The following is a 72,089-nucleotide window of genomic DNA, read 5'->3' on the forward strand; positions in this document are numbered from 1 at the left end:
AGTTGAGTGAGGACAGTAGGAGCAGAACAACAATGAAACAAATCTCTTCTGAATCCCAACAGCTGAATCAAACAACAGCGTAAATGTTTCACACATTTGGTCTTAAATTATAGGACACTGCTGACCTCTGTTAATCTGTGTCATTATATTGAAACTTGAAAAACAGTCTGTGGTGTAATATTGGAAATATTACAACATTGTAGTACAACAGGATTACAAAACAATATTTTTATTAAGATTTGCATGTTTATCCACAGGATTAAGAGTTGCCCCTGAATGTGCAGTGACACACTCAAACGTGTGTAAATGTATAGCAACTAATTTAAAACACACAATTACATACAGTACCAGTCAAAAGATTGGGCACACCTACTCATTCCAGGGTTTTTCTTTATTTTTTACTATATTCTACATTGTAGAATAATAGTGAAGACATCAAAACTATGAAATAACACATATATCATGTAGTAACCAAAAAAGTGTTAAACAAATCAAAATATATTTAAGTATTTGAGATTCTTCAAAGTACCCACTAGTTGCCTTGAAGACAGCTTTGCATACTCTTGGCATTCACTCAACCAGCTTCATGAGGTAGTCACCTGGAATGCAGTTCAATTAACAGGTGTGCATTGCGTTTGAGCCAATCAGTTGTGTTGTGACAAGGTAGGGATGGTATACAGAAGATAGCCCTATTTGGTAAAAGACCAAGTCCAAATTATGGCAAAAACAGCTCAAATAAGCAAAGAGAAATGACAATCCATCTTTACTTTAAGACATGAAGGTCAGTCAATCTGGAAAATTTCAAGAATTTTGAAAGTTTCTTCAAGTGCAGTCACAAAAATCATCAAGTGCTATGTAAAAACTGGCTCTCATGAGGAACGCCACAAGAAAGGAAAACCCAGAGAGTTACCTCTGCTGCAGAGGATAAGTTCATTAGAGTTACCAGACTAAAGAATTGCAGCCGAAATAAATGCTTCACAGAGTTCAAGTCACAGACACATCTCAACATCAACTGTTCAGAGGAGACTGCGTGAATCAGGCCTTCATGGTCAAATTGCTGCAAAGAAACCACTACTAAAGGACACCAATAATAAGAAGAGACTTGCTTTGGCCAAGAAACATTAGCAATGGACATTAGACCAAGGATATCTGTCCTTTGGTCTGATGAGTCCAAATTTGAGATTTTCGTTCCAACCGCCATGTCTTTGTGAGACACATAGTAGGTGATGTGGAGAGTAGATGGTCTCTGCATGTGTAGTTCCCACCGTGAAGCATGGAGGAGGAGGTGTGATAGTGCTTTGCTATGATTTATTTAGAATTCAAGGCACACTTATCCAGCATGGCTCCCACAGCATTCTGCAGTGATACTCAATCCCATCTTATTTGCACTTAGTGGGACTATCATTTGTTTTTCAACAGGACAATAACCTAACACACCTCCAGGCTGTGTAAGGGCTATTTGACCAAGAAGGAGAGTGATGGAGTGCTGCATCAGATGACCTGGCCTCCACAATCACCCGACCTCAACCCAATTGAGATGGTTTGGGATGAGTTGGATCACTGAGTGAAGGAAAAGCAGCCAAAAAGTGCTCAGCATATGCTGGGAAAACATTCCAGATTAAGCTGGTTGAGAGAATGCCAAGAGTGTGCAAAGCTGTCATCAAGGCAAAGGGTGGCTACTTTGTAGAATCTCAAATATAAAATATATTTTGATTTGTTTCACACCTTTTTTGGTTACTACATGATTCCATACGTGTTATTTCATAGTTTTGATGTCTTCACTATTATTCTACAATGTAGAAAATAGTAAAAATAAAGAAAAACCCTTGAATGAGTAGGTGTGTCCAAACTTTTGACTGGTAATGTACACACACATACATATGTACACACACACACATACAGTAAGCTACAAGCATATACAATTTCACATACAGTAGATGTCACAAATGCAGACAGAAAATGTTGATGGAAAATCTATATATTTTTCCTGTCATGTAAATAACAATAAAAAAAGTAATCTAACAAATATTCTGAAATCTTTAATTTTTGGGGAAAAATATACAAATTGTATAATTGTCCACCCTAGATTAAAATGTACCTTTATAATATATATATATATATATATATATATATATATATATATATATATATATATATATATATATATATATATATATATATACACACACACAGTGGGGCAAAAAAGTATTTAGTCAGCCACCAATTGTGCAAGTTCTCCCACTTAAAAAGATGAGAGAGGCTTGTAATTTTCACCATAGGTACACTTCAACTATGACAGAGAAAATTCGATTTTTTTTCTCCAGAAAATCACATTGTAGGATTTTTAATGAATTTATTTGCAAATTATGGTGGAAAATAAGTATTTGGTCAATAACAAAAGTTTATCTCAATACTTTGTTATATACCCTTTGTTGGCAATGACAGAGGTCAAATGTTTTCTGTAAGTCTTCACAAGGTTTTCACACACTGTTGCTGGTATTTTGGTCCATTCCTCCATGCAGATCTCCTCTAGAGCAGTGATGTTTTGGGGCTGTTGCTGGGCAACACGGACTTTCAACTCCCTTCAAAGATTTTCTATGGGGTTGAGATCTGGAGACTGGCTAGGCCACTCCAGGACCTTGAAATGCTTCTTACGAAGCCACTCCTTCGTTGCCCGGGCGGTGTGTTTGGGATCATTATCATGCTGAAAGACCCAGCAACGTTTCATCTTCAATGCCCTTGCTGATGGAAGGAGGTTTTCACTCAAAATCTCACGATACATGGCCCCATTCATTCTTTCCTTTACACGGATCAGTCGTCCTGGTCCCTTTGCAAAAAAAACAGTCCCAAAGCATGATGTTTCCACCCCCATACTTCACAGTAGGTATGGTGTTCTTTGGATGCAACTCAGCATTCTTTGTCCTCCAAACACGACGAGTTGAGTTTTTACCAAAAAGTCGTATTTTGGTTTCATCTGACCATATGGCATTCTCCCAATCTTCTTCTGGATCATCCAAATGCTCTCTAGCAAACTTCAGACGGGCCTGGACATGTACTGGCTTAAGCAGGGGGACACGTCTGGCACTGCAGGATTTGAGTCCCTGGCGGCGTAGTGTGTTACTGATGGTAGGCTTTGATACTTTGGTCCCAGCTCTCTGCAGGTCATTCACTAGGTCTCCCCGTGTGGTTCTGGGATTTTTGCTCACCGTTCTTGTGATCATTTTGACCCCACGGGGTGAGATCTTGCGTGGAGCCCCAGATTGAGGGAGATTATCAGTGGTCTTGTATGTCTTCCATTTCCTAATAATTGCTCCCACAGTTGATTTCTTCAAACCAAGCTGCTTACCTATTGCAGATTCAGTCTTCCCAGCCTGGTGCAGGTCTACAATTTCGTTTCTGGTGTCCTTTGACAGATCTTTGGTCTTGGCCATAGTGGAGTTTGGAGTGTGACTGTTTGAGGTTGTGGACAGGTGTCTTTTATACTGATAACAAGTTCAAACGAGTGCCATTAATACAGGTAACGAGGTAACGAGAGGACAGAGAAGCCTCTTAAAGAAGAAGTTACAGGTCTGTGAGCGCCAGAAATCTGATTTTCCACCATAATTTGCAAATAAATTCATTAAAAATCCTACAATGTGATTTTCTGGATTTTTTTTCAAATTTTGTCTGTCATAGTTTAAGTGTACCTATGATGAATTACAGGCCTCTCTCATCTTTTTAAGTGGGAGAACTTGCACAATTGGTGGCTGACTAAATACTTTTTTGCCCCACTGTATATATATGCTTAAAAGAGAGTGCCTTATAAGGCATCTAGATAAATTACCAAGTGCATTTATTCACTTCTTCCTTTTATCCTATGGATGGCATCTCCTTGAAGGCCAAAGACAAGGTTGCAAAGTGAGCCATAGATAAGGCCTCTACAAGGCCTCTACTATGGCTTCAGCTTTGCTGTTAGTGTACACACATACACAGCCCAGAGTGGCCAGACACATCCCCGTCAGTGCTTTCCATAAGGTGCAGAAGCGGTTTGCCATTACGCAGACAAATTAGTATGTACATTATTAACAGTGGGCAAAGTGGGATGAGATGCCCTACAAATATTTTCACAGTTCGTAGATTAATTCTCTCCCATCGCATCTAAAAGGCCCTGAGATCTTGGGAGGTTCAGTTTGGGCATCGATCCATATTCTACAGCTCACAGAGCCCCATACCCCTATACTGTACTGTATGTCCCAGTCATTCCTATGAGTAGGCACTCTGGTCGAACAAGGCCAGCAGGCACTCTGGTCTAACAAGAAGGCCAGCTGTGATCAAGGCTTTTCAACGCCAAGCCTGCCACTGACTGGCCCATATCTTGAGTCACTGCACTGCCAGGTCTTCAGCAGGTCTTCACAGAGGACTTAGAGATGTCTGAGGTCTTCATGATAACGCTGGCTCGGGTCTCTGCAGCAGAGGCCTGGCTGGAGGAAGCCTGCTCTGAAGGAGGGTGTAGGGCTGCTGGCATGTCCCTTTTCCAGGGGCTGTTGTTGTAGCTGATGAGGGGCATGGGGTCCCTGGTGCTGGTCACTTTGAAGTTGGTTACCTTTCCAGTAGTGACAAAGGTGGCCATGCTGGGTAGTGAGCACGATGGTACTCTCAGCACAGAGGAAGCTAAACTTGATCCCCACAGCCCACCATGAAGATGCTGCAAGTCACAGTGAAGGTGGGTTTAATTCAGCCATAACCATTCAAACACTTATTTCAGGATAGATCTCAATATAGATTTGGCCACAAGCATATTTCGTCACATGTATAGTAGTCTGTTTGTAGAATTTTCATAAATCATTGACAGCATTAGAAGAGGGAATTTCATTGACACTAACCACATTTCCATCCACAGTTTTCATGCGAGTAAAGTCATAGCATATAAAAAAAAATCACAACAGCTGTGATGGAAATAGGACGTTTCGATACAATTTTATAAACGCCGACAGATCATTTGTTCATTCAACATGGTGGGATCTTATTGTGTGTTGAACTTTAGATTTTTACTCAGTACATGAAAACTTAAGAGAAAAATTACATTTTGTGTGCACATGTTTTCTTTATGCAGAGTTTTTCATTTTCGCATTAAAATATGTCACCAATTGGATGGAAACCTAGCTATAGCAAGTCTTGCAAAACATGTGGCATATTTACCAATGAAAATATATTACTGCAACTTGAACACATTGGCATGCCCATGTACATATTGTCATGTTTATAAGCGCTGTATGCTTGTAAAATGCTCTTCCTGCTGTTGAGCTCTGCATGATTCATCTATACTAAGGAACCTCATCTCCTCCCTCTTCACCCACGGACATACACACACGTGCGTGTGTGCAGCATCAAATTTCCTCTTCCAGCTCAATGTAACAAGATATTCTACAAGAACCACAATAGCCATCTTGTCCACATTTTTGAAAGTAGCTGACAGCCAGGGCTTTCTAGGGCAAAGAAAATAGCTTGGCATTATACTACTTTTCTCTGTTTCTCCAATGGGCATGTCATTATGTATTAGAACACGACAAACAATAGAACACTACAACACAAAAGGGAAATAATGGTTGAGAAATAAAGAATGCTATTCTGTTGAATTCTGTAACTGTATGTATGTGCCTTGGTTTGTGATTGGGCTTGTTTTGAGCACAATTCAAGACATGAAATTAGGTTTAATCATTAGCCAGGGGACAAAAGTGAATCCGGTATTCACCAGAGAGCTGCCTTCTGTTTTTCGTCTTTCTTTACGTCAGAGCACTTTAGAACAGGAACTGACAATATGGGCTGGGCTAGTGGTAGAAGTAAAAGGGACAGTACCACCATTCTACAGTTACAGTATTCTTACTACTGTAAAGCAGTAGAACTGGCTAATGTAATGAACTCAAAATCGTGGGTTTCAAGTGAAGGTTTGTTTATCTTTTGATAAGGCAGGGTTAATGATTCAGCGGTCTGTACAGTATGTGTCTGTGTACCCAGGCAGGCCCAGCCATGCCGCTCAGCACTATTAGAATTAGCTAATTATGCTAGCTAAGTGCACTTCCCTTGGCTAAGAGAACAAGCCAGCTACAATGGCACCATAAAACAAAGCTGTGACTTTGTGCTGCAAGCACTCCATAAATGCACACAGGCTCAAAATCAAAGGCTTCTGTGTGTCAGCTCATGATTTTTACTTCCTTTCCAACCGTAGAAAATAATCTAGCTGTCTTGAATGATTATTTCGCTAACATAATGGTTAGGAGGCAATTTTTTGACTGATGGGATTTTCTTCTGACACAGATATGCAATTGGACAATGCAATTGTTCAGTGTCCTTACCTCCTTAGAGTCCTCTTCACTGTGCACACTGTCTGTGTCACTCTCTGTAAAGCAGAACAGAAAGAACAACCATGAAAACGCATAACTCAGGGATTTCCAGACTAACAGGTTGGAGAAGGATGGGCATATGAAAGAATGTCAGAGTTAAAAAAGTGAAATGACAATAGGCTTATCTGCTACCATCAGTGATGAACTCTAGTAAACTTGTCCACATAATCGTTGTAGAGATTATATGTTATGCTTCACCAAATACTAAACATGCAGGAATAGTAGAGTAGTTATATGTACAGTATCATACTATATGTAGAACATCAGGCGGATCAATATCAACTGAACCATATACAGTATCATATTAAGCATACACATACAGAAATAACTGTGTAAATATGCATAAATACAAGTTCATATTCTGAGTTCAACTCTTTCTGTGTTAATGCTTCTCCCAAGCAACACATTAACTTATTCTACAGTGATACCATGAGCAGGTTGAATGACAGTGGTGATGTAGCCATGTTTATGATAGCAAGCACTGGCCTGGCCTTGGTCTTGCAACAGGGAAGCCTTATGGCCCTTATAGACATTAAGCAATACACCACAGTACTATACTATCTAGACTGAATAAAGGTTCAAATGTTTCAATTTGACTTGGCATTTTAAAATGGAGGTGATAGTGGGCCTTACAAGTCGCAGGTATACAATGGTGTTAGAAAATATAGTGGTATCTTCCATCACCAATCAAATGATTCACCTGGAATGACATTCTAATCATTCACATCTCTTTCATCGCTGCTCTGAACTATAGGAACTATACCATTATTAACACCTATAATGGGTACTGATGTGAGTTCCAAGCAACCCCGTCTGTTGTGTTAGGGCATGGGTTGGGATGGAGTGGGAGGATTTAGGGGGTGTGGACTGACCTCCATACGAGGACACAGGGGAGATCTGGAGTGGGTACGGGTGGCTGGAGCTGACTGACTGCTCCTCATTCTCCGTGGTCACCTCGATGGTCTGACACACATATGGCAGGTCATCGATGATCAGCTGGTCATCCCCAGGGCTGCGACTGCCCGGATGAAGAAATTCTGAGGAAGCTTAAGATAATCCCTGGTTATAAATTTGTCCTCCAGTGGAAAGCCTAAACAATTCACTCACAGCTATATGCATAAGACATTAATTATTAAGTGTGTAACTACTATACATGTTCATAATAACATTCCTTGTCACTACTCCTTTTGTGCTCTCTTAACTTCTTGGTGACGGGGCAGTATTTTCACGTCCGGATGAAATGCATGCCAAAATTCAACTGCCTGCTACTCATCCCCAGAAGATAAGATATGCATATTATTAGTAGATTTGGATAGAAAACACTCTGAAGTTTCTACAACTGTTTGAATCATGTCTGTGAATAGAACAGAACTTATTTAGCAGGCGAAACCCCGAGGACAAACCATTCAGATTTTTTTTTTTTTGAGGTTGGGAATTTTCATTGGGAATCAAGATTTCTAAGGGACCTTCTTGCAGTTCCTACTGCTTCCACTGGATGTCAACAGTCTTTAGAAATTGGTTGAGGTTTTTCCTTTGTGTCATGAAGAAGTAGCCCTGTTCAGAACGAGGGTCACTTGTAGTGCACTGTTAGATATTTTCCTCCTGTATTGAACATAGATCATCCCGTCTTCAATTTGATCGATTATTTACGTTAAAAAATACCTACATTTGTATTACAAAAGTAGTTTGAAATGTTTTGGCAAAGTTTACAGGTAACTTTTGAGATATTTTGTAGTCACGTTGTGCAAGTTGGAACCGGTGTTTTTCTGGATCAAACGCGCCAAATAAATGGACATTTTGGATATATATTGACGGAATTAATCGAACAAAATGACCATTTGTGATGTTTATGGGACATATTGGAGTGCCAACAAAAGAAGCTCGTCAAAGGTAAGGCATGAATTCTATTTTTATTTCTGGGTTTTGTGTCGCGCCGGCAGGGTTGAAATATGCTTTTCTCTCTTTGTTTTCGGAGGTGCTATCCTCAGATGATAGCATCGTTTGCTTTCGACAAAAAGCCTTTTTGAAATCTGACATGTTGGCTGGATTCACAAGAAGTGTAGCTTTCATTTGGTCCTTACATGTGTGATTTCATGAAAGTTAGATTTTTATAGAAATGTATTTTAATTTGGCGCTCTGGCATTTTCACTGGCTTTTGGCCAGGTGGGATACTAGCGTCCCACATATCCCAGAGAGGTTAATGGTCTACCACACAACATCAATTCAATTGATTAAATGTGTGTAGTGGACACAGACACTGATGCCAAAGCTCTTACCTGTGCAGTCTGTAATGTACTCCTCTTTCACTTCATCCTTCACCTCTATCCTCACCACTTCATGGTCTTCAACAGACCCATTCATGCTCTCCATGGATGAGGACCTGGGCTCCACCTGTTCCTGGGGTGACAGAGGCAGAGAGGTGTGGGCATCTCTTTCCATCTTCACTGGAGGTCTGTCATGCTTGCTAATATCATTTTACATTTGCCAAGTAAAATTATCAATTTCAAAGAATGGTTTGAATGGTCTGAATGGTTTGAATGGTCAGAATGGTTTGAATGGTCAGAATGGTTTGAATGGTCTGAATGGTTAGAATAGTCTGAATGGTTAGAATGGTCTGAATGGTTTGAATGGTCTGAATGGTTAGAATGGTTTGAATGGTTAGAATGGTTTGAATGGTCTGAATGGTTAGAATAGTCTGAATGGTTAGAATGGTCTGAATGGTTTGAATGGTCTGAATGGTTTGAATGGTCTGAATGGTTAGAATGGTCTGAATGGTTAGAATGGTTAGAATGGTCTGAATGGTTAGAATGGTCTGAATGGTCTGAATGGTTAGAATGGTTTGAATGGTCTGCATGGTTTGAATGGTTTGAATGGTTAGAATGGTCTGAATGGTCTGAATGTTTTGAATGGTCTGAATGGTTTGAATGGTTAGAATGGCCTGAATGGTTAGAATGGTTTAAATGGTTAGAGTGGTCTGAATGGTTAGAATGGTCTGAATGTGAAATTGAATAGTAATGGACTGAGGTCTAGTTATTACCTTGTTTTTTCCCTCTTTTTCCCTCCTTTTCTTTCCTAGAAAACACATCAACATGACATTCCACTGTTAAAAGGTGGACACAAATTAATATTTTTCAGTGTGTCAATTTCAAGCCTATGCAACCGTCTCAGCGAGAAGAACATGTAGATAAACTGTTGATTGCAAATTAACAGTAATGTAAAAATATCTACAACATTAACAAATGTGCATCTACATAATCAAGTGTTAATAACATATAAAACCGTGCTTACAGCACATATTATAAATGAATTAACTTGGCTAGTAGCTACACAGTAAAGCAATAAGTGTTATCCTCTCTGGAAGCTGATCTTTAATTCGGTCTCTGCCATTTCTAATTTAATTTTATGTATTTATTTAACCTTTATTTAACTAGGCAAGTAAGTTAAGAACAAATTCTTATTTCCAATGACAACCTACACCAAACCGGCCAAACCTGGACGATGCTGAGCCAATTGTGTGCCGCCCTATGGGACTCCCAATCACAGCCGGTTGTGATACAGCTGGATTTTAACCAGGGTGTCTGTAATGTCGTGTCTACCAATGAGATGCAGTGTCTTAGACCACTGCACCACTCGGGAGTCCCAATCATTGTTCTCTCAGAGCTAGAGAGGCAACCACTTGCCTTTCTTGGTCTGGCGCTCTGACGCAGACAGCATCTTGTATACCCTGAAAGCGTTGGTTCCCTTCTTGATGCTCTTGTCTTTCACCTCCTCAATATCAGGCAGAGAGTTCATTGCACAGCGGAAATTGGCCTTCCATGTTTTCGGGTCTGGTTTGTCGATCCCTAGTTGGTATTTTCCTGAATATAAAAAATTACTTATTATTGGAAGGCTATGCTGCTGCATAAACTTGAGACATAACTCTGATCATAACACATAACAGTGGCATTGGTAATGTAACATACTGTGTATTGTTAGCCAGTTCTTATCATTTCATTTTCATAACTGTACCTGTATGAATGGCCCAGTTCTTGAATAAAGGAGCATCTTTTTCCAAATCCCAGCCATGTCTTGCAGCATGCATCCATGGAATCTGGAAGATCCTCTTCTCCTGCAGGTTCATTACAACAATGATTCAGACATTTATGATTTGGCTAACACATCGCACACACCTTGCGTGATTTGGTCAGCTGCATGATTAATCTCCCCACGTCCAAATAATCAGGGATGAAAACATTCCTACGCATTCCACAAGAGATTAAGATGAGTCCATAGACTGCTTACGAGGTACGGAAACAAATATCTGAATACATTCTTTCGCTGAACTATCTTATTATGTTTAAATAGATACTTCCTTTAAATTCCCATTAAAGGTGCTGACAAACAAAGTCATATGTGAAAATAGTCTGTTTTTAAAAGACTGAAGCACTGGAAGCATTTGAAGGTTATAAATATTCAGACCCCTTCACTTTTTCCACATTTTGTTACGTTACAGCCTTATTCTAAAATTGGTGAAATAGTTTTTTTTTCTCATCAATTTACACACTGTTTTTTTAAACAGACATATCACATTTACATAAGTATTCAGACTCTTTACTCACTACTTTGTTGAAGCACCTTTGGCAGCATTAACAGCCTTGACTCATATTGGGTATGACGCTACAAGCTTGACACACCTGTATTTGGGGAGTTTCTCCCATTCTTCTCTGCAGATCCCCTCAAGCTCTGTCAGGTTGGATGGGGAGCGTCGCTGTTCAGCTATTTTCAGGTCTCTCCAGAGATGTTCGATCGGGTTCAAGTCTGGGCTCTGGCTGGGCCACTCAAGGAAATTCAGAGACTTGTCCCGAATCCACTTCTGTGTTGTCTTGGCTGTGTGCTTAGGGTCGTTGTCCTGTTGGAAGGTAAACCTTCACACTAGTCTGAGGTCCTGAGCGCTCTGGACCAGGTTTTCATCAAGAATCTCTCTGTACTTTGCTCCATTCATTCTTCCCTCAATCCTGACTAGTCTCCCAGTCCCTGCCACTGATAAACATCCACACATCATGATGCTGCCACCACCATGCTTCATCGTAGGGATGGTGCCAGGTTTCATCCAGAAGTGACACTTGGCATTCATGCCAAAGAGTTCAATCTTGGTTTCATCAGATCAGAGAATCTTGTTTCTCATGGTCTGAGATTCCTTTATATTTCTTTTGGCAAAAAAACAAAGCTGGCTGTCATGTGCCCTTTACTGAGGAATATCTTCAGTCTGGCCACTCTACCATAAAGGCATGATTGGTGGAGTACTGCATGTTCTCCCATCTCCACAGATTAACTCTGTCAGAGTGAACTTCGGGTTCTTGATCACCTCCCAGCTCTGGGAAGAGTCTTGGGAAATCTAAATGTCTTCCGTTTAAGAATGATGGAGGCCACTGTATTCTTGGGGACCTTCAATGCTGCTGACATTTTTTCGTACCCTTCCCCAGATCTGTGCCTCGACACAATCCTGTCTCGGAGCTCTACGGACAATTCCTTCAAACTCATGGCTTGGTTTTTGCTCTGACATCTGTGGGACCTTATATAGACAGCTGTGTGCCTTTCCAAATCATGTCCAACCAATTGAATTTACCACAGGTGGACTCCAATTGTAGAAACATCAAGGATAATCAATGGAAACAGGATGCACCTGAGCTCAATTTCGAGTCTCATAGGGTTTGTCATTATAGGGTATTGTGTGTAGATTGTGGACTGGGGATTTAATCCATTTTGGAATAAGGCAGTAACGTAACAAAATCTGGAAAAGGTGAAGGGGTCTGAATACTTCCCGAATGCACTATATATGTAACATTTCTACCTGAAAATAATACATGTAACATTTCTACCTCAATCACATATCAGTAGTAATGCAGGAATAAAAATCCACTAAAGAAAAACTGTCCGGTGTGGCTAGCTGTTGTATGTAGGCTACAGCTCGTTATTTTATAATTAGTTTGCGAGGTTGACAACATTAGCAAAACATTCACATTACAACTCTTCCTTAAGTCCTTGCAACAGTTCCTTCACAACAGTTTTTGTAGATAAAATGTTTGACATAGTTCTTTTAACATCCTGTCAAGTGTGCTTATTATTTTACCATTCTTTACCATATGTTCTAGGCTATTTTGAGACCATAAGAAAGATCCGGTAATGCTGGAGTGTCTACCAATGGCATGTTCACATTTATGAAGTATTTATAAAATATAAATTGCCCACACTTTAGATGAAGTGATGCAAAAATACTTAACTAATGATTAGTAAATGGTTTATAAGGACCTACAGTATATTAAATCTAAAGAATCGAGTAATGATTAATACATGATAAATAAACAATTTACTAATTCATTATAAATGCTTTATTACGTGGAGTTTTTATAAAGTGCTACTCAAAAAAGTTGTTAAAGAATATAGTAAGATGCACACAGGCTGTTTAGATGTGTACATGCCTGTTTGTTTTCCTATATGATGGAGGGGTTATGTTGGTGGGTTTGGTAGCAATTGTTGAATCAGCAAAGCTTGAAAACCAGGTACAGTATAAACTTAGAATATGGTGAACTTCCATACTAAGGCAAACTCAGTATCTCAATAAAGATACATTTCACTTACTCTATTAACCCATTTCAGCCCAGGAATTAGGCAAGAGTTGATCTGTTCCTCCAGCCATGGTCGCATTCGCATCCTCTCCACTGGCATGGTGGCTGGCAGACACAGAGCAAGGAGGAAATAAACAGTAAATTGAATGAATTAACCCTTCACTTCACGTCCTGAAGACAGCAACAGATCAGAAAACATCTGAGACCAATTGGCCCATTTGGGGGATGACAATTCCCTGAGATTATCAGCAACATCTGATCTCATACAGAGCAGGACCCAGTACCAAAACACATTTAATACAGAGGGGCCACAACAACACACAATAATACGTTCAGATGTGTTATATCACATGTCGAACTGTACTCTGTTGATGTGTAATAAGGTGTTAATGAATCTTGAAAATAGGTTAACGGTGCACATAAGGTTTGTGATAACCATGACCTCTAGTTAGTGCTGCAAGTAGAGTAATCACGTTTGTGATCAAGGTCCACTCCAACAAAACGCAAGAAACTCCTAAACCAATCAACTGTAACAGGTTATGAGAATGTTACTTTAATATATTTGCATATTGGGTTTATCATACATATTCCATTAAGAACATTAAGCCAATAAAATAACGAACTTGTAGTTATAATTTAGTCAACCCTGCATTTGTAGCCTAGTAGTCATGTCATTTACCAGAACCAATTCCATTATGCTTCCAATTTCTTTCTGAGCCTGATAATAACATACACAATGTAAAAGACAACTACCGATAAATGGTTACTTCAATGGTTTATCGACATTCTGGTGCGCTATGCGCCACAGTTGGCAACAAATATACATTGCATCCGTCTCGCAAAGTCATGCTGTGGCCAAAACTGACAGCTGTTCAAGTTCACCAGAAAGCTGGCTGACATGTCAACCCAAAAGTGAAAATAAACTTCATTCCATGTCGGATTGTCGGTTGCCCATGATCGGATCAAGGTTCTATTGCTTTCGATTAGGGTTTACATGGTCGCTTCATGATTCTATGGATACATAACTCTTCAGCAAAAACAACATGCGGAAACGTTACCTGCGATAAAGTGTTCTATTCAACTTGAGGTATCGACAGTCCTCTTGCCAGTCGCAAAGTTATCCCCGTGTAGTGTGTGATTTTGCGTACCAAAAGGAAAACTATTAGCCTATTTCAGTGTCCAGATCGAAAGCAAAACAAGTAAAGGAAGTGCTTTGCGTGGAAATCCCCCTCCCGATATATTCGTTTCACGTCCCCTGGACATAGATGGCGTTGTACGTAAGGGGTTCTGGAGCACGGAAGTCGTGCTCATTGGTCTACGGCTACGCCTCTGCAATCGACAGCTCAATTTCATTTTCACTTCCTCAAACCTCATCTGGTTGTATTCCAGTTTGCTAGGCTAGTGACCAATCCTCAAACAGGGCTTTAGTTTTTGAGATACCCGAGGTATAACAAAGCACAACCATATTTTAACATATCTCTAAGTTCTCCTATATACGAAATAGATGGTTGTATGTCTAAAAATATTTACCAGGTTTTCCTTTTGGTAGCTGTTCAATAGACAACTTTCCAAGTTATCTGTGATCTAAATCAGTGCTGTATTGTTACTGTAAATGCAGTAACATGTTTTTTGATTAGTGGCTATTGTAATTTGCTCTAAAGCACCCCCTAAACTAAAAATGTGAAGAGTATTGCCAGGCTCTGATATTGCTAGAATGTGGAATACAAGGCTGCCCTACATAAACAGATAAACAACATTAGGATATCTTAATACAGCTTGGAAATGTAGACCTGTAAACACACAGATACAATAGGTAGAAATATCAACTATTAATATTTAGGATGAATTATGATGATGAACTTCACTTTTTGGTATGGTAACTGTTCAATAGACAACTTTCCAATGACATTTAAAAAAAAAAATGTTGTGGCCATTGTATTCATCTATAAGAAAAGTGGGCTCAGATACTGAAATCTGTCATTTTTCCAGTCAAATGTTCCTCTGTGGATTTTATATGTTTAACCCCTCATGCAATTACGTTAGGGGGCCCCCTAGATTTCACTCCAAATCCAATATGACATCCAAAATCCAATATCACTGCCATATTACCCCTAAATGGTGGTTTAATCAACTGTATACATACACATTTTAAATGAGAAATGTTTCAGATTTGTGTACTGTACTTATGACCTGTACTCAAGTCTATTTTTGTTTACTTTAACTATGTTAGGAATCCAATATGCCCACCATATACACTCAAACACCTTTGTCTGGATGTACACTACCGTTCAAAAGTTTGGGGTCATTTAGAAATGTCCTTGTTTTTCCAAAGAAAATCACATTTTTTGTCCATTAAAATATCATCAAATTGATCAGAATGTTGTAAATGACTATTGCTATTGCAGCTGGCAACGGCTGATTTTTTATGGAATATCTACATAGGCGTACAGAGGCCCATTATCAGCAACCATCACTCCGGTGTTCCAATGGCACATTGTGTTAGCTTAAAAGGCAAATTGATCATTAGATAACCCTTTTACAATTACAGTTGAAATGTACATACACTTAGGTTGGAGTCATTAAAACTCGTTTTTAAACCACTCCACAAATTTCTTGCTAACAAACTATAGTTTTGGTAAGTCGGTTTTGGACATCTACTTTGTGCATGACACAAGTAATTTTTCCAACAATTGTTTACAGACAGATTATTTCACTTATTTCACAGATTATTTCTGTATCACAATTCCAGTGGGTCAGAAGTTTACATACACTAAGTTGACTGTGCCTTTAAACAGCTTGGAAAATTCCAGAAAATTATGTCATGGCTTTAGAAGCTTCTGATAGGCTAATGGACATCATTTAAGTCAATTGGGGGTGTACCTGTGGATGCATTTCAAGGCCTACCTTCAAACTCAGTGCATCTTTGCTTGACATCATGGGAAAATCAAAAGAAAATCAGCTAAGACCTCAGAAAAAGAATTGTAGACTTCCACAAGTCTGGTTCATCCTTGTGAGCAATTTCCAAATGGCCCTTGGAAGTACACAGAGAGCTAATATTAATAATATGCATGTCATTCTCTCCTGGCTCAAAGTGGAGGAGAGACTGACTTCATAACTACTTGTATTAATGAGAGGTATTGGCATGTTGAATGCACCGAGCTGTCTATCTAAACTACTGGCACACAGCTCAGACACCCATGCATACCCCACAAGACATGCCACAAGAGGCCTCTTCACAGTCCCCAAGTCCAGAACAGAATATGGGAGGTGCACAGTACTACATAGAGCCATGACGACATGGAACTCTATTCCACATCAAGTAACTGATGCAAGTGGTAAAATTAGATTTAAAAAACAGATTAAAAAAACACCTTATGGAACAGCGGTGACTGTGAAGCAACACAAACATAGGCACAGACACATGCAGACACACACACACAATAGCATACGCACTATACACACACATACGTATGGATTTAGTACTGTAGATATGTGGTAGTGGTGGAGTAGGGGCCTGAGGACACAGAGTGTGTTGTGAAATCTGTGAATGTATTGTAATGTTTTTAAAATTGTATTAACTGCCTTAGTGCTAGAGGCGTCACTACAGACCCTGATTCGATTCCAGACTGTATCACACCTTGCCGTAATTGGGAGTCCCATATGGCAGCGCACAATTGACGCAAGGTCATCTGGGTTAGGGTTTGGCCGGGGTAGGCCATCATTGTAAATAAGACTTTTTTCTTAACTGACTTACCTAGTTAAATAAAAGGTTAAATAAAAAAAACATAAATACCTTGTCACAAAACAACTGATTGGCTCAAACGCTTGAATGAGTAGGTGTATCCAAACTTTTGACTGGTACTGTGTATGCATGTAAATATAATGCTCCTACCCAGAAGCAAGCAACTTAATGTAAATTGAAACACATAATGGTACAACTTCTGTAAATACTATGTAATACTAGTAAATACTACTAAATACTAAAAAAAAAACACGCCCTGTTAAGAACTCTTTTTATTTTTTTAAATATTTTTTTATGTATATTGACTTTCAACTTTCACATTACCTGCCTTTGAAAAAGGATTTATGGTTTATTTCCCTGGCTTCAAAGGTGTAATGTAAATTAAATGTTGTTCAAAATTATAATGTATAATGTTAATCTACTCATAAGCAAGCAGCGTAAAGTAAAACGCAACACAGTAGGGTAAACCTTTTAATTACAATCAATGGGGAAATACACATCAATGTAGAATAAATGTTGTTACAGCACCTGTAAGTGTAATTACACTGTACTTTCAATGCAATCACATATTTCACAGGATATATCCAAATGTCAGTTATTACAATGCTGTTTAAAGAATAGTATTGTAACTACAATGTTTCTACACAGGAACAAGCAACTTAATGTAAAGTGAATTTCTCATGTAATTATTATGTAGTTACTATGTTCCAATGATGGCAGACACCCAATACAGTACTTGTAGTTGTGATCAATGGGAATCCATCTCAATCTAGGAAAAATGTTGTTACAGCAACTTTAAGTGTATTTACTATGTACTTGCAATACTATTAAGCATTTTGCAGGGTATATCAACATTTGTTTTTACTATGTCATTTTAAAGAAAAGTATCATAACTACAATGTTTCTACACAGGAACAAGCACATTAATGTAAGGTGAAACACACTTTATTTACTCATGTAATCAATATGTAGTTCCTACGTTACAACGTGTTTTTAATTATAGTAGGTGAAGTTTGGTAATACACTTTCTTGAGGCTTGGTGCATAGCCTGTTGATCGAACAATGACCCCAAAAAACACAGAAAGCAACAAAACATGCTTATAACCCTGTCAAAAGAATGAAACACATTAATTTGCTGTAGGATCGTAGTTCCAAAAACATCGTATTGGTTGATATAAATATAAAGTTTAGATTCTGTTTTTTACAGCAAAATAGAGCTGCAGGGGTTACGTTCTGGCAAGTATTTGGCATGTTTTTACAAATGCAACTCCACTTGAAATTAGTGATGGTTGGATGTTTATATGTATTATTTTATAAAAATCACTAAATATTTGGAACTGAATGTCCTTTTTGAGGCACTGTGCAACAAACAACTCATCTGTAAGTATTCTATTCACATTGAAAGGAAATGGAAACGTCTCAGTTACAACTTGGATAGTTCATCATAGTAGACTCTTTTTGAAAGATAACATTGACCCTACTTACAGTATGTGACAAACAATGTCTGATTTTACAGCTTGGAATGGTCTTGACAAGACATTTCCTCTAGGGGGTGCATACTACGAGTGAAAATCCTACAGCTGATATACTAATCGGATGTCTTTGAAGAGTTGAGAGAGTACTCCTTTCTTATTTTCTTTACCCAACCAGTACATCCACTCAATAAAATGGAGATGCTTCTTTAAACTTTTTTTGGTCCGATTGCCCCTTAGTCTCCAGACCTTTCCCTTTATTGTCTGCCACGCTCTTTCAATGTGATGTGTACTACATCCTGTGTGAGGATCCACAGAGTTGTTTATGTGGTTGACAGTCCAGTGATTGTAACCCAGCCTATTCAGAGACCTGACATACACTTTCCAGCAGTCACTCAGAATGGTGGAACCTCTTCGCACATGTCATCTGATGAAAGGGATTAATGTTTCCTGTGTACGGTTTTCAACCATTTTAAGAACTGGGCGCCATCTGTTGTGTTTGACCTCCAACATCCTAAACACCCAACCCTGTCTTCTCCACTTTGACCCCATTATTCCACGATTGCACTGAAAGATAGGAACAAGTGCATATTGTTATTTTGTGACAGGGATTTGGCCAGTGGTTAGTCATGCCTCGAAATAGCGGGGATCAGTAAATCCATGGGAACTAGCATAATGTCACTTATGACATAAGCTAAGGTCTGATGGGTGAAGTTGTATAATGTTGAAAGACCTGAAACATGATCCTAGGAAACATCACCGATGATGTGTCCAAGAGCACAAATCAAATCAAATGTATTTATAAAGCCCTTCTTACATCAGCTGATGTCACAAAGTGCTGTATAGAAACCCAGCCTAAAACCCCAAACAGCAAGCAATGCAGGTGTAGAAGCATGATGGCTAGGAAACCTACCTAGAAAGGCCAGAACCTAGGAGGAAACCTAGAGAGGAACCAGGCTATGAGGGGTGGCCAGTCCTCTTCTGGCTGTGCCGGGTGGAGATTATAACAGAACATGGCCAAGATGTTCAAATGTTCATAGATGACCAGCAGGGTGAAATAATAATAGTCACAGTGGTTGTCGAGGGTGCAACAGGTCAGCACCTCAGGAGTAAATGTCAGTTGGCTTTTCATAGCCGATCATTCAGAGTATCTCTACGTCTCCTGCTGAGATGGGGTACATATATTATGCCTTTCAATTTCTTACACATTTTTAATGTCTCTAGAGAGTTGAAAACAGCAGGTCCGGTGAACAGGTCAGGGTTCCATAGCCGAAGGCAGAACAGTTGAAACTGGAGCAGCAGCATGGCCAGGTGGACTGTAGACAGTAAGGAGTCATCAGGCCAGGTAGTCCTGAGTCATGGTCCTAGGCATGGTCCTAACATGTACCCACTATAAAACAAAATAATATTATTAATGTATACAATATTTTTGTTTATTAGACATTCCAACATATAACACAATATCGAGATACTAAAAAATGTATATGCAACATTTGAACAATTGTGAACCCCCTCGGGTTATGATGTTTATGACATGACGATACCTGGGCTATTTTAGTATTCCTTTTCTATTTTTTATTTAAATGTTTATAATCCAAAAGTATATTTTTAGAGTGGAGTGAAATATTGTTTATGTTAAACTGTAGAGAACAAGAACTTTTGTTGAATCAAAGAGTCACTGATGTTTTATATACAGTACTACACATATCCAGAAGACAGGTCCGTACTGTAGTACTACACTATTACACGGTTATGTACTACTAACGTAATAGTATCTAGGATGTTAAAGAATATCTATAAGGGGGAACATGTACATGTTATAACACATTCCCCACAGCATTGAAGGATGCATACACTGACACTGACATTGTATTTTGTTATGTGAAAGTAGCACAAGTATGTGTAAAGAGTTTACATTTTTGTTTAAAAGTTCAGAATATATCTCTTGTGAAAATTGAGATGGGGTACATATATTATGCATTTCAATTTCTTACACATTTTGATGATAATGTATAATGATTTACAAATGAAAAAGTCAGTAGTTCATCGCATATTATGTAATTGTGGATTCGATTATTTTTCATTATTTTGCCTATTTTCTCAACTGTCATCCCCTTGCTTTTGCTTTATAGGTATGCTCTGCTGGTCCTAAATCCAGACATAATCCACACATATGGGATTGTTATAACTGGTCTACTGGGGGCACAAACATATGTGTTCCTGGAAGGGTGAGCTTTCAGGAATGGGGTCAAAATAAATATGCTATAAGCAATAGAAACAAGGATCTATTTCCCAGAAACTAATAGTGCATATCATCGATAACTCCCGTTATCATGGTTCAATGATAGGTGTTCCATTCTGTGGACTGAGAATAAAAATACCTTACACAACACATACATGTAGATTATAAAAGAGTTGTAAAAACTACAAAGGTAATCTAGAGAAAAAAATTGTAATTTATACATGAAAAACTTTTAAAATCTACTGTATTTAAGCTTGTTAATCTTTATATGCTGTACGTATCCATATTGCCCAGGTATCGTCATGTCATATACATCATAACCGTAGGTCAATTTGTTGCTCTCTTTGCCTCTATACAGCTCTTTGACCTACTGTAAACTCCCTCGGTTGTTAACATCTAAACTGGAATATGAAATTATCTTGATGATCTTTCTTACCACTATTACTTTGGGTTCTAATCCCCCATCTTTCAGAATCCCCACTGTAAACAAATCTCTAACATTCACGATCCTTCAATATATTTTAACCCTTAACCTGCCACAATAACTATTGTTTGTCTCAATGACCTTACTGACAATATCAACGTTTTTATACATAGCTAAATACATTGTTGGAGACAGTTTTCATGTCATTCATTATGCAAACATTTGTTTATTAGATTACATTTCTCATTAAGAATAATGTTGTTTTAATTCTACATGGGTCATGCTTTGCTTTGGTCCTGTGTTCTCTTATGGGTCAATGATTTTAACCTTTTGCGTGTAGGGGGCAGTATTTTCATTTTTGGCTAAAAAACATACCCATTTGAAACTGCCTATTTCTCAGCCCCAGAAACTAGAATATGCATATAATTGTCAGATTAAGAGAGAAAACACTCTAAAGTTTCCAAAACTGTAGAAATATTGTCTATGAGTATAACAGAACTGATATTGCAGGCGAAAACCTGAGGAAAATCTAATCAGGAAGTGCCTCTTATTTTGAAACCTCTCTCTCCTATGCATGCCTATCCTCCATTTAAAGGGATATCAACCAGATTCCTTTTCTTTAGCTTCCCTAAGGTGTCAACAGTCTTTAGACATAGTTTCAGGCTTTCTTTTTTAAATGAGCAAGAAAGATCACATTGCGTAAGTGGATAGGTGGGGGCTCTCAGAGTGAGTGTTGTGCAGCAGAGTAAAGCGGCCATTGTTTCTCCCTGTCCTATTGAAAAACGTACACTCCCGGTTGATATATTATCGAATACAGTGGGGCAAAACAGTATTTAGTCAGCCACCAATTGTGCAAGGTCTCCCACTTAAAAATAAAAAAATAAAATAAAAAAGAATTCAACTATGACAGACAAAATGAGAAAAAAAAATCCAGAAAATCACATTGTAGGAATTTAATGAATTTATTTGCAAATTATGGTGGAAAATAAGTATTTGGTCACCTACAAACAAGCAATATTTCTGGCTCTCACAGACCTGTAACTTCTTCTTTAAGAGGCTCCTCTGTCCTCCACTCGTTACCTGTATTAATTGCACCTGTTTGTGCTTGTTATCAGTATAAAAGACACCTGTCAACAAGCTCAAACAGTCACACTCCAAACTCCACTATGTCCAAGACCAAAGAGCTGTCAAAGGACACCAGAAACGAAATTGTAGACCTGCACCAGGCTGGGAAGACTGCATCTGCAATAGGTAAGCAGCTTGGTTTGAAGAAATCAACTGTGGGAGCAATTATTAGGAAATGGAAGACATACAAGACAACTAATAATCTCCCTCGATCTGGGGCTCCACGCAAGATCTCACCCCGTGGGGTCAAAATGATCACAAGAACGGTGAGCAAAAATCCCAGAACCACACGGGGGGACCTAGTGAATGACCTGCAGAGAGCTGGGACCAAAGTAACAAAGCCTACCATCAGCAAGGACATTGAAGATGAAACGTGGCTGGGTCTTTCAGCATGACAATGATCCCAAACACACCGCCCGGGCAACGAAGGAGTGGCTTCGTAAGAAGCATTTCAAGGTCCTGGAGTGGCCTAGCCAGTCTCCAGATCTCAACCCCATAGAAAATCTTTGGAGGGAGTTGAAAGTCTGTGTTGCCCAGCAACAGCCAAAACATCACTGCTCTAGAGGAGATCTGCATTGAGGAATGGGCCAAAATACCAGCAACAGTGTGTGAAAACCTTGTGAAGACTTACAGAAAACGTTTGACCTGTCATTGCCAACAAAGGGTATATAACAAAGTATTGAGATAAACTTTTGTTATTGACCAAATACTTATTTTCCACCATAATTTGCAAATAAATTCATTAAAAATCTTACAATGGGGATTTTTTTTTTCATTTTGTCTGTCATAGTTGAAGTGTACCTATGATGAAAACTACAGGCCTCTCTCATCTTTTTAAGTGGGAGAACTTGCACAATTGGTGGCTGACTAAATACTTTTTTGCCCCACTGTATATTTTTTAAAAACAACCTGGGGATTGATTATAAAAAACGTTTGACATGTTTCTGTTGACATTATGGATATTATTTGGAATTTTCGCCACGTTGTTGTGACCGCTCTGTCCTGTGGATTTCTGAACATAACGCGACAAACAAACTGAGGTATTTTGGATATAAAAATAATCTTTATGGAACAAAAGGAACATTTGTTGTGTAACTGGGAGTCTCGTGAGTGAAAACGTCCAAAGATCATCAAAGGTAAACGATTAATTTGATTGCTTTTCTGATTTTCGTGACCAACTACCTGATGCTAAGTGTACTTCATGTTTTGTCATGCGATCGATAAACCTACACAAACGCTTCGATTGCTCTCGCTGTAAAGCATAATTTCAAAATCTGAGACGACAGGTGGATTAACAAAAGGCTAAACTGTGTTTTGCAATATTGCACTTGTGATTTCATGAATATGAAAATTTTTTGTAATATTATTTGACTTGGGTGCTATGCTATTCAGCGGTTGCTGATGACAATTATCCCGCTTAAGGGATGGGTAGTGTCAAGAAGTTTTAAGGGATGGGCAGCGTCAAGAAGTTAATTACAATATAGCATTTATGTTCTCGGTGTCAGAGTCTATCTTACAGATAGCGAAGGAGTCAGGCGCAGGACACAGGTAAGAGTAACAAACACTGATTTACTCAATCCAAAACGTAACAAAATCCCAAAATCCCAAACAAGGACAAAACAGGACTCAAAATCCAACACACCGGAACACACAAAAGACACTCACGCACAAAACAGAAAGGGAAACCAGAGGGTTAAATAAGGAACATAATTATGAGATGGGAACCAGGTGTGTAAACAGACAAAACAAAAGGAAAAATGAAACATGGATCGGTGGCGGCTAGAAAGCCGGTGAAGTCGACCGCCAAACGCCGCCCAAACAAGGAGAGGGAACAACTTCGGTGGAAGTAGTGACACTCGGCTCAATTACTTAGAAGGGCTTGGGGTCCCAGCCCTCCCGTGTGTTTCCCGGTCCTTATTTGGGAGTCCCTATACATTAAGTAAGGCTTACTAGTTATGTCAAATGTTAGGAAGACCTGTTGGTTGTAAAAAAATCAAAACAAAAATTACATTTGACCCCATCTTTTCACATACATTTTATTTGGGTCTTTTTAATTTAGCCTGTTGCTTGGCTCCAGCCACATGGACGCTCGGTGTATGTACAAATAAAAATAACACAATTCAACCGTTGATGGATGGTTTCATAAATAATGACATTGCAAGTAGTCATGTTAAGTTTTATAGATTTGCATATGACTGTGCATTTTATGATACCGTAATAGGGAAGAGGATCTGATCACGCCTATTGGTATTCTTGATCAATTATTGATCCCAAAAAGACAACACCTGTTATGGGGTCAATTCCACATCTGTTTGCATGGCTTGGTAGTGTATTAGGATGGTATGAGACAAGATAAATAATACAATTTAAGTAAAGTATCAAATAAACACTATTATCCTAAAATGAGAGATGAATAAAAAGTGTGTTATCACATCAACATCATAATCTTTCAGGATGTACCTGTTTTCAGTATAGAATGACATGTATACAGATTATATTACAACTTTTTGTGTTTTGTCTTAGTGATTGTTCTTTTGTAAGTAGGAAACTCAATAGTGTGTTAGGCCGAGAAACATTATTTAGATGGTTGTTTTATTGTTGTTGAAAGCTTGAAATGTACACAATGAGAAGTGATATTGTAACAACCGTTTTTAACAGGGGTAATTGTATCAAATATATATCTTTGCATGTTTGAAAAAGAGCTCCTTTAAAATGTTTTCATCACTGCCTGGTAAACACATTCTTGTAAGTTGTCTACGTTGACATTTCTGGGTATGTCTCGCATGTAACATAATAATACTAAAGATTCTGATAATAATATTATTATTAATTTTTTATAATAAAACAACACGTATTGTCTGTTACAGAAGACTACTGTTGTACATCCCTGTTTCACCATGATGTGCAGGCTCTCTATGTCTGTACATAGTGTGAAAAGTGGTTTCCATAAAGTTATTACCCCCTAAACCTGAATCTGAAATATGATTGTTCGAAAGTAAATAGGAAACTCGACAGTGTGCTAGTCCGAGAAACTTTATTTAGATAGTTGTTTTATGTTATGTGAAACCTTGAAATGTACACTGTGAGAAGTTATATTGTAACAACAGTTTTAACAAGGGTCATTGTATCAAATATATATCTTTGCATGTTGGAATTAGAGCTCCATTAAAGTGTTTTCATCACTGCCTGGTAAACACATTCTTGTAAGTTGTCTACGTTGACATTTCTGGGTATGTCTCGCATGTAACATAATAATAAAAATAAAGATTATGATAATAAAGTTATTATTTTTTATATTAATACATATCTGCAGATATGATAGCAAATGTATTTCTGAAAGCCCCATGTTCAATAGTTATAGCCGTTAATGTTGGATGCCTCCAAATCAATTATTCCCGGTCTCAGCTGAGTATCCTATAGATGTTTTAAATAATTGAAAGATTTTGGAATCTGTGCTGGTAGCTGGACAGGTAGTATGACTGACAGTGAAGGTGAACAGGTTCCAGAGGAATGAATGAGACTGAAGCAGGAATTCCTTTAACCATAACGTGGTACAGTGCCTTGCGAAAGTATTCGGCCCCCTTGAACTTTGCGACATTTTGCCACATTTCAGGCTTCAAACATAAAGATATAAAACTGTATTTTTTTGTGAAGAATCAACAACAAGTGGGACACAATCATGAAGTGGAACGACATTTATTGGATATTTCAAACTTTTTTAACAAATCAAAAACTGAAAAATTGGGCGTGCAAAATTATTCAGCCCCTTTACTTTCAGTGCAGCAAACTCTCTCCAGAAGTTCAGTGAGGATCTCTGAATGATCCAATATTGACCTAAATGACTAATGATGATAAATACAATCCACCTGTGTGTAATCAAGTCTCCGTATAAATGCACCTGCACTGTGATAGTCTCAGAGGTCCGTTAAAAGCGCAGAGAGCATCATGAAGAACAAGGAACACACCAGGCAGGTCCGAGATACTGTTGTGAAGAAGTTTAAAGCCGGATTTGGATACAAAAAGATTTCCCAAGCTTTAAACATCCCAAGGAGCACTGTGCAAGCGATAATATTGAAATGGAAGGAGTATCAGACCACTGCAAATCTACCAAGACCTGGCCGTCCCTCTAAACTTTCAGCTCATACAAGGAGAAGACTGATCAGAGATGCAGAAAAGAGGCCCATGATCACTCTGGATGAACTGCAGAGATCTACAGCCGAGGTGGGAGACTCTGTCCATAGGACAACAATCAGTCGTATATTGCACAAATCTGGCCTTTATGGAAGAGTGGCAAGAAGAAAGCCATTTCTTAAAGATATCCATAAAAAGTGTCGGTTAAAGTTTGCCACAAGCCACCTGGGAGACACACCAAACATGTGGAAGAAGGTGCTCTGGTCAGATGAAACCAAAATGGAACTTTTTGGCAACAATGCAAAACGTTATGTTTGGCGTAAAAGCAACACACCATCCCCACTGTCAAACATGGTGGTGGCAGCATCATGGTTTGGGCCTGCTTTTCTTCAGCAGGGACAGGGAAGATGGTTAAAATTGATGGGAAGATGGATGGAGCCAAATACAGGACCATTCTGGAAGAAAACCTGATGGAGTCTGCAAAAGACCTGAGACTGGGACGGAGATTTGTCTTCCAACAAGACAATGATCCAAAACATAAAGCAAAATCTACAATGGAATGGTTCAAAAATAAACATATCCAGGTGTTAGAATGGCCAAGTCAAAGTCCAGACCTGAATCCAATCGAGAATCTGTGGAAAGAACTGAAAACTGCTGTTCACAAATGCTCTCCATCCAACCTCACTGAGCTCGAGCTGTTTTGCAAGGAGGAATGGGAAAATATTTCAGTCTCTCGATGTGCAAAACTGATAGAGACATACCCCAAGCGACTTACAGCTGTAATCGCAGCAAAAGGTGGCGCTACAAAGTATTAACTTAAGGGGGCTGAATCATTTTGCACGCCCAATTTTTCAGTTTTTGATTTGTTAAAAAAGTTTGAAATATCCAATAAATGTCGTTCCACTTCATGATTGTGTCCCACTTGTTGTTGATTCTTCACAAAAAAATACAGTTTTATATCTTTATGTTTGAAGCCTGAAATGTGGCAAAAGGTCGCAAAGTTCAAGGGGGCTGAATATTTTTGCAAGGCACTGTATATATTTACTGAGTAGTCTGTGCTGCATAACATAGGAAACAGAATAACTGGTATCCCAATCAAATTCAAAACCGGTATCCAAGCAAATTCATAATCACAAAGATCAAATCCTAACAATCATTATTAACATACTTAGCGAATTCCACATGCCGTTCCATTAAGAAGTCAATAGGTATCATCCTTGAGTCATTTATGTTCGTCACTATTTATCATAATCATGTGAAGAATAATACATACAGTGATCGGTTATTCCATCTATAATACCCATTAGTTTGATTTCGGAATCATTCAGTTCCGCAAACAATGCCGCTTCATATTTCACCCTTTCAAGTGTTTTCACGTGTACGTGTAATTTCATGACATATTAACCATATCACTTTGGCCTGTCATGATCCATAGGGTCTTGATCATTGACCAGATCACGTTAGAATTGAAGCGTGCGCTCCAAGCCGCACTCTGCAGTAATAACTCTAAACATTACCTGATGGCCCACTCTCGCAACAGAAAGTTCAGATGAAAGGTAATCGAGTCGGTGGACTTCTGTGGATTCCTGGACGCACAGAGCTTCTGGATTAGTCGGAGTTAAGGAAGAGAAAGCAGCGAGTTCAGGCTATAGCTATTTCCTAATTTTATGGGATGAGATTGGTCGTACATTTCCACCCGACCTAATTAAGGCATCCCCTGGCACCTCTGAGTATGAGGCCTCAAATTAAAGGACGTTTCCACCAATGTCCTTGGGCTTTTCTACAATAATATTCACCTATATTTATACAAAATATATACACATTTTATCATAAAAAATACGTACAATTGACATAGAGATATATCGTAAAAATCGTTGTCCTCCAGTTTTAGAATATCTTGACTGCATATTGTTTCTATCTCGGAGTTGTCCTTATCATGTTGTCTGTCCATTTCAAACAACTGCAAATTAACGACCTCTGAAAAGTCATTTAAAGCGTGGAAATGATCCGAATTCATTGTTTTACTCGTTACGTTCCGGGGTACCCCTTCCGTCTCGACCATGTCCGCTCGTGGTGTAGGGCCTTTGGTGTCGGTTATACATTTTATCATTAAAAAATACATACATTTGACATATAGATATCTCGTAAAATTCGGTGTCCTCCAGTTGCTCATCCAAAATCTCATCAGGGATAGTTATAACATCTGATGTTGGATGATCCAAAGCATTTATCCCCGGGAGCAGTTGGCTCAATGTTGGATATCCTACACACGTTAGATAATATTAACATATATTTATACGAAATATACACATTTTAACTTATAAAAACACGTGCATTTGGCCTAAAATACATACCTAAAAAATTGTTGTCCACCCATTTTAGAATATCTGTAAAGAAAACAAACATATAACGTCTGTTTAATGTTAGAACAATATCAAATTGTAATATCCAGACAATTCCCAGAAAGAAATACCAAACGCATCCAAATCTAATATATTATTTTCACTAACTACACCTTCAAAAAGTTCCATTAGGATGGATGGATTCACAGATTATGTTTTAGCTGCTCGGTCTTCCGCTCTTCTGGGCGGTTGGGCCTGAGGTTTGTAGTTGCCTTAAAGTTGGTCATACAGAAGTGTAGAAGACGGTCTGTTTCACTAGCTTCATTCCGTGGTAGTGTCACTAACGGTCATGTGGGGGTGAGTTTTACAGAGCAGTGGTGAAGTTTTTCTGGGGCCTGTCGGACTGCGAATGTTTAGAGAACAAAAGCAGTGTTTTAAAACACCAGGAGGGGATGTCTAGACCTATTCTATGCTGGCTGTATTGCCTTTTGATTTCCTACAACCTCAGGGATATAACACCTTCTGCTTTTTAGTGGAACCCTGTATGCATATGTCACCGGTATACGGTTGTTTTAAACCCTAGGGGGCTGTCTCGACATATTGTATTCTGTCTTGGCTGTTTTACTTTTTAGCCCCCACATCCTCTGGGGTAAGATACATTTAGATTTGAAAGGCTTGTGTGTTAATTAAGGTGCCATTCTTGTTTCAACCCTTTTTGATGGGGATGGGTAGATATCTGGACAGAGAGAGAGAGAGAGGCCCTTAAGTGCAAAATGCCATGGTATTGTTGAACACCCCCCCCCCCCAAAAAAAACCTTTGTTTTGAAACGCACACACACATACACGCCCTCACGCACACGCGCACACACACGCACACGCATGCACACGTCTGTCCCAAAAGCCTTTTTTCTCAAGGACATGCTTTGTGATAGAGGGAAAAGTCATATTCCTTTCGTTAAAAGGCGAGATACTGTTTTAAATTCCTTTATTTAATTCTAAATCTTTAGTACAAACCTTTTTAAAACATGTGTTTATAACAGGTTTATAACATGTTTATAACAGGCTGTTGTAGGAAAGACTGTATTCGTATAAAATAATACATTGTTTTGAAACGCACAGACCCATTTTCCCAGAAAAGCCTTTCTCCGCGCGAGAGAAAACGATCGATTCCCATTCGTTAAAGGGTGAGATACAATTTTAAAACCATTTATTTAATTCAAAATATTTAGTACAGACCTTTTAAAACATGTTATAATTAATTAAACCATTTTACTATTCCTTTCTTACAGATAAAGGGCCCGGTTATAGGTTTATACATCCTGACGTTTCCAATTCCACCCCGTCGTCAAGACAGCCTCTCTTGCTCGCAGGATATCCCACACAAGCCCCAGCTCCGTTAGTTTTCCAGGCACGAAGTAGTTCACATCCAGACAGTCTTTGGAAAATACATACGAACGAACAGATTTTGTAGCATCTCTACTATATCTGACATGTTACTGTGGTCTTTTTTTAAGTCAATAAACATGTTTCACAGTAGATTTGTTTAAGACCACCAAGAAACACCTGATTTATCCCACAGCATCAGTTAATAAGATGGGTAGAAAATGAATCTGTGTAAGTCATAAGTAAAGGCCTTTCAAAAAGAGGCTGGCATGATTGAGAGGCTGGCAGCCCCCACCCTGGAGAGCAGCTCTCCTTTGATCCCCAACCTAGGAAAATCACCTGTTGTTTGGGTATCGTTATGTATATATGCCCTCCTATTGTTGAATTGTTTAGACTGAAACAATGTTTTTTCTAACACCCCTGCAGAGAGACACACCCCCCCCCCCCCCCCCCCAGGCTAGATCAAATGCCTACACATGCTTTAACATATACATATTAACACTATCTTGTTAAATAAACACCAACTAAAGCGTGACAGCTTCAAAGGAATAGATGAACTATATGCATAAATTAACACTCACTCTAAGGTGTGAGAACAGGAACAGGATGTCCTGACAGGATGCCCCTATATTGGCACTCCCTAGAGCATGTGATAACTTCCTGCCAGGATGTCCTGACCGGATGTCCTGACCGGATGCCCAAATATGGGCATGCAAACGTCATCCGGAGATAGGGTCATAAATCAAACGTTTGACGTATGCCATCTACTGTATTCTCTCTGCTCTGAAAGCCTTTTGGAGTGGGTCTGTGGACTTTTCCATGTGAATATTAAAGTCACCAAAAAGTAGAATATTATCTGCCATGACTACAAGGTCCGATAGGAATTCAGCGACCTCAGTGTGGAATGCTGTATATGGCCCAGGAGGCCTATAAACAGTAGATATTAAAAGTGATTGAGTAGGCTACATAAATTTCATGACTAGAAGCTCAAGAAGCTCAGTTTTTTTTTGTAAATTGAAATTTGCTATCATAAATGTTAGCAACACCTCCGCATTTACGGGATGCGTGGGTGATATGGTCACTAGTGTAACCAGGAGGTGAGGCCTCATTTAACAGAGTCAATTTATCAGGCTTAAGCCATATTTCAGTCAGGCCAATCACATCAAGATTATGATCAGTGATTAGTTCATTGACTATAACTGCCTTGGAAGTGAGGAATCTAACATTAAGTAGTCCTATTTTGAGATGTGAGGTATCACAATCCCTTTCATAATGGCAGGAATGGAGGAGGTCTTTTTTTGAGTGAGATTGCTAAGGTGAACACCGTCATGTTTAGTTTTGCTCAACCTAGGTCGAGGCACAGGCACGGTCTCAATGGGGCTAGCTGAGCTGACTACACTGACTGTGCTAGTGGCAGACTCCACTTAGCTGGCAGGCTGGCGCTGGCTAACAGCCTGCTGCCTGGCCTGCACCCTATCTCATTGTGGAGCTAGGGGAGTTAGAGCCCTGTCTATGTTCGTAGATAAGATGAGAGCACCCCTCCAGCTAGGATGAAGTCTGTCACTCCTCAACAGGCCAGGCTTGGTCCTGTTTGTGGGTGAGTCCCAGAAAGAGGGACAATTATCTACAAATTCAGTTTTCAACCAGCGATTTAGTTGTGGGAGCTCATCACTCCCTCTAACTGGGAGGGGGCCAGAGACAATTACTCGATGCCGACACATCTTTCTAGTTGATTTACACGCTGAATCTATTTTGCGCTTGTTGACCTCTGACTGTTTCATCCTAACATCGTTGGTGCCGACGTGGATAACAATATCCCTATACTCTCTACACTCACCAGTTTTAGCTTTAGCCAGCACCATCTTCAGATTAGCCTTAACGTCGGTAGCCCTGCCCCCTGGTTAACACTGTATGATCGCTGGATGATTCGTTTGAAGTCTAATACTGCGAGTAATGGAGTCACCAATGACTAGGGTTTTCTATTTGTCAGAGCTAATGGTGGGAGGCTTCAGCGTCTCAGACCCCGTAACGGGAGGAGTAGAGTACAGAGAAGGCTCGGCTTCTGACTCCAACTCGCTGCTTAATGGGGAGAACCGGTTGAAAGTTTCTGTCGGCTGAATGAGCGACAGAGCATTCCCACAGCATTTCCTTCCTGAAGCCATGAGAAAGTTGTCCGGCTGCGGGGACCGTGCAAGGGGATTTATACTACTACCTGTACTTACTGGTGGCACAGACGCTGTTTCATCCTTTCCTTACACTTAAATGACCCTTGCCTATCAATTGCTTCTGAAGCTGGGCTTGCAGCACAGCTATCCTCGCCGTAAGGCTATCGTTCTCCTGTATATTATGAGTACAGCGACTGCAATTAGAAGGTATCAAGTTAATGTTACTACTTAGCTTCGGCTGGTGGAGGTCCTAATGAACCATGTCCAGATGAAGCGTCCGGCGTGAAAAAGTTGAATGAAAACATTTGAGCGAGGGAAAAACAAAAAATATTAAAATATTTAAAAGTAAAAACCGTAAACTTGGCAGGTAGCAAAGTAAGGTTATCAACAAACCGCACAGCAGCATGTAAACAAGTCTACAAGTTGTGACCGGAAATGAAGAGAGATACACCCACACGAGAGATACAGAGATGTATTTACAAAATAATTCAGTGTATGAAATGGGTAAGCTCTCTATTTTTTTTTATCCATATCAGTGTATCTAGTGAGGAGTACTGCAAAAAGGCAACAGATTAACACAAGTGAAATATATCAACAAATTATCTCTCAGTTCCCAAGCCCAGATAATGAATGTTACTACTTCAAAATGGCTAATGCTATACCTTTCTCTTGTGTGAGAACTTGGATTCATCTATCACCACCAATCTCCGTAGAAAACTTGATCCAATTTGGAAACCCTTCCACCTTTTGAACCTCCTCAGGGCTTTGTTACAGACCTTCAGTAATTAGAGGTAAGACAAATGTTAGTGATTTGAAAAGACTTGAGTGTCCCAGGGAAGCATGACTATCAACTTCTTTAGGAGGAGCACTGAAATCAAATCTCACTTCGGGTCACAAATCGTCTTGAGCTGACACTGCTCCTGTCTCATGTGGAAATACACTTTAATGGAAGTTGTCACAAAATAACCATGTTTGAGTTTGTCTGTTGTTGGTATTTGCACTGTAATGCACTGTAAACATTTTAATATTTGATAAAACTCTCAGCCTATATTCAGACAGCAAAACAGTTAAAAACAGATTTATAATCAAAATAGTTGCAGCTCTGAAAACAGTACTCAAAACACATTTGTAACAGCTATTACTTCATTTGCCTGAATAGTGTAGGCTCACAAGAATAATAAATTAGGGCAGCAGCAGTGGTGCAAGACTCCCCAGTGACGCCATGCTGCCATTCCCGGCCTGCCACCATGACAAGTAACCTACATTTTACTGCTAACCTACAAAGCATTACATGGGCTTGCGCCTACCTATCTCTCCAATTTGGTCCTGCCATACATACCTACACGTACGCTACGGTCACAAGATGCAGGCCTCCTTATTGTCCCTAGAATTTCTTAGCAAATAGCTGGAGGCAGGGCTGGGATTCTCTGCCTCTGACCCTATTATAGGGGCTGAGTGACTGGCTTTCTAGTGCTCTTCCATGCAGTCCCTAGGAAGGGTTCTTCACTTCCGTGTGTTTGAGTCACTGAAGTGATATTCCTGTCCGGTTTTGTGCCCCTTCGGGCTCGTGCTGTGAAGGAGATCTTCGTGGGCTATACTCAGCCGTGTCTTGTTGGTGGTCTGTTGACATCCCTCTAGTGGTGTGGAGGCTGAGCTTTGACAAAGTGGGTGGGGTTATATCCTGCCTGTTTGGCCCTGTCCGGTGGTATCGTCGGATGGGGCCATTGTGATCCGACCCACCCGGTCTCAGCCTCCAGTATCTATGCTGCAATAGTCTATGTGCAGGTGGGCTAGGGTCAGTCTTATTTTATTTAACCTTTATTTAACCAGGAAGGGCTCATTGAGATTTAAAATCTATTTTTCAAGAGCGTCCTGGCCAAGATAAAAACCATAGAATTCACAAGAGTATTACAAAAACAAAAACAGCTAATTAAAAACATTGACAGATCAGGGAATCAGTCTCAAAATCATTCATCAGTGATTGAAAAATACCATTCGGGACAAGTTCTTCCAGCTTAAAAGTATTTTGTAAGGCATTCCAAGACTAGTACATAAAAGCCCTTTTACCAAATTCAGTTCGGACATTTGGAACAGTTAGCAGGATAAAGTCAAGTGAACGAAGAGAGTACCCACCACATTTCTGAACAATAAAAATGCCCAAATAAAAAGGTAGTAAACCCAAAATGGCTTTGGAAATAAAAGTATACCAGTGCCCGAGCCTACGAGTGACTAGAGAAGGCCAGCCAACCCTAGTATACAAAGTGCAGTGGTACGTAAGGGTTTTGCAGTTTAAAATAAATCTCAAAGTGCCATGGTAAAGTGTGTCAATTGATCTCAAACACTGAGCAGAAGCATTCATATATAAAATATCCCCACAGTCTAGTAAAGGCAAAAATGTAGCTGATACTAGCCAAAAGAAAAACAGGCCTTATTCCTAAAATAAAATACACATTTTAGCTTCAATTGTTTTGTAAGTTGTTGAATATGCAATTTAAAAGAGAGGCCGTCATCAATTAAAATTCATAGATATTTATATGAGGTTACAGTCTCAATCTCATTGCCCTGACAGGTAATAAAAGGTGAAAAGTTCAGAGGTCTACTATTTTCTGCTTTAGAAAACACCATTAGTTTAGTCAGTATTGAGGATAAGCTTCAATTGACACAAGGTATGTTGAACAGTATAAAAAGCAGTTTGGAAGTTCTGGAAAGCTTTTGTAATGATACGAGGCAAAACAGTAAAAACAGTGTCATCAGCATAAAAATGAAGTTGGGTATTTTGGACATTTTTGTCTAAATTATTTATATAAATAGTGAATAAGAGAGGACCAAGTACAGAGCCTTGGGGCCCACCATTACTGACAGACAATTTAACAGACATGAGCCCATCAAATTGAGTGCACTGAGTTCTATCAGACAGTTAGCAAACCATTCAACTGCATGCTCCGAAAGACCTACACTCGACAATCTCTGCCTTAGTATAGCATGATCAACTGTATCAAAAGCCTTAGAGAGATCAATAAAAAGTGAGACACAGTGCTGTTTTTTGTCAAGGGCTTCAGTGATATCATTTAAAACCTTCATGGGTGCTTTAATTGTGCTATGCTTCTTCCTGAAGCCCGATTGGTACATGGATAAAATAGAGTTGGTAAATAAAAACTCTTTTAGCTGTTCACTCACAAGGGTTTCAAGTATTTTCACCAGGGGTGACAGCTTTGAGATTGGCTCATAATTATTTAAAAGAGTTGGATATCCCCCTTCTAAAAGTGGTAGGACAAATGCTGATTTCCAGATATTTGGAATTTCATTACATTCCAGGGTTAGATTGAACAAATATGTAAGTGGTTCAGCTATGAAATCAGCTGCCAGATTTAAAAAGCAGGGATCCAAAAGATCAGGACATGCAGACTTTCTCTGATCTAAGGATTTCAGGGTTTATGTTCCACCGGCACTGAGAATGGCAAAAAGCTAAAAGTTTGACTCTCTCTCAATGGTTCATCCACACAGGGTTGTACAGAGGACAATGAATCAAACAGCCTACCAGATGATACAAAGTGCTCATTGAAACAATTTAGCATTTCAGTTGTCATATACAGCAACAAAGTCCTTCAATACACATGACGGTAATTCGTTAACATCACTGTTTCCAGACAGACTTAATAGCCTTCCAAAACTTTAGGGTCATTCAGGTTATCAGTGGTAACAGACATAAAATATTCAGACTTGGCCTTCCTGAGAAGAAATGAACACGCTTCATAACTTCCTAAAAATAAGCCAATCAGCATCAGAACATGATTTCCTTGCTTTAGCCCAGGCTAGATTACAGTCGTGAATAATACAAGACAGCTCAGAAGAAAACCATGGATTATCCCGCCCTTTAACTCTGAACATGTGGAATGGGGCATGTTTGTTTACTATTTGGAAGAAACCATCATGAAATAATTTCCAGGCAGTTTCCACCTCAGGGATAAGTGTAACGTCCGTCGTTGGACGGAGACTAAAGCGCAGCGTGGTAAGTGTTCATGATTCTTTATTTTCTCAGAACACCAAACAAAACAACAAAATAAATTACATCTTTGCAGGCTTCACAGATCTAACAAAAAAAACTAGATCCCACAAACACCAAAAGGAGAATGGGGGTCACATATAAGTTGTCAGAGACAACGATAAACAGCTGCCTCTGATTGGGAACCACACTCCGCAAAAACAAAGAAATAGAAAACATAGAAATAAAGAAACTAGAATGCCCACCCTTGTCCTTCCCTGGCCTAACCAAAATAGAGAATAAAAGCCTCTCCATGGTCAGGGCGTGACAATAAGATCAATCTTGCTCCAGTCAAAATATAACAAATCATGAAAGAAAGCCTGCTCATTGAAACACTTCAAATTTTCTCTTACGAATAAAACGTGAGTTTGTCTTGGGAACCTTAGTATTTCTAACAGCAACAACAGCACAATGGTCACTTAAATCATTACAAAAAACACCAACCGCAGAATATTTATGTGGAACATTTGTCAATATCAAATCAATCAGCGTAGATTTCTCTGGGGATTTGATATTTGGGCTAGTTAACCAACTGGGTGAGAGTCATACAATTACAAAACATTTTTAAATCATCAGACACCAGCTTTAACCAACACCAGTTGAGATCACCAATCATGATCATTTCACTGTAAAGAAGTTTAGACATAAGCTGTGTCAGAGAAGAAAATGCATCACCGAGAGCAGATGGGGGTCTATAACAGCCAATCACAGTTACAGAAAGACCCTTTGAAACCTCAATATTCAAAGCAAGAAATTCCAACTGTTTACAAATAGTTTCAGACTTTGCCACACCTACAGGGAATTTAGTTTTTACGTATATAGCCACACCCCCACCTTTCTTAACTCGATCAGTGCGATAAACACTGTAACCACTTATTGTCACAGCCGTCGAATGAAGCGCAGCGTGGTGAGCGTACATATTCCCTTTATTAGAAATGACGCCAACAATAACCAATCCAAAACAACCTTAAGGGCTATGTGCCACAAACAACATTAACTTCCCACAGAGAAAGGAGGGTAAAGGGCTACCTTAGTATGGTTCCCAATCAGAGACAACGATAGACAGCTGTCCCTGATTGAGAACCATACCCGGCCAAAACATAGAAATACAAAATCATAGAAAAACAAAACATAGAATGCCCACCCCACATCACACCCTGACCTAACCAAATAGAGAAATAAAACGTCTCTCTAAGGTCAGGGCGTGACACTTATACAAATATCCTTATCCTTATCAAAAACAGACTTGATGAGCCAGGTTTAAGAAAACACAATTACATCAGCATCAGTTGATTTAGCCCAAATCCTAACCACATCAATTTTTTAAAACAGGCTGCGTATATTTAAATGAAAAATACCTAAACCAGATCTAGATTTAAAATCAATCCACTGTCTTATCTGGTGTCCTGTGTGAATTTAAGTATGCTCCCTCTAATTCTCTCTCTCTCCCTCCCCTGCCGCAGGACCTGAGCCCTAGGATCATGCCTCAGGACAACCTGGTCTGATTGACTCTTGGCTGTTCCCAGTCCACCTAGTCGTGCTGCAGCTCCAGTTTCAACTGTTCTGCCTGTGGCTATAGAAAACGAACACTACCATTCAAAAGTTTGGGGTCACTTATAAATGTCATTGTTTTTGAAAGTGCATTTTTATGTCAATTAAAATAACCTCAAATTGATCTAAATAGAGGGTAGACTTTGTTAATGTTGTAAATGACTATTGTAGCTGGAAATTGCAGATTTTTCTTATGGAATATCTACATAGGCCCATTATCAGCAACCATCACTCCTGTGTTCCAATGGCACGTTTTGTGAGCTAATCCAAGTTTATAATTTTAAAAGGCTAATTGATCATTAGAAAACCCTTTTGCAATTATGTTAGCACAGCTGAAAACTGTTGTCCTGATTAAAGAAGCAATAAAACTAGCCTTCTTTAGACTAGTTGAGTATCTGCAGCATCAGCATTTGTGGGTTCGATTACAGGCTCAAAATGGCCAGAAACAAAGACCTTTCTTCTGAAACCCGTCAGTATATTCTTGTACTGAGAAATGATAACTATTCCATGCGAGAAATTTCCAAGAAACTGAAGATCTCGTACAACGCTGTGTACTACTCCCTTCACATAACAGCACAAACTGACTCTAACCAGAATAGAAAGAGGAGTGGGAGGCCCCGGTGCACAACTGACCAAGATGACAAGTACATTAGAGTGTCTAGTTTGAGAAACAGACGCCACACAAATCCTCAACTAGCAGCTTCATTAAATTGTACCCGCAAAACACCAGTCTGAATGTCAACAGTGAAGAGGCAACTCCGGATGCTGGCCTTCCACAAATGAACTTTTATGAAGGTACACCTGTTAATTGAAATGCATTTCAGGTGACTACCTCATGAATCGGGTTGAGAGAATACCAAGAGTGTGCAAAGCTGTCATCAAGGCAAAGGGTGGCTATTTGAAGCATCTCAAATGTAAAATATATTTTGAGATGTTTAACTCTGTTTTTGGTTACTACATGATTCCATATGTGTTATTTCATAGTTTTGATGTCTACACTATTATTATACAATGTAGAAAACAGTAAAAATAAAGAAAACCCTTGAAGGTGTTGTAAATCCTTTGACCGGTAGGGTAGGTAAACAAAGCTGGTGGCTCTTTCAGTGTTCAAATTGCTCATAATTCTGTGTTGATCGACAACTGCAACAATCACAATGCACCTCTCACCTTTCTCAGGCTTTTCGTCATTCTTGTCAGGGTCCTTGTGCTCTGTGCAATGCCATCCTCTATCATATCAACATGCCTCAAGTGTAGCCCCTGTGCAAATCTGCAATATCGCAAAAAATCACTTAACAAATCAGATCAATAGCATATGACAATAGAAACCCAAATATTTTTTTCATAAATTAAACCCCAGACTCAACCCATTGAGACCCAGCTTTTGGTAACACAACTTTAACTTGCCCTTAAAACTTCTTATGGCTGAGGGGCAGTATTGAGTGGCTTGGATGAATAAGTTTCACAAAGTAAACGGCCTGCGCCTCAGTCTCAGTTGCTAATATATGCATATTATAATTAGTATCAGATAGAAAACACTCAAACGTTTCTAAAACTGTTTGAATGATGTCTGTGAGTATAACCATCATGTGGCTTGATGGTGACCTAACATAATCGTTTGTGGTGCTTTCGCTGTAAAGCCTATTTGAAATCGGACACTGTGGTGGGATTAACAACAAGATTACCATTAAACGGTACTGTTTGAGGAATTTTAATTATGAAATTTCTATTGTTTTGAATTTGGCGCCCTGCACTTTCACTGGCTGTTGTCATATCATCCCGTTAACAGGATTGCAGCCATAAACCCCATTCTCTTCAGCCTGGAGAGACCTGCTCGCCATACCTTACTCCACTTCTGTACTAACCTATTCCACTGAACATTGGGGGCTGAATTGTATTGGGGGCTGAAAGAGCATGGACTTTCTGTGGGTGACAACATCTTAAGGCTAGGGGGCAGTATTCGGAAGTTCGGATGACTGACGTGTTCAAAGTTAACTGCCTGTTACTAATTGGTAGCATTGGATAGTAAACACTCTGAAGTTTCTAAAATTGTTGAAATAATGTCTGTGAGTATAACAGAACTGATATGGCAGGCAAAAATTTGAAGAGAATCCATCCGGACAATTTGTTTTTAGGTCACCACCCATTGAAATGCTTGTCTATGGGATATCCTCCCAGATTGCAGTTCCTATGGCTTCCACTAGACGTCAACAGTCTTTAGGAAGGGTTTCAGGCTTGTTTTTTGAAAAATGAATTAGTAGTTGTGGTTTTTCAAGGTGGCTCTCATTTTGACTGCAGTCTTGTGGTGCGCGTGGATGAGGGCGCGCACCTCGCTATTTATCTCTGGTATTGAACATACTACATGTCTTAAAGTGTATTGTTTATTTACATATTAGGGTACCCGAGGATTGATTAGAAACATTGTTTGACTTGTTTGGACTTGTCACGACTCCTACCCAATGTGGCTCCTCTTCCTGTTCGGGTGGCACTCGGCAGTCGTCGTCACCGGCTTACTAGCTGCCACCGATCCCTTTTCCCTTTTCTGATGTTTTTGTCAGATTAGTAACACCTGTTTCTTGTTTAGGTCTAGTTGGGCTATTTAAGCTGGTAGGCCCGCCTGCTCTTTGTGCGGGCTTATTTAATTTCCCACTGTGTTATTGTGTGGTAGTGCGTGTTGTTTTTGGGTTTTCCCTCCGGACTGGTTAGGTCCTGGTTTTGGGCATTTGTGTATGTGCGCCCAGTATCATGGCGAGTACTATTTTTCCGGTGCGTAATAAAGCGCTATTCTGTACCTTCTGCCTCCTGCGCCTGACTCCGTACCCACTACGCCCAGTGCGTTACAGAAGCCCGCACCATCAAATGGAGTCAGCAGGAGCAGCGGCCGCCCCCCTTTCATCGATGGAGGAGTGGTCTCCCCACTGCACCTCCGGCTCTTCCGACGAGTCCACCTACTCCTCCCCCTGCGTCCGGCTCCAGCGCACTTTGTCTTGCGCCCCCGAGGGAGTACGATGGAGTGGCGGCTGGGTGCCAGGGGTTTCTACTCCAGCTCGAGTTGTACCTGGCTACCGTGAGGCAGACTCCCTCGGGGGAGGAGAGTGTGAGTGTCCTCGTCTCCTGCCTGACGGGTCGAGCTCTGGAGTGGGCCAACGCTGTCTGGAATGGCCCACACTCGGCGAGGGAGTACTATCCGCCGAGCGCGGGTGAGCGACTATTCCACCTTAGACAGGAGACGAGGAGCGCGCAGGACTTTGCGTTGGAGTTCCTGACCTTGGTCGCTGGGGCCGGGTGGAACGACACGACTGGTGCAGCCTCCGGGAGGACGTCCACAGGGAGCTAGTGTGTCGGGACACCACTCTCTCCCTCGACGAACTTATAGACATGTCAATCCGGCTGGACAATCTGCTAGCTGCCCGCGGGCGTTCAGAAAGGGTCCTGTCAGTTCCACCTCCTAGCCCTCCCGCTCTCATTCCTATGGAGTTGGGGGGGCCGCGTCAAGGTGTACCGGAGGATGAGGCTCCTCCTGCACCAGCTGTGGTAGGAGAGGACACACGGCCGACCGGTGCTGGAGGAGCCCGTCTGGGAGTATAGAGGGCAGGCAGAACACTTCTCGGTCACCCCAGGTGAGTCAGCATCAAACTCACCCAGAGCCCCCTGTTGGTCACATGTTTGTATAAATGTTTTTCCTTGATTTTTCTCCCTCTTCCCAGCATAAGGCGCTAGTCGATTCAGGAGCAGCTGGGAACTTTATGGATCGCGGACTCGCCCTCAAGCTGGGAATTCCGCTGGTGCCGATAGATCCCCCCTTCCCAGTGCACTCCTTAGATATCCGGCCATTAGGGACAGGGCCGGTGCGTTTATGGTGGTTGGCAGAGGCTGACAGAGCCATCAATCGGTTGAAGGCGCTGTTCACTGATGCGCCCGTGTTGGCGCACCCGGACCCCTCTTTAGCTTTCATAGTGGAGGTGGACGCGTCCGAGGCTGGGGTGGGTGCCGTGCTATCACAACGCTCGGGAACGCCACCGAAACTCCGTCCCTGCGCTTTCTTTTCGAAAAAGCTCGGTCCGGCGGAGCGTAACTATGATGTGGGGGACCGGGAGTTGTTAGCTGTGGTAAAGGCCCTGAAGATGTGGAGACACTGGCTTGAGGGGGCTAAGCACCCTTGTCTCATCTGGACTGACCACCGCAATCTGGAATATATCCGGGCAGCTGGGAGACTGAATCCGCGTCAGGCAAGGTGGGCCATGTTCTTCACCCGGTTTAGGTTCACCATCTCGTATAGACCAGGTTCTCTGAACACGAAGGCCAACGCGCTGTCCCGTCTCTATGACACGGAGGATCGGCCCATCGATCCTACTCCCATCCTTCCAGCCTCTAGGCTGGTGGCACCGGTGGTATGGGAGGTGGACACGGACATTGAGTGGGCGTTACGGGTGGAACCTGCGCCTCCACAATGTCCTATGGGTTGCAAGTACGTGCCGCTTGGTGTTCGTGATCAATTGATTCGGTGGGCTCACACACTACCCTCTTTGGGTGATCCTGGAGTGGCGAGGACAGTGCGGGGTCATAGGGGGAAGTACTGGTGGCCCACCTTGGCTAGGGACGTGAGGTTCTACGTCTCTTCCTGTTCGGTGAGCCCAGAGTAAGGCTCCTAGGAACCTTCCCAGAGGGAAGTTACAGCCCCTCCCCGTTCCACAACGGCCTTGGTCTCACCTGTCGGTGGACTTCCTTACCGATCTTCCCCCGTCTCAGGGGAACACCAAGGTCCTGTTTTTTGTGGATCAGTTTTCTAAGTCCTGCCGCCTCCTCCCGTTGCCCGGTCTCCCTATGGCCCTACAGACTGCGGAGGCTCTATTTACCCACGACTTCCGGCACTACGGGGTGCCGGAGGACATCGTTTCTGATCGGGGTCCCCAGTTCACATCCCGAGTGTGGAGGGCGTTTATGGAGCGTCTGGCAGTCTCGGTCAGTTTGACCTCTGGTTATCACCCCGAGAGTAATGGGCAGGTGAAGAGAGTGAACCAGGAGGTGGGTAGGTTTTCTGTGGTCGTATTGCCAGGACCGGCCAGTGGAGTGGTCAAGGTACGTCCCATGGGCGGAGTTGGCCCAGGACTCACTCCGCCACTCCTCCACGAACATGTCACAATTTCAATGCGTGTTGGGCTTCCAGCCCTGCCAGAAGCTGGGGCCGCAGTGTGTGGGGCCCTTCAAAGTCCTGAGGAGGATAAACGAGGTGTGTTATAGATTACAACTCCCTTCCTGTTATCGTATTAACCCCTTGTTTCACGTGTCTCTCCTCAGGCCGGTGGTAGCTGGTCCCCTGCAAGAAGGTGGCGTGCATGACACATTTTTCAACAGTACTGTGGTTTACACTGATAATGTGTGTTTTAATTCATCCAAAGAATGTCACGTAAAATGACTTACAAACAATGCAAGAAGATGGCCACATCAGCAGAGGATGATGCCGTACTGAAGTGGTAGATGCCAAGATCCCTGAGCAAGAGGTATAGGAACCAACTGTGGTTGCTGAAGATTATGATATACATTGGGTATAAAAAGTCACCACCCCTTTAAAAATGCTCACCTTTTGTTGCCTTACAGCCTGAAATGAAAACACAGAAAATTATACCTTGTCCGGCTTTACACACAGTAACCCACAATATCCAAGTGGATTTTTTCCCCAAAACAACTCTGAAAATGTATTAAAAGTAAAACAGTAAAATAGCTATTTGGATAAGTGAATTCCCTTAGAATTGCAATTGCAAACTTGCTGAGGTATAACCAACCACCTTCCAGATCACAAATCCAGCTATTTGGCTTCCATCTGTGTTCAATTGTAGTGACTTTGATGAGTTCAGAATAAAATCAGTTGTTCATAGAGAACTCCACTGGGTAGTAGTGCAATTCAAAGCAAAGTATCCACTATGGGCGGAAAGGTACTTTCAAATGATCTACGAGATAAAGTTGTGGAAAGGCACAAGTCAGTGGATGGACCCCTCGGAGAACAGTTAAGACCATTATTAAGAAGTGATTTTCTCAACATTTGTTTACAGACAGATTATTTCACTTAAAACTCACTGTATCACAATTCCAGAAGTTTACATATACTACAGTCGTGGCAAAAAGTTTTGAGAATGACACAAAGTCTGCTGCCTCAGTTTGTATGATGTATGACAATTTGCATATACTCCAGTATGTTATGAAGAGTGATCAGATGAATTGCAATTAATTGCAAATTTGTCATGCAAATTAACTGAATCCCTCAAAAAACATTTCCAGTGCATTTCAGCCCTGCCACAAAAGGACCAGCTGACATCATGTCAGTGATTCTCTCATTAACACAGGTGTGAGTGTTGATGAGAACAAGGCTGGAGATCACTCTGTCATGCGGATAGAGTTTGAATGACAGACTGGAAGCTTCAAAAGGAGGGTGGTGCTTGGAATCATTGTTCTTCCTCTGTCAGCCATGGTTACCTGCAAGGAAACACGTGCCGTCATCATTGCTTTGTACAAAAAGGGCTTCTCAGGCAAGGATATTGCTGCCAGTAAGATTGCTCCTAAATCAACCATTTATCGGATCATCAAGAACTTCAAGGAGAGTGGTTCAATTGTTGTGAAGAAGGCTTCGGGGCACCCAAGAAAGTCCAGCAAGCACCAGGACCGTCTCCTAAAGATGATTCAGCTGCGGAATCGGGGCACTACCACTACAGAGCTTGCTCAGGAATGGCAGCCGGCAGGTGTGAGTGCATCTGCACGCACAGTGAGGCAAATACTTTTGGAGGATGGCTTGGTGTCAAGAAGGGCTGCAATGAAGCCACTTCTCTCCAGGAAAAACATCAGGGACAGACTGATATTCTGCAAAAGGTACAGGAATTGGACTGCTGTGGACTGGGGTAAAGTCATTTTCTCTGATGAATCCCCTTTCCGATTGTTTGGGGCATCCGGAAAAAAGCTTGTCCGGAGAAGACAAGGTGAGCTCTACCATCAGTCCTGTGTCATGCCAACAGTAAAGCATCCTGAGACCATTTATGTGTGGGGTTGCTTCTCAGCCAAGGGAGTGGGCTCACTCACAATTTTGCCTAAAAACACAGCCATGAATAAAGAATGGTACCAACACATCCTCCGAGAGAAACTTCTCCCAACCACCCAGGAACAGAGTTGACTGTGCCTTTAAACAGCTTTGAAAATTCCAGAAAATTATGTCATGGCTTTAGAGGCTTCTGATAGGCTAATTGACATCATTTGATTCAATTGGAGCTGTACCTGTTGATGTATTTCAAGGCCTACCTTCAAACTTGTTTGACATCATGGGAAAATCAAAAGAAATCAGCCAAGACCTCAGAAAATCATTTGTAGACCTCCACAAGTCTGGTTCATCCTTGGGAGCAATTTCTAAATGCCTGAAGGTACCATATTCATCTGTACAAACAATGTACGCATATATAAACACCATTGGACCAAGCAGCCGTCATACCGCTCAGGAAGGAGACGAGTTCTGTCTCCTAGAGATAAACGTACTTTGGTGCAAAAAATGCAATTCAATACCAGAACAACAGCAAATGACCTTGTGAAGATGCTGGAGGAAACAGGTACAAAAGTATCTAAATAAAGTAAAACGAGTCCTATATCGACATAACCTGAAAGGCCGCTCAGCAAGGAAGAAGCCACTGCTCCAAAACCGGCATAAAAAAAGCCAGACGACGGTTTGCAACTGCACATAGGGACAAAGATTGTACTTTTTGGAGAAATGTCCACTGGTCTGATGAAACAAAAATATAACTGTTTGGAGGAAAATAGGGGTAGGCTTGCAAGCCGAATAACACCATCCCAACTGTGAAGCACGGTGGTGGCAGCATCATGTTTTGGGGGTGCTTTGCTGCAGGAGGGACTGGTGCACTTCACAAAATAGATGGCATCACGATGGAGGAAAATTTTGTGGATATATTGAAGCAACATCTCAAGACATCAGTCAGGAAGTTAAAGCTTCGTCGCAAATGGGTCTTCTAAATGGACATTGACCCCAAGCATACTTCCAAAGTTTAGGCAAAACGGCCTAAGGACAACAAAGTCAAGGTATTGGAGTGGTCATCACAAAGTCCTGACCTCATCCTATAGAACATTTGTGGGCAGAACTGAAAAGCGTGTGCGAGCAAGGAGGCCTACAAACCTGACTCAGTTACACCAGCTCTGTCAGGAAGAATGTGCCAAAATTCACCCAACTTATTGTGGGAAGCTTGTGGAAGGCTACCCAAAATGTCTGCCCCAAGTTAAACAATTTAAATGCAACGCTACCAAATACTAATTGAGTGTTTGTAAACTTCTGACCCACTGGGAATGTGGTGAAAGAAAAAAGCTGAAAGAAATAAATATCTCTACTATTATTCTGACACTTTAAAATAAAGTTGTGATCCTATCTGACCTAAAACAGGGAATTTTTACCAGGATTAAATGTGATGAATTGTGAAAAACTGAGTTTAAATGTATTTGGCTAAGGTGTATGTAAACTTCCGACTTCAATTGTATATACTGTGGTGTACAGCAGGTCAGCCACCAGGGGGAGACTCGTCGAGGCCTGGTGACAGATGGAGTATACATCACGAGGCGATGGCTCCATCTGCTGAATGTGCCAGGTCTCGACGGGCTCTCCGGCCAGGACTAATTGGGGCTGATTGGGGATTTGTGAGTAATCAAGGGCTGATTGCTCACCAGCTGTAAAAATCCCATAAAGCTGCCAGAAGGGCAGCACACAGGGGAGAGTCTCGGGGAGGAAAGGACTCCCGTATAGTTGGGGACGGTACCAGAGGTAACAGAAGGGAGTTCAGTTTTGATCCCCAAAGGATACAGCAAGACCCGAAGTCCAGAAGACGGTATCCCGGAGAGGGTCTCTTGGGGGAGACATTATTTTCTTTGGACTATTATTTTAATAAAACACCTTAAATACTGAGCTAATCCTACTCTGTCCGTGTCTGATCTGTGTAAATGTTCTGACTCAACCCCCTGGTCTGCCACAATACATAGAAATGCATACACATACATACATACACACTTTTTTTATTTTTTAGAATATACCTTTATTATTCCCCACAAACCCTATCACCTCTCCCCCAATTGGAGTAAACCAATAAACAATAACACTTAGGCTTCTACCTTCAGTTTATATATATCATAGACATTTTACAGACACAATCTATTTTACAATAGTTATATTTTGGTTGTTTTTAGTCCTTCCTCTATTTATGATGTCCATCCAGTTTGATTTCTATTTGTGACTGTGCTATTTCACAACATTTCTGAACCTATATACAGACCCCGTATGTTTTACATTTGTTATCTTGTTATTAGTCCCACCATTCAGCTCCATTCAACCCCTCCCGTCTATCTCTTAACACCATCTATTTTGGATTTCTATTTGCCATATATTTTTCAACTGTGCTGTGATGATTCACAAAAGTACTGAACCTTTCTAATCTCATAGCTTCTACAGATTTTAAATTAAAGATAAACATTTTTGCTAAAATAATTAATATATTATTGATCGATTGACTATGAATTTTCAATAGTATTGCTATCTACAGTGTTAGTTCTAGGTAAATGTTGTAATTCTTCAGCCATTCCTGGACCTGTGACCAAAAATGAGCTACATGTGAACAGTACCAAAATAAATGATCTAATGACTCTGACTCCTCGCAGCAAAAACTGAAGATTGTATCCCCCATATATATAACATTCTATTGGTTGCAAGAATTTAGTATTATAATTTAAATTTAAAAATTTGAAGTTTTGAATCCGGTCAGATTTCAAAAAGGCTTTACTGCGAAAGCACACCATATGGTTCTGAGGACAGTGCCCCGCATACAAAAACATGAAAAACATTTCTCAACCAGGCAGGTGCGACACGAAAGTCAGAAATAGCATTATAATAAATGCCTTACCTTTGAAGATCTTAATCTTTTTGCAATCCCAACTGTCTCAGTGACACACTGAATGGTCATTTTGTTTGATAAATTCCTTCTTTATATCCCCAAAATGTCAATTTATTTGGCGTGTTTGATTCAGAAAGTCACCGGTTTCAACTCGCCCAACATAACTACAAAGTAAGTAAGTTACATGTAAACTTGGTCCAAACAATTCAAACAATGTTTCTAATCCAACCTCAGGTACCCTAAAATGTAAGTAATCGATCAAATTTAAGACGGAATAAACTGTTTCCAAAACAGGAGAAAAATAAAGAGGAGCGCGCTCCTGTTCACGCGCACCAAAAGACTTGAGTCCATCTGAGTGACACATGGAAAGAATAGGACTACTTCTTCATTTCTCAAAAGAAAAACATTGAACAATTTCTAAAGACTTTTGACATCTAGTGGAAGCCATAGGAACTCCAATCTAGGAACTCCAATAAATCAGGTTTCCCATTGAAAATATTGGAAAACACAATGACCTCAATTTTAACAGTTTTAGGATGCAAGACATAATTTTAACAGTTTTAGAAACTTTAGGGTGTTTTCTATCCAAAACTACCATGCATATGCATATCATAGCTTCTGGGCCTGAGTAACAGGCAGTTTACTTTGGGCACGCTTTTCATCTAGACGTGAAAATACTGCCCTCTAGCCCAGAGGTTAAACAGTTTTGTGAATTTTTTTTTTTTTTTTGTTATCAATATTTGAGTTTAACCACAATATTTGTTGTATTATTTGTTCTGTCTTTTCAGGTGTATTAAACTGAAATTGCAACCAACTTTCTAAGGCTTGTTTAAAATATAATGATATTTTGAAGATTATTTCATTTTTAAATAACCGAAAGTGAGCAGTTGTAATCTGAATAAAGGGAAAAAGTTCAGTGATCCAATATGTAATATACACTTATCATAATTTGGTTTCAATCCAGAGGAAGTTAGCAAAAGTATCTCCATCCTGTGTGAGGCTGTGGAGGGATTTTAATTGTGGTTTTAAAAGAAAACATAAATCATCAACGTACAATGACACCTTTGTTTTTAAGTCACAGATTTCTAATCCCTTAATATTATTGTTGGATATAATTTTAACAGCTAACATTTCGATGGCAATAATAAATAGATATGCCGATAGTGGACAACCTTGTTTTACTCCTCTTGACAGATTAGAACTTTCTGAGATGTAGCCATTATTTACTATTTTACACCTAGGTTTACTATACATAACTTTAACCGATTTAATAAGAGATTCTACAAAATTGAAATATTGTAGGCATTTATATATAAACTCCAGTCGTACTTTATCAAACGCCTTTTCAAAATAAGCTATGAAAACCAGGCCTGGTTTCCCTGATACTTCGTAGTATTCTATCGTTTCGTTATATTATCTCTAATGTATTGTGCATGTAAAAAAACTGTCTGATTAGGATGAATAAAATCTGACAATACCTTTTTAATTCTATGCGCCAAGATAGGTATAGTTTTAGGTATAATTTCTGCATAACAACACAGAAGTGTAAGAGGCCTCCAATTGTTAAAAGGACTGGATCTTTATATATACACCACTTGGATCCTGTTTCAGTAATAATGAAATCAGACCTTCTTGTTGCATGTCCGATAATCTACTGTTTATATAGGAGTGGTAAAAACATGCTAATAATTGTCCTCTGAGTAAATCAAAAAGTTAGGTATACTTCCACTGGTATGCCATACAGCCCTGGAGTTTTCCCAGACTTAAAGGCTTTAATTGCATCAAGAAGTTCCTCTTCTGTAATTTGGCCTTCACATGAGTCTTTCTGTACAGATGTTCATTTTACATCATTAATAGGAAAAAAATCCATACAATTAGCTTCGGTTAGTGGAGATGGAGGAGACTGAAATGAAAACATATTCTTAAAGTACTTTACGTCCTCGTTCAAAATATTGTTTGTTGAATCATGCGTGACTCCATAATTTGTATCAAGTATCAATAAAACAATTGGTAGCATTTCTATGTTGAAGATTGAAAAATAATATATTTCCCCATATTCCATCCAGTTCACTTTATTTTTTATAATATATTACTCTGGATTTTCTTGAATAAGTTCCTCAATTTCTTCTTGTTTTTCCTCTGATTTATTCTGTGCCTCTATAGTACAGTTTTTATTGCTATCTAACTGTACTGTTAGTACTTCAATTTCCTTTGTTAATATGGACTCTTTTGACCTAAATTCCTTTATTTTATAGATAAGTACTGAATTGCATGGCCTCTAAAGGCATATTTAAAAGTGTCACATACAATAAGGGGATCTGCTGTACCTATGTTATGTCGGAAAAAATCTGTTAGAAATTCTTCTGTCCTAGTTAGAAACACGTTATCATCCAGAAGGCTTTGAATAAGTTTCCAATATCCTCGCCCAAGTGGAAATTTTGTAAGAGTGATATATATGCCAATTATGTGATGATCTGACCGCATTCTGTCCCCAATCAACACTTTTAAAATGTTTGGTGCCAGAGAGAATGCCATAAGAAAGTAATCAAGACGACTAGCTTGATTAATTAAGCCTCTGCCATGTATATCTCACTAGGTCAGGATATTTTAGCCTCCATATATCCACAAATTCCAATATATCCATGACATTCATGATTTCCTTACGTGTCCGAGGGTGATAGTTTGTAGTGTGATTTCCTTTTCGGTCCATATAGGTATTTAAAACCGTATTAAAATCTCCCACCATAATAAGAGTCTAGTGTTGTTTGTAGAGTTGATCAAATCTTACATACACTGCTCAAAAAAATAAAGGGAACACTAAAATAATACATCCTAGATCTAAATTAATTAATAATTTTAAATATTCTTATTAAATACTTTTTTCTTTACATAGTTGAATGTGCTGACAACAAAATCACACACATTATCAATGGAAATCAAATGTCTCAACCCATGGAGGTCTGAATTTGGAGTCACACTCAAAATTAAAGTGGAAAACCACACTACAGGCTGATCCAACTTTGATGTAATGTCCTTAAAACAAGTCAAAATGAGGCTCAGTAGTGTGTGTGGCCTCCACGTGCCTGGATGGTCTCCTGATGGATCTCCTCCCAGACCTGGACTAAAGCATCTGCCAACTCCTGGACAGTCTGTGGTGCAATGTGGCGTTGGTGGATGGAGCGAGACATGATGTCCCAGATGTGCTCAATTGGATTCAGGTCTGGGGAACGGGCGGGCCAGTCCATAGCATCAATGCCTTCCTCTTGAAGGAACTGCTGACACACTCCAGCCACATGAGGTCTAGCATTGTCTTGCATTAGGAGGAACCCAGGGCCAACGCACCAGCATATGGTCTCACAAGGGGTCTGAGGATCTCATCTCGGTACCTAATGGCAGTCAGGCTACCTCTGGCGAGCACATGGAGGCCCCCCAAAGAAATGCCACCCCACACCATGACTGACCCACCGCCAAACCGGTCATGCTGGAGGATGTTGCAGGCAGCAGAATGTTCTCCACGGCGTCTCCAGACTGTCACGTCTGTCACATGTGCTCAGTGTGAACCTGCTTTCATCTGTGAAGAGCACAAGGCGCCAGTGGCGAATTTGCCAATCTTGGTGTTCTTTGGCTAATGCCAAACGTCCTGCACGGTGTTGGGCTGTAAGCACAACCCCCACCGGTGGACGTCGGGCCCTCATACCACCCTCATTGAGTCTGTTTCTGACCGTTTGAGCAGACACATGCACATTTGTGGCCTGCTGGAGGTCATTTTGCAGGGCTCTGGCAGTTCTCCTCCTGCTCCTCCTTGCACAAAGGTGGAGGTAGCGGTCCTGCTGCTGGGTTGTTGCCCTCCTACGGCCTCCTCCACGTCTCCTGATGTACTGGCCTGTCTCCTGGTAGCGCCTCCATGCTCTGTACACTACGCTGACTGACACAGCAAACCTTTTTTGCCACAGCTCGCATTGATGTGCCATCCTGGATGAGCTGCACTACCTGAGCCACTTGTGTGGGTTGTAGATTCAGTCTCATGCTACCACTAGAGTGAAAGCACCGCCAGCATTCAAAAGTGACCAAAACATCAGCCAGGAAGCATAGGAACTGAGAAGTGGTCTGTGGTTATCACCTGCATAACCACTCCTTTATTGGGGGTGTCTTGCTAATTGCCTATAATTTCCACCTGTTGTCTATTCCATTTGCACAACAGCAAATTTATTGTCAATCAGTGTTGCTTCCTAAGTGGACAGTTTGATTTCACAGAAGTGTGATTGACTTGGAGTTACATTGTGTTGTTTAAGTGTTCCCTTTATTTTTGTGTATATTTTCAAAGAAGCTTGGATCATCATTATTTGGACCCTGTACATTACTAAGGAATACCTGTTTATTGTCCAATAACATATTTGAAATAATCCATCTACCTTGATGATCTGTTTGGACAATTTGCACATTTGAATCAAAATTACTGTTAATTAATATCACCCCTTTTGAATTTCTTTGCCAATGGGAGAAATATATTTTCCTTTTTCCACAAAATAAAATGGTTGAATGAGTTTCCTGTAAACATTAGCTTGTCACGCCCTGACCTTAGAGAGCCGTTTAATTTCTCTATTTGGTTAGGTCAGGGTGTGATGTGGGTGGGCATTCTATGTTTTGTTTTCTATGTTTCTTTATTTCTATGCTTTGGTCGGGTATGGTTCTCATTCAGGGACAGCTATCTATCGTTGTCTCTGATTGGGAATCATACTTGGGTAGCCCTTTTTCCCTCCTTTCAGTGTGGGTAGTTGTTAGAGGCATTATAGCCGAAGTTAAGCTTCACTGTAATTTCCTTGTTTTCTTGGCTACATTTTCTATAAATAAAAGGAATATGTGCGCTCACCACCCTGCACCTTGGTCTCATTCCGAGGACGGTCGTGACAGAACTACCCACCACCAAAGGACCAAGCATCGTGGCCAGGAGGAGCAGGGATCCTGGGCCCGGGAGAAGAGAGAATGGAGGACATCTTGGACATGGGAGAAGGTTATGGCAGGGGACAAGACCCTGCCATGGAAACAGGCTGAAGTAGCGAGGGAGGAACAACTTCGCTACCAGGAGTCACGGCAACGGAGGCAGCCACAAATATGTTTGGGGGGGTACACGGGGAGTTTGGCTGAGTCAGGTTGGAGACCTGTGCCAACTCCCTGTGCTTACCGTGGCGAGCGTCGTAGCACACGGTGTCTCCAGTGCGCGTTCACAGCCCGGTGCGCTACCTTCCAGCCCCCTGAATCGGCCGGTCTAGAGTGGGCATCCAGCCAGGCCGGAGGGTGCCGGCTCAGCGCATCTGGCCACCAGTACATCTCTACGGCCCAGGATATCCTGCGCCGGCTCTGCGCACTGTGTCTCTGGTGCGTCTGCACAGCCCAGTGCGTCCTGTGCCTGTGCCCCAGCCAGGATGGGTTGTGCAGGCTCTACGCTCGAGACCTCCAGTGCGCCTCCACGGCCTGGTGTATCCTGTGCCCACTCCCAGAGCCAGGCCTCCTGTGTGTCTCTTCCAGTGATGATCCATGGCATGAAGCATCCAGTGATGATCCATGGCACGAAGCCTCCAGTGATGATCCATGGCACAAAGCCTCCAGTGATGATCCATGGCAAGAAGCCTCCAGTGATGATCCATGGCACGAAGCCTCCAGTGAGGAGTCATGGCACGAAGCCTCCAAAAAGGGTGCCCAGTCCGGGGCCCGCAACGAGGGTGCCCAGTCTGGGGCCTGCAACGAGGGTCCCCAGTCCGGGGTCGGCGGCGAGGGTCCCCACACCAGAGGCGCCATCACAGTGGGATGAGCCAGAGGTGGAGCGGGGTCTATGTCCCGCACCAGAGCCACCACCGCAGATGGATGCCCACCCGGACCCTCCCCTATAGGTTCAGGTTTTGCGGCCGGAGTCCACACCTTTGTTCATTAACTTCGGTTTTAATCTTATTGACTGTCCCTTTTAGTTTGTTTGTGTCTTTCTACAATGTCGCAGCTTTTTCATCACTCATCTCGAGGCTTGCCTTCAACTCTTTTATATCATGACTGACTAGTTGAAGTATGCCCAGTTTGTCATTTACTGATTTTAACAGATCGGTTTCAACCTTTACCATTTTACTGATTTTAACAGAACGGTTTCAACCTTTACCATTCCCGGTGGTGAAAAGATTAAATCGTCTATGTCTGTAGAAGAGTTACGTTTTCATTTTAAAAGGGGTTCCCCTGTCTTACACTCCGTCATGTTTGGGTTTTGCTTGTTTTCATAACATTTGTTGATACACTTCTCTAGTCTTATGATTTGTTTTGTGCTATTATCGAGATTGAAGGTAATTACACACCAGATTGTGTAATGCTAATATTTAGTATAACTTACCGATATTGAATATTACATTTTTATCTTGAGGTGGTCTATATAGCCATGTTCAATCTTCTTTCTATGGAGGCTGTTAACCAGTTTTATGTTAACCAATCATCTGTTGGCTGACATTAGCCTGAATGTTATTTTTATTTCTCCCTTTACCTGTCTAGAATTATATCAGAGTTGGGAGGAGCGATAAGAGTGGTCAACGTTAAAGCATCACCTAGTCTTCCCTGGGATAAAGAGGACCAGCAAACAAGATCTCAAGTATGTGAAGGGAGCACCAGGTGTGGACCTATTGCAGCCCATCCAGATTCAGAAACTTCTAAACACCTTCAAAATAGGTCAAGTTTATAGGGTGGTTTTTTCATTTTTAGGGCGTTTTTTTCATTTTTAGGGCGGTTTTTTCATTTTTCCATTTTTAATGAAATTTCAAAAACTGTAATATCTGATCTTATTATGTCAGTTGTCAGACTTTCAATTCACAGTGATTATATTTATATTGAATATATATTTATCTATCTTGTATTTTCCATTTTTTTTTGACATGGAAGAAAATCACCATCCTGGTATTACTCGGCAGAACACTTCATCCAGCTGAACACTTTCAAGTGTGAAGAAAAAAAAAACAACAGCCTTCCATCATCAGATGCAGCCATCACCTGGCCTGATTCCTTTCAAGTTACTTGGGAACAAATGCCAACTGATTTACACACAGCCATTACCAATGGCCAAAGACCAAAACCAGCAGATCAACGTTAGATGATCCAAATCCTTGCTGACGAGATGAGGAACATTGAAGCAAACCCAGGTCGATCACAAGGTCTTACTGTTGTGCGTTAAATTGTTTCAGTACTCAAAGAGTTTTGATGACTTCCGCATTAGAGACGAACAAAAAACTGAAAGTATGTGTAGAGCACCTGAATAGGGACAACAATCTTGCACGCCGCCACTCCGAGAAAGAGCAAGACTCAATAGGAGCCAAAAAAAGGAGAGGGCCCTCTGACACATACGGATGCACACGACGGAAGCCGGAGCTCCCGCCATGTGATAGTGAAACAAGTCTTGAAGAGAAATGGTAGACTTCAGAAGACGTGTAATAACATGATGAGGGAGTTACTGGAGCTGATAGGTGAGAAGTGTGCAAATTAATGGAGGAAACCTACTACCTGCAGTGGCACTGCATCAATGCCATACCTACCCCTCCCATCAAAGATCAGAAGTAGGTGGCCTTTTGAGGTCGTACAAAAGTAACTCTATGCACACTTCGACATGCTCACGGATGTGAGTGTTGCTAGACTCCTGGTACAAGAAATGCAGCAGTGTGGAAGAACCTTAATTGACTTCTTCAAGAACAAGACAATGAACAGAGGAGGAAGTATTTTTTATTTTTTTATATTGTATTTTTATTTTTTTATTTAACTAGGCAAGTCAGTTAAGAACAAATTCTGATTTACAATGACGGCCTACCCAAACCAAACCCTAACCCGGATGACGCTGGGCCAAGTGTAAGCCACCCAATGGGACTCCCAATCACAGCCAAGAGGAGATGGTCACATTTATACTCCAGCTACTCATGACACACTTCAGGGAGGAGAAGGACGGACTTGTGCTCCATGCAGATGTCAGTATTTCTCTTAACAGCCAGATCTTCCAATCCATATGTTTGTTTGTTGTGTCCTGCAGGGGTCTACCACATCTGTGGACATCCAAGGAACACTCACCCTACCTGGGAGTCCATGGCACATTCTACTTGGAATGCATTCTTTCCCTATTCCACTCACAGTGACAATCACTTTGAAAGTAATCTTTATTTTACCTTAGAACAACCCTAACTGTTGTTGGTTTGGATAGAGAAGCACTTATTTCAGTAAATGTTTGACTGTTACTGATTTTTGGTTTCAGGTGAAACTCCGCTGGATTTTATTCAAAGGTAAGTGTTTCTCTCTCGCTCACTCTCTCTCACTCACTCACTCACTCACTCACTCACTCACTCACTCAGGCACTCAGGCACTCAGGCACTCAGGCACTCAGGCACTCAGGCACTCAGGCACTCAGGCACTCAGGCACTCAGGCACTCACTTCAGGTGCTTCATCGACATCAATCCAGAGAGAGGTACAAAGGCCACTCTCTTTGAACCCTCATGTCTCCACTATTTTTTGGAAGTTTACAGACTTCAAGTGAAACTTTTAGATTAGTGAGTGGTCGTTCGAAGATGACATATCATATTTGATATTGTAATTCCTCTGCCCCCCACACTGACACAGACTTAGAGTCACTTGCAGATTGACATTCACAGTCAGTCAATTATGTTTTGCATTACTGACTGCAATGTATGTAAGCAAAATATACTCAGATTTTTCCAGCAAATCCAACAGTAGAGGCCTATGTTTTGACTGGTGCGCTTCACTGTTGTGGTGCCAGGGAGATCAAAGTGCAATGTTGAGACGCTCACGTATTACTATTGCTTTCCCATCAGTAGGCAATACATTCCACTAACCTTGCAGCAGGCTGTTTTCAGCGCTCTCTCTTGGTCATTGGTCTGGAAGAAACCAGTCTCTGTGAAACATCAAGCTAAAATCGATACCTGCAATCTAGTTCAAATACCATAATATTTAAAACAGAACAGGAGCTAAATCATCCATGTGTATTGATCACATCTTTATTAATGCTCCAGAAAAATGCTCTAAAGCAGCATCCACACCAATTGGATGTAGTGATCCTAATGTAATAGCCTTATCTAGAAAAACCAAAGTTCCAAAAACTGGACCTAAAAATGTGTGTAAGCAATCATACGAGAGATTTTGCAATGATTCCTACGTCGAAGATGTGAACAATATTTATTGGTCTGATGTGTGTAATGAGGAACAACTTGACGCTGCACTTGAAGCATTTATGAAACTGCTTCTTCCGGTTACTGATAGGCATTTGAGTTCCATAAAGTGGGTGTGGAAGAGGTGATTTTGTTTTTGCCATCTATAAATAAGGACAAGCCACCTGGTTCCGACAACCTGGATGGTAAATTGCTGAGGTTAGTAGCAGAATACATTACAACTCCTGTTTGCCACATCTTCAATTTAAGCCTGTAAGATGGTGAGTGCCTGGAGGAAGGCAAAGGTAATTCTGCTGCCCAAGAATAGCAGAGCACCCTTTAACACTCAGAGTAGCAGAATTGCATAACTACTAGAATGGTCATGACGGTCATTCTGAACAATGCATAATTATGCAATCACCATGAAGAATGAAGAACACGGCTCGCCATTCTATTCTATTAATCCATTTTAATTATAATATCAAAACAGTGTACCCTATATCAGTCCACTGATTCCAAGCAGTGTTACAGTGGCTTGCGAAAGTTTTCACCCCCTTGGCATTTTTCCTATTTTGTTGCCTTAAAACCCGTAATTACAGTGGATTTTGGGGGGTTTGTATAATTGCCTACCACTTTGAAAATGCAAAATATTTTTTATTGTGAAACAAACAAGAAATAAGACAAAAAAAATGAAAACTTGAGTGTGCATAACTATTCACCCCCCATAGTCAATACTTTGTAGACCACCTTTTATAACAATTACAGCTTCAAGTCTCTTGGGGTAAGCTTGGCCCATCTAGCCACTGGGATTTTTGCCCATTCTTCAAGGCAAAACTGCTCCAGCTCCTTCAAGTTGGATGGGTTCCGCTGGTGTACAGCAATCTTTAAGTCATACCACATATTCTCAATTGGATTGAGGTCTGAGCTTTGTTTAGGCCATTACAAGACATTTAAATGTTTCCCCTTAAACCACTCAAATGTTGCTTTAGCAGTATGCTTAGGGTTAGGTTGTCCTGCTGGAAGGTGAACCTCCATCCCAGTTTCAAATCTCTGGAAGACTGAAACAGGTTTCCTTCAAGAATTTCCCTGTATTTAGCGCCACCTATCATTCCTTCATTCCATGTTTTACATTTTTGGGAATTTTTTGAAACAAGTAATTTTTTCATTTCACTTCACCAATTTGGTATATTTTGTGTATGTCCATTACATGAAATCCAAATAAAAATACATTTAAATTACAGGTTGTAATGCAACAAAATAGGAAAAACTCCAATAGGGATGAATAATTTTGCAAGGCACTGTACTAGTCTACTTGGAGTGGGCTATACAGTGTGCGTAATTTACAATGGCAAGACCAAGACAAATGGATGCACATGCTGCATTAGCATTGCTACAAGATCTGAATGAAGACGACTCAGATGGCAGGGAAAAAATGTATCATGACATCTCCTGTGGTTATTATTCTGATTCATGCTGAACAGCTTTCAATATCTGTGACAGGATCCATATCGGGTAGCAGGTGAGCGAGTGTCAGATAACGTTTGATTTCAGATGGCACAGCTGTACTCGGTTAAAGGAGGAACTGGCTGTTGATGAGCAGTAGAGACTTCGTCATGAGTCTGGCACACGGGTTTCATGAGAGACATATGAGGATTAAGGCACAACAAAGATTCCACTTGAGTCATTGTGCACAGCTCCCGGGATGGAGAAACTGCCAGATGGGCCGATGCACTTCGAACAGAACCCATGACACCTGTTTCAGCTGACTTGTTTGTGGGAAGTTTTGCAATCAAGTGAAAGTGTTGCAGATTTGTGGTGACTGCTATAACAAAGGAAAACAGCTAAATGAGATCCAACTGTTGCGTGAAGACGCAAACCATATTGTAAGCACAAGCGAGGCCACAAATAATGTCATACTCACACTTATATTCATTAAAATTAATATAATTGTAATTATATTAATTATAATTTGGTTGTGTTTACGAAGGCCTTGGGTAACATTAGAATACGATTTACATTTTATTTCAAATAACACAATAGCATTTTCATCAGTTCATGTTACTGAGGCCATATGTAAAAGCAAAAAAAAACACTCAAATGTGAATGTTCAATACATTTTCTTTGTGGAGTGCCTTTTTTTTACAACTATGAAATAAAAAGCATATGTGTTGGAACACGGTAACAGCTTCTTTTTAGAACTACAAAATAAAAATGGGCAGTAACTTCACCGTAGGGATGGTATTGGCGGGGTGATGAGTAGTGCCTTGTTTCCTCCAGATGTGACGCTTGGCATTCAGGCCAAAGAGTTCAATCTTGGTTTCATCTGATCAGATAATCTTGTTTATTATGATCTGAGAGTCCTTTAGGTGCCTATTCACAAACTCCAATCCGATCTATCTTGTGCCTTTTACTGAGGAGTTGTTCTGTCTGGCCAATCTAACATAAAGACCTGATTGGTGGAGGGCTGCAGAGATGGTTGTCCTTCTGGAAGGTTCTCCCATCCCCACAGAGAAACTCTGGAGCTCTGCCAGAGTGACTATTGTGTTCTTGGTCACCTCCCTGACCAAGGCCCTTCTCCCCCGATTGCTCAGTTTGGCCGGGCGGCCAGCTCCATTTAAGAATGATGTAGGCCACTGACTTCTTTGGGACCTTGAATGCTGCATTCATTTTTTGGTACCCTTCCCCAGATCTGTGTCTCGACACTATCCTGTCTCGGAGCTCTATGGACAATTCCTTCAACCTCATGGGTCAGTTTTTGATCTGACATGCACTGTTAACTGTGGGAACTTATATAGACAGGTGTGTGCCTTTCCAAATCATGTCCAATCAATTGAATTTACCACAGGTGGACTCCGATATGCTGTGCATATACAATTATGAAATCATTTTTGTTAACTTCTTTGACGAAAAGATCATTGGAAAGCAAATTACGGACTCCTCTTTAAATATGCGTATTTTTCGAAAGCTCAGTTGTCCTGAGTCTGCACAAAACTGCCAGGACCTAGGATCAAGGGAAACACTCAAGTGTATTAATCCTATATCTCTTGACACATTCATGAAAATAATAATGGCCTCTAATCCTTCGGCATACTGGACAATATTCTAACTAATCTACTGAAAGAGCTGCTTCCTGTGCTTGGCCCTCTCATGTTGAACATAATAAATGGCTCCCTATCCATGGATGTGTACCAAACTCACTAAAAGTGGCAGTAATAATGCCTCTCTTGAAAAAGCCAAACCTTGACCCAGAAAAGACTGAAGACAAACAATGTACATGGAACGCTTCAGTCTGTTTTTAGACCCCATCATAGCATTGAGACTGCACTCATGAAGGTGGTAAATTACCATTTAATGGCATCAGACCGACACTCTGCATCTGTCCTCGTGCTCGATAGACCTTAGTGCTGCTTTTGACATCATCCACCATGACATTCTTTTGGAGAGATTGGAAAACTAAATTGGTGTACACAGCCAAGTTCTGGACTGGTTTAGTCTTATCTGTTGGAAAGATATCAGTTTGTCTCTGTGGATAGTTTGTCCTCTGACAAATCAACTGTACGTTTCGGTGTTCCTCTAGGTTCCGTTTTAGGACCACTATTGTTTTCACAATATATTTTACCTCTTTTTTGATGTCATTCGGGAAACATAATGTTAACTTTCACTGCTATGCGTATGATACACTGATGTACATTTCGTGACACATGGTGAAACCTCAAAATTTCCCTCCCTGGAACCCTGTGTTTCAGACATAAGGAAGTGGATGGCGGCAAATGTTTTACTTTTAGACTCGGACAAAACAGAGATTTTAGTTCTAGGTCCCAAGAAACAAAGAGATCTTTTGTTGGATCTGACAATTTATCTTTATGGTTGTTGCCATGTCTTTGGCATCATTATAAGTGAAGACCGTTATTTTATCAAATCAATTCTCTGTAACTATTATTACGTGATTACTCATTACGTGACTAATCATGTACATGTAATTAACTAGGATGTCGGGGGACCACGGAACATCTTCAGATTACAAAGTTATATATATTTTAATATCTGATCAATTAGTCTTCACCTTCGTCTCATTCCAAACGTCATAAATTATTGGTTATCTGCACAAACCCAGCCTTTACTATAAATCATCCATACACCAATTGGCTTAACTTGTTATGGCTGCAATCCCGATATTCAATCCCGGGATTCAAACCACAGAAATCTCATAATTACAATTCCTAAAACAAACAGGTGTCTTATATTATTTTAAAGCTATTCTCGTTGTTAATCCCACCAAAGTATCTGTTTTTTTCAATAGGCTTTTCAGCGAAAGCACTACAAACGATTATGTTAGGTCTCCACCAAACCACAATAAGCCATTTTCCAGCTAAATATAGCATTCACAAAAAGCATAAAGGTCAAATTAATCACTAACCTTGAATTATCTTCATCAGATGACACTCATAGGACTTCATGTTACACAATACATGCATGTTTTGTTTGATAAAGTTCATATTTATATAAAAAAATCTGAGTTTACATTGGCGCGTTAGATTCACTAGTTCCAAAAACATCAAGTGATTTTGCATAGCCACATCGTTTCAACAGAAATACTCATCATAAATATAGATGATAATACAAGTTATACACATGGAATTATAGATATACCTCTCCTTAATGCAACCGCTGTGTCATATTTAAAAAAAAGTTTACGGAAAAAGCAACCCATGCAATAATCTGAGACAGCGCTCAGAACAGTAGCCAAATTAGCCTCCATGTTGGAGTCAACAGAAACCAGAAAATACATGATAAATGTTTCCTTACCTTTGATGAACTTCATCAGAATGCAGTCCTAGAAATCCCAGGTCCACAATAAATGCTTGATTTGTTAGAAAATGTCCGTTATCTATGTCCAATTGGCTACTTTGGTTAGCGTGTTTGGTAAACAATTCCAAAGTCACAAAGCACGTCCACTATAACGGGACGAAATGTCCAAAAGTTCCGTAACAGTCAGTAGAAACATGTGAAACGATGTACTGAATCAATCTTTAGAATGTTGTTTACATATATCTTGAATAACGTTCCAACCAGAGAATTAGAATTATTTCAGATGAGCGGTGGAACGCAAGTCCTTCCCCTGTGAATGCGCCTGGTGAAAGCATGGTCCACTCATGGCTGTGGTGACTATTTCCTGTGTCAATCGACCCCCTTCACATTAGAGTCATCAGACAAAGTTCTATTGACTGCTGACATCTAGTGGAAGGCGTATCTCGCTGTAATTTCAATGAGATCTTGGTTGAAAATATGCCACCTCCAGAAAAAAAACAGGAAGTGTATTTTCTTAGGTTTTTTCCTGCTATATGAGTTGTTATACTCACAGACACAATTCAAACAGTTTTAGAAACTTTAGAGTGTTTTCTATCCAATACTAATAATAATATGCAAATATTAGCAACTATGACTGAGGAGCAGGCTGTTTGATATGGGCACCTTTCATACAAGCTACTCAATACTGCCCCTGCAGCCATAAGAAGTTAATCATTTATTCACTAATTAACTAAATAATCACAGAAATGCATAAACAAACAAACAGTAGATATTGCTTACTAACAAGAATAGGGAAGATTACCTAGTAGGCTAAGCTGATATGACGGCTTGGTGGACAAAGGAAAGTGGGTGTGGACTGAGAAAGAAGCGGGAAAGACAAAAGGGATGAATGCTGGTTGAATGCTCCCCGTAGCCAGGCCAGTGCGGCGAGGTGGAATAGCCTGCACTGGGCTGTGCTGGCAAACCTGGGGACACCATGCGTAAGGCTGGTGCCATGTACGCCGGCCCGAGGAGATGCACTGGAGACCAGATGCGTAGAGCAAGCTTCATGGCATCTGGCTCGATGACCACTCTAGCCCGGTCGATACGAGGAGCTGGAATGTACCGCACCGGGCTATGCACACGCACTGGGGAAACTGTGCGCTCCACCACATAACACGGTGCCTGCCCATTCCCTCTCGCTCTCCGGTAAGCACGGAAAGTTGGCGCAGGTCTCCTACCTGGCTTCGCTACACTCCCCATGTGCCTCCCCAATCCCTTTTTGGGGCTGCCTCTCGGGCTTCCAGCTGCGCCGCCGTGCTGCCTCCTCATACCAGCTTCTCTCTGCCTTCGCTGCCTCCAGCTCTGCTTTGGGGCGGCTATATTCCCCTGGCTGTGCCCAGGGTCCTTTGCCGTCCAGAATCTCCTCTCATGTCCAGGCGTCCTGTGTTCTTTGCCGCTGCTGCTGCTGCCCTTTACCATCCTGCTTGGTCCTTTGTTGGTCGGTGTTTCTGTAAAGGCATTCCTCCTCCTCTTCTGAGGAAAACAAACACCCACAAACCAAAAGTGAAACCCAGGCTACCTAAGTATGATTCTCAATCAGAGACAACTAACGACACCTGCCTCTGATTGAGAACCATACTAGGCTGAACTCAAAACCGCAACATAGAAAAACACACATAGACTGCCCACCCCAACTCACGCCCTGACCATACTAAATAAAGACAAAACAAAGGAAATGAAGGTCAGAACGTGACACATTGTGATCTTCTATGTTATAATCCAGTCTGCTGGAGAGTTCATCCGAGTCTCTATCTTTCTGTTTCGCTGAAGATCAAAGTATTTTGTGGTTAGAAATGATTTTGTGGTTAGAAAGACTCATAACTGAGGAACCTGTATAAGACAAAGTTAGGGAAATGTGGCTGTATTGTCTCTCACAGGTCACAAACATGACCACTTACATGTTCTTCAAAATATGGATATTGTTCAGTTCTCAAATTCTTTGATGTAGTAGATGTTCCTTTGTTCTACTGTGAAACTCTCACCATACTGCATGGCCAGGGGGAGAGAATCTCTGCCAGGAATTTATGACTTGAGATAACAGAACCTGGGTGTAGGAGAGAGTGAGAGAGGGGGAAGCAATGAACTATACCCAGAAAGGGCCACATCATGACATTATACAATCGTCTCAAATAAAACTGAAAGACCTCAACGATAGTCTGGACCCTGATCTCTCTTTTGACGAAAATATCAAGACTATTTCAAGTACAGCTTTTTTCCATCTACGTAACATTGCAAAAATCTGAAACGTTCTGTCCAAAAATGATGCAGAAAATCCATGCTTTTGTCACTTCTAGATTAGACTACTGCAATGCTTTACTTTCCGGCTACCCGGATAAAGCACTAAATAACTTCAGTTATTGCTAAACACGGCTGCTAGAATCTTGACTAGAACCAAAATACTCCAGTGCTAAACTCTCTACACTGGCTTCCTGTAAAGGCTAGGGCTGAATTCAAAGTTTTACTGCTAACCTACAAAACATTACATGGGCTTGCTCCTACCTATCTCTCCGATTTGGTCCTGCCGTACATACCTACACGTATGCTATGGTCACAAGATGCAGGCTTCCTTATTGTCTCTAGAATTTCTAAGCAAACAGCTGTAGACAGGGCTTTCTCCTATAGAGCTCCCATTTTATGTAACGGTCTGCCCATGTGAGAGATGCAGACTCAGTCTCGACCTTTAAGTCTTTAAGTCTTTATCTCTTCAGTAGGTCCTTTGATTGAGTGTAGTCTGGCCCAGGGGTGTGAAGGTGAACGGAAAGGCACAGGAGCAACGAACCACCCTTGCTCTCTCTGCCTGGCCTGTTCCCCTCTCTCCACCACCATCTAACCCTATTATGAGGGCTGAGTCACTGGCTTACTGGTGCTCTTCCATGCCGTCCCTAGGAGGGGTGCGTCACTTGAGTGGGTGCAGTCACTGATGTGATCTTCCTGTCCAGGTTTGGAACCCCCCTCAGGTTTGTGCCGGGGGGGAGACCTTCGTGGACTATACTTGGCCTTGTCTCAGGGTAATAAGTTCAAGTGGTATCTCTCTAGTGGTGTGGGGCTGTGCTTTGTCAAAGTAGGTGGGGTTATGACCTGCTTGGTTGTGCCTGTCCAGGGGTATCGTCTGATGGGGCCACAGTGTCTCCTGATCCCTCCTATCTCAGCCTCCAGTATTTATGCTGCAATAGTTTATGTGTCGGGGCTAGGGTCAGTCTGTTATGTCTGGAGTATTTCTCCTGTCTTATCCGGTGTCCTGTGTGAATTTAAGTAAGCTCCCTTTAATTCTCTCTCCATCTCCCTCCCCTCCCGGAGGACAGCCATGGGACCATACCTCAGGACTACCTGGCCTGATGACTGCTGTCCCCAGTCTACCTGGTTATGCTTCTGCTCCAATTTCAACTGCTCTGCTGCCGCTATTGAACCCTGACCTGCTACCTTGTCCCGGACCTGCTGTTTTTGACTCTCTCTCTCTCTCTCTCTACCACACTTGCTGTCTCTAACTCTGAATGCTCGGCTATGAAAAGCCAACTGACATTTACTCCTGAGGTGCTGACCTGTTGCACTCTCTATAACCACTGTGATTATTACTTTTACATCTATGAACGTTTGAACATCTTGGCCATGTACTGTTATAATCTCAACCCGACACAGCCAGAAGAGGACTTGCCACACCCCAGAACCTGGCTCCTCTCTAGGTTTATTCTTGTAAGAAGGGCTTTATAAATACATTTGATTGATTCATATTGTGATCACTACATCCAATTGATCTGGATACTGCTTTCAAGCTAATTTCTGCAGCATTAGTAAAGATGTGATCAATAGAAGTTAATGATTTAATTCCTGCCCTGTTTGTAACTATGCTGGTAGGTTGACTGATAACCTGAACCAGTTTGCAGACACTAGTTACAGATTGAAGGTTTCTCTTGAGGGCAGCTTAATGAAAGCCAGTCAATATTGATTAATCACCCAGAAAATATACCTCTCTGTTGATATCACATGCATTATCAAGCATTTCATACGCTATCCAGATACTGACAGTGAGCACTCAGTTTGTCTATAGCAACTTCCCACCAGAATGGGCTTTAGGTGAGAGGCAGATGAACCTGTAGCCATATTACTTCAACAGTATTTAACATGAGATCCTCTCTAATCTTTACAGAATGTGGTTCTGAATATAAACAGACACACCTCCACCTTTGGCATTTATATATTTTCTGTAAATGTTATCACCTTGTATTGCTACCATTGTATCATCAAAGCTATTATCTAAGTGAGTTTCAGAATATGAATGTCATCTGTTACTAGCAAATGATTAATTTTGTGAACCTTGTTTCATAAGCTACATATACCTCTAGCGACGAGCAATCCCGTATCCGGGATCTTAAGTATAGCCTCAAGCTCATTAGCATAACGCAACGTTAACTATTCATGAAAATCGCAAATGAAATTAAATAAATATATTGGCTCTCAAGCTTAGCCTTTTGTTAACAACACTGTCATCTCAGATTTTCAAAATATGCTTTTCAACCATAGCTAAACAAGCATTTGTGTAAGAGTATTGATAGCTAGCATAGCATTAAGCCTAGCATTCAGCAGGCAACATTTTCACAAAAACAAGAAAAGCATTCAAATAAAATAATTTACCTTTGAAGAACTTCAGATGTTTTCAATGAGTAGACTCTCAGTTAGATAGCAAATGTTCAGTTTTTCCAAAAATATTATTTGTGTAGGAGAATCCGCTCCGTTTTGTTCATCACGTTTGGCTTAGAAAAAAACCCGAAAATTCAGTCATTATAACGTCTAACTTTTTTCCAAATTAACTCCATAATATCGACAGAAACATGGCAAACGTTGTTTAGAATCAATCCTCAAGGTGTTTTTCACATATCTATTCGATGATATATCATTCGTGGCAGTTTGGTTTCTCCTCTAAACCACATGGGAAAATGCATGCAGCTGGAGATTACGCAATAATTTCGACCGGGGACACCAAGCGGACACCTGGTAAATGTAGTCTCTTATGGTCAATCTTCCAATGATATGCCTACAAATACGTCACAATGCTGCAGACACCTTGGGGAAACGACAGAAAGTGTAGGCCCATTCCTTGCGCATTCACAGCCATATAAGGAGACATTGGAACAAAGCGCATTCAAAATCTGGGGCATTTCCTGTTTGAAATTGAATCTTGGTTTCGCCTGTAGCATCAGTTCTGTGGCACTCACAGATAATATCTTTGCAGATTTGGAAACGTCAAGAGTGTTTTCTTTCCAAAGCTGTCAATTATATGCATAGTCAAGCATCTTTTCGTGACAAAATATCTTGTTTAAAACGGGAACGTTTTTCATCCAAAAATTTTAATAGCGCCCCCTAATGCATAACTGGTTAACGTGGGCTATTTTGAGCACTTTTCTTCCGGGATGCTTACTTGTTTTCATTGCTTTACTGGGAAGCTTAGCAGAAGTAGATATGCTCATGTTATTAATGTTAGTGCAGGGTGAGCTGCACACAGTGGACTTCCTCCTACGGCACACCACCTCAGTGCTAACATTATAAATCTGTTTCATGTGCACATGATTACTGCATGCAATAGCTGTAGGGTCAGCAAAGGCATTCAGGGCAGTTAGAGGGACATAAATTTGGTTACTTACATTGTGTCTACCAATGCCCCTGCTGTAATGTGCGTTTGCTGAAGCGTCACAATGGTAGGGATTAGCTGAGCTGGGCTTGGGTCATTGATTTGTCATTGTCTCAACGGAGCCTTACACTTAGTCCTTATGACAAAAGTTCTGAGCATAACAATATATTTTAAATGCCTGAATTCAGAATCAATTGGGCTTCCAAAAATAATATGGTCGCTGTAATAGGTTTATTCTGATTGCAGAATAAGATATACGGCCCATCTAAACAGCAGCTGAACCATGATTCTATGTCCCATTGAGGTGTTGTGACATTACTATCATTAATGTGGTGACTGTTATTTATCGAATAATTACCTAATATGTTTAATTGTGACTCGATTCAATTCATCATGTAACAATTAACTCATTAGGAATTTGGGGCCATGGAGTGTTCGTTACTTCACGTGTAACACATGGTGGTCAGAGGGATCTGTTGTTCACACTCGTGTCTTTGGTCAAATGACTACTTTACATGCAAAGCTGCAGACTGTCAATGTTCTGGTCTAGTCATTACCTTCTTCACTCATGTTGAGAGTTTCAGAGCTTCTAACCATTTCAACATGTGGACCACATCCTCACATCTTTTTGGTTTTGTAGCTTAACCATTCGTGACATCCAGCTTACACTGTCCGTCTGCTTGATCTTACCATTTTCAGCCATGTAGCCACCGCTCCACTCTGTCTAGTCAGATATGTTAATTCTTAGCAAGTCCTTTTAAGCACTCTGGTCGGAAAGACGGTTCCATCACACTGACACACTCTTCTGACCTCATTATCTAATTAGAAGACTAAAATCACATGTCTATCTTTTCAAAAATAGTTTAATCGTTCTTCACATTGCATCAACATCCTATTGGGTGGAAACTTTACAGCCAGAATGTGTTTCCTTCCTAAGTTATGATCAGCTGTTAAGTCATAGAACTGGCCAAACTCCCCCACTCTCCTCTCCTGTGGGAGAGGGGGGAGGGGAGGGGGGTCTGGCTATCTGTCAGCCATGTTTCAAGCTGATCTGTCACCTTTGATCCTCACCAAGGAAAGAGAGTCATGACAGAGGGGATTTGAATAAGCTGGCCCAGGTGCCCTTGGGGGCGGACATTTCACAGCGTGAAAAGTGATTGCATTCGTTTTGTAACCGGGAAGCCTCTTGGGTGGGAGCCGGGTGACATGGCAAAGTTGGCTCAAAACAAAGTGATGTACAGTTGAAGTCGGAAGTTTACATACACTTATGTCGGAGTCACTAAAACTCATTTTTCAACCACTCCACAAATTTGTTGTTAACAAACTATAGTTTGGCAAGCCGGTTAGGACACCTACTTTGTGCATGACACAAGTATTTTTCCAACAATTGTTTACAGACAGATTATTTCACTTATAATTCACTGTATCACAATTCCAGTGGGTCAGATGTTTACATACACTACTGTGCCTTTAAAAAGCTTGAAAAATTCCAGAAAATAATATCATGGCTTTAGAAGCTTCTGATAGGCTAATTGACATCATTTGAGCCAATTGGAGGTGTACCTGTGGATGTATTTCAAGGCCTACCTTCAAACTCAGTGCCTCTTTGCTTGACATCATGGGAAAATCAAAAGAAATCAGCCAAGACCTCAGAAAAAAAATTGTAGACCTCCACAAGTCTGGTTCATCCTTGGGAGCAATTTCCAAATGCCTGAAGGTACCACGTTCATCTCTACAAACAATAGTATGCAAGTATAAACATGGGACCACACAGCCGTCATACTGCTCAGGAAGGAGACGCGTTCTGTCTCATGGAGATGAACTAACTTTGGTGCAAAAAGTGCAAATCAATCCCAGAACAACAGCAAAGGACCTTGTGAAGATGCTGGAGGAAACAAGTACAAAAGTATCTATATCCATAGTAAAACGAGTCCTATATTGACATAACCTGAATGGCTGCTCAGCAAGGAAGAAGCCACTGCTCCAAAACCGCCATAAAAAAGCGAGACTACGGTTTGCAACTGCACATGGGGACAAAGATCATACTTTTTGGAGAAATGTCCTCTGGTCTGATGAAACAAAAATATAACTGTTTGGCCATAATGACCATCGTTATGTTTGGAGGGAAAAGGGGGAGGCTTGCAAGTCAAAGAACATAATCCCAAACGTGAAGCAAGGTGGTGGCAGCATCATGTTGTGGTGGTGGCAGCATCATGTTGTGGGGGTGCTTTGCTGCAGGAGGGACTGGTGCACTTCACAAAATAGATGGCATAATGAGGTGGGGAAATTATGTGGATTTATTGAAGCAACATCTCAAGACATCAGTCAGGAAGTTAAAGCTTGTTCGCAAATGGGTCTTCCAAATGGACATTGACCCCAAACATACTTCCAAAGTTGTGGCAAAATGGCTTAAGGACAACAAACTCAAGGTATTGGAGTGGCCATCACAAAGCCCTGACCTCAATACTATTGAAAGCATGCGCGAGCAATGTAGGCCTACAAACCTGACTCAGTTACACCAGCTCTGTCAGGAGGGTTTGGCCACAATTCAACCAACTTATTGTGGAAAGCTTGTGGAAGGCTACCTGACACATTTGACCCAAGTTAAACAATTTAAAGGCAATGCTAGCAAATACTAATTGAGTGTATGTAAACTTCTGACCCACTGGGAATGTGATGAAATAAATAAAAGCTGAAATAAATCATTCTCTCTACTATTATTCTGACATTTCACATTCTTAAAATAAAGTGGTGATCCTAACTGACCTAAGACAGGGATTTTTTACAAGGTTAAATGTCAGGAATTGTGAAAAACTGAGCTTAATTGTATTTGGCTAAGGTGTATATAAACTTCCGACTTCAACTGTATGTCCAAGCACGTGGAGTAATGATTAAAGCACATGCAAATTGTTTGATAAAAACCCAATGTACTTCATCTGCCTTAAACTAGTTTTACCATTTTACCATTTATTTATGAAAAATACATGTTGTATGTTCCTGAACAATGCACCATGCTGCCTTGTTTGCAATATGACCTGGTGGCACAGATTCCAAAAAAAAATGACGCTCCTCCCTTACCGCTTTCGCCCGTTCACATCATGAGTCATAGCCCGGTGCACAGCAGTTCAGCTTAATCAAACTCCCTCATTCATATGCGGAAACAATGTCGAACAAGGCATATTTTTATTTATCTGTCATTTTACCAGGTAAGTTGACTGAGAACACGTTCTCATTTGCAGCAACGGCAGCAACGGCCTGGGGAATAGTTACAGGGGAGAGGAGGGGATTAATTGGATTAATGAGCCAATATCCTCATGAGCAGTAAATTAAATACACTTCAACAAAGGTTCAGCTGCTACAATGCTATTTGATAACCTAACAAGGAAAGTTAGTGTTGAGTAATTACACTGTAGTATGACATGAGAAGTAGATCACCTTTTTTTGGTATTTGTGTACTTTCCCTGAAAACCTATTTTTTTATACTTTTACCCATTTTTCTCCCCAATTGGTAGTTACAGTCTTGTCCCATCACTGCAAGTCTCTATACGGACTCAGGAGAGGCGAAGGTCAGCCATGTGTCCTCTGAAACATGACCCTGCAGCTGCACTGCTTCTTGACACACTGTTTGCTTAACCCGGAAGCCAGCCACACCAGTGTGTCGGAGGAAACACCGTCCAGCTGGTGACTGAAGTCAGCTTGCAGGCACCCGGCCCACCACAAGGAGTTGCTAGAGGAAATCCCGGCCGGCCAAACCCTCCCCTAATCCGGACAATGCTGGGCCAATTGTGCGCCGCTTCATTGGTCTCCCGGTCACGGCCAGCTGTGACACAGCCTGGGATCGAACTCTGGTCTGTAGTGGAGCCTCAAGCACTGCAATGCAGTGTCTTAGACCACTGCGCCACTCGGGAGGCCCTTTCCCTGTAAACCTTATCAAAAAATAACAGCAGCTTGGATTGATAAGCACAAAGTGAAGTACTTTAAATATGTGCCACTGCACTATACAGAACATTGGATGTATCTTCATGTTGTCTCTTTTCTTTCCTGCTACCAGAACCATTCAACTGCCTGGCTCAGAACCAGTCCTGCCTGTAACACAGGGTCACAAACCATAACATGCTAGAAAAGTAAGTGAAACAAGTTGTCAAAGACAATAATAGGCACACAAAAAGAGCAAGGACAACATTTGTAACCAGTATGCCTTCTTACCATCCGGGGACAGGATAGGGGAAGTGGCTTCTAGCTTTATACCTGCCTCCGTAAGGCTACTAGTGCTGCACTCTATTCTCTCTGTCCTCCCAAGCAACCTGGCTGCCTATTTAGGGATTTATTGATACATGTGTTAATAAGCTACACCCTCATGCACTGTATTTTATTTGCTAATGTACACATGCCCTTTTTTATGTGGTAATGCACTGGTATATTCTGTTTTACATTAAAGTGTGCTTGATGTATCTGACACTGCAAATTAAGTTCCCTCTGAGAATATAAAGTTAGTCATGCATGCTATGATGTGTTTCCAATAGACTTAACTTGGATATTGAATCCATTTGCCACGTGAGTGCTGCAACAGGACTGTGCTGTTTATCTCTGCCACAAGCTATTTACTCATGTACAAAGCACATTCTTATTGCTCTTCTATGCTGGCAACAATTCTGTCCTCTCCCCATATGTAGAGGGGCCAAGTGGGAGTGAGGTCAATGAAGATGAGTGAGGTGAAACAGGCGGCAGGAGGAGTTGGCAGAGTAGGCCTATATGTAACCCGAGCTAGATGTGGTAAAATAAAATGAAGCGGAGAGTTAGATATGGGATATTTTATGCTGATAAATGTTCATTTCATGATTCAACATGATCTATTTCAGAATTGTTTAAACTAAGGTTGGGTTAAGGTGGTTAGGGTTAAAGGTCCAATGCAGCTGTTTTTATCTA

At 40.9% G+C, this 72,089-nt stretch overlaps 1 protein-coding gene and 2 long non-coding RNA genes across 4 annotated transcripts; all 3 read right to left on the bottom strand.

The window, feature by feature from the left end:
* Positions 1-213: 213 nt before the first annotated feature.
* Positions 214-14,338, bottom strand: LOC110519953 (interferon regulatory factor 2). Of its 2 annotated transcripts, none has more exons than XM_036974067.2 (9): positions 14,044-14,338; positions 12,999-13,090; positions 10,389-10,488; positions 10,061-10,237; positions 9,418-9,452; positions 8,657-8,777; positions 7,253-7,417; positions 6,333-6,376; positions 214-4,684 (listed from the first exon to the last, which is right to left on the bottom strand). In XM_036974067.2, exons 2-9 carry the CDS (start codon positions 13,083-13,085, stop codon positions 4,379-4,381), a joined length of 1,035 nt encoding a protein of 344 aa, XP_036829962.1. In that variant the 5' UTR covers positions 13,086-13,090; positions 14,044-14,338; the 3' UTR covers positions 214-4,378. The 2 variants fall into 2 exon arrangements, with proteins under 2 accessions (XP_036829962.1, XP_090085624.1); XM_090229498.1 differs by having other exon boundaries at positions 7,253-7,426.
* A 2,847-nt stretch (positions 14,339-17,185) lies between these two features.
* Positions 17,186-27,755, bottom strand: LOC149984577 (uncharacterized). The gene is made up of 2 exons (XR_016494684.1): positions 27,639-27,755; positions 17,186-19,589 (listed from the first exon to the last, which is right to left on the bottom strand). It is a non-coding gene; the product is annotated as an uncharacterized LOC149984577 (long non-coding RNA).
* A 720-nt stretch (positions 27,756-28,475) lies between these two features.
* On the bottom strand, positions 28,476-33,636 carry LOC118954848 (uncharacterized). Its single transcript, XR_016494683.1, has 3 exons — positions 33,351-33,636; positions 32,674-32,787; positions 28,476-28,508 (listed from the first exon to the last, which is right to left on the bottom strand). It is a non-coding gene; the product is annotated as an uncharacterized LOC118954848 (long non-coding RNA).
* Positions 33,637-72,089: the final 38,453 nt, after the last annotated feature.

The sequence above is a fragment of the Oncorhynchus mykiss genome, chromosome 3 (assembly GCF_057628025.1).
Source record: "Oncorhynchus mykiss isolate SJ-2025 chromosome 3, ASM5762802v1, whole genome shotgun sequence".
Taxonomy (NCBI): domain Eukaryota; kingdom Metazoa; phylum Chordata; class Actinopteri; order Salmoniformes; family Salmonidae; genus Oncorhynchus; species Oncorhynchus mykiss.

Bases quoted from the DNA above. Each gene is read 5' to 3' on its own strand.
- LOC110519953 (XM_090229498.1), bottom strand. From the start codon at position 13,085: ATGCCAGTGGAGAGGATGCGAATGCGACCATGGCTGGAGGAACAGATC. The intron at 8,778-9,417 runs GTAATAACTAGA...CTGTCACCCCAG, and splicing joins AAAAAGAGGGAAAAAACAAG to GAACAGGTGGAGCCCAGGTC. The intron at 4,685-6,332 runs GTAAGGACACTG...TGTGACTTGCAG, and splicing joins GTGAAGAGGACTCTAAGGAG to CATCTTCATGGTGGGCTGTG.